Here is a 72,089-nt window from a genome sequence, read left to right as displayed (position 1 = left end):
CACATAAAAACAGTTAAAAACAATTTTAAAAAATGAAAAAACAAAATTAAAAAGCAGTTTGAAATAATGTAAAGTCAAATACTAAAATGCATTGGTTGGCTGGTTGTTTTTTAGTTCACATTTTTCATATGTCCAATCACTTGTTCATGATTACAGTTCTATCTCAGGCATAGTGAACCAATTATGCAATTTGCTGACAATCATAGATGCAAGTTGTTAATATGCAACACATGTTCCCAGTGAGCTGGGGAGTGGGAGCGGGGAGACTTCAAACAAAAAGACCCACAACACCCGCAATTCCTTAAAACTACTTCTGCCTGGAGCATTGCTTATGCTGGCTCCTCATTAACATACTGTAAGTGCCACATTTATTAAAATTCGCTGAGGTGAATAAACCCATATGATTTGGATTTTTTTGCTCAATCAACCATGCAAAAAGAGAACCCTAAAGTGAACTGCATATACTTGTGTGTCAGATGCCGAGGGCGGGGGAGAATACCCCTAAAAAGCTCTCAAAGAAGCGTCATCCCAAAATGGAATATTGCTACTTAAGTTTGTGCATCAAATGAAGTAGTCCTAGAGATGAGGAACCTGTGGTCCTACAGATATTGTCAGACTTCTAACTAGCCCAGCCAAAATGGCTGGTGATCAGGGGATGATGGAAGTTTTAGTCCAACACTATTTATGCCACATTATTAATAGTTTCTATAGTGTCACACAACTCTGATGCTGTTGTTCTGCTACAACAGAACAACACTACCTCTCTGAGCACATTCCACAAGAGTACTTCTATCATTATTTGTAACAGCTCAGTCCTGAAATGGGTTGGAGAGTGTGAGATTATGGGGGTGGGGGGAATAGTACAGTATTCGTATTGTTAACAAATGCCTCAGTTCCCTGAATCGTGTAGAAATTGTAAGGGTGCGATGTTTGCCAGGGTTTGGTTCCCTTCAGAAGAAGGGATCTCTGGAGACTAAGGATAATATGCAGCCAAAAAATTTAGACCTATTGAAATCAATGGTCTTCAGTATTTTTAGCTCTGGGTCTATTCTGAGTATGAGTAACACTGGATGTCAGCCTTGAGGCATTTTTTTAAAAAAATATTTACAGATTGAGTGGATATGGAAACAGACACTGCAACTCCTACAAACAGCAAACTCCATGGTCCCACATCGTGCCACAAAGAAATACACCCCCAAAAGGTCATTCCCAGAGCTCCAAACTGGTCTATTCCTGCCCTCTTCTAGGTTCTAAATGAAGTCAGCCTTCACACAGACCCTGTTTGATAATATCATTCTCTGCCCTTTCTCCAATCTGTTCCTTCTATTTCGAACATTCTAGAATGGGTTCCGTGTCACAAACCAACTGTCACCTCTGGTTCCAACAGCCCTCAGAACTCCTGGTGGTCTCTTGTTCTCAGAGAGCTCCCTGGTGAGGACCTCACTCAAAGAGTTTGGTTGTCCCCTTTGCTCACATGAAGCTGCTCTGCATAGCTGCCAAGTTTTCCCTTTTCTCGCGAGGAAGCCTATTCAGCATAAGGGAATTTCCCTTTAAAAAAAGGATAACTTGGCAGCTATGGCTATGCTGCTCTGTTCGCTTTGTTTTACATACAGTGTTGGGGTTCCTGGCTGGTTTTCTGCCTCCCTCCAGCCACAGGAGCACAGGAGCAGAGGAGAGTCAGACAAGAACTTCACCAAAAGACCTCGCTAGCTGCCCAGGAGGCTATTCAGGAGGAGGGTGAAGCTCGTGGAAGCACTTGCTCGATCATGATGAGGCTGAGGGCCAGGAAGGAAGGGAGGCCTCCAGCTCCTATAGAAGACCCCAATCTGAGTTGAATCATTGCTGAAGCAACATCTCTCAAGCTGCAGCCAGCCTGACCTAAAGAAATGGACAGGTGGAGATGCAGAGTGGATGGTGGCAGGGGCGAAGTAAGGCTAACCGGCACCCGGGGCGGGGTGTCAGGGGGTGGGGCAACCCCCCCGGCGGAGCATGCGCAGTGCTGCTACATACTGAACATGCACACATGCAGTATGTAGCGGCGCCACACATGCTCAGTACATAGTGGCACTGAGCATGCGCCATGGGGCAGTTTGCCGATGGCGCCACTCAAGCGCCATGCGGACGGCGGTGGGATCTTCTGCTCATGGCTGCAGTGGCAGCGGAGGGATGCCGCCGCCCGTATGGTGCACGAGCGGCACTGTTGGCTACGTATGGCGCATGTACGTGCGCTGCACGTATGGTGCGCACGCATGCGCCGCTGGACGATTTGCTGATGGCACCACTCGAGCAGTGTATGGACAGTGGTGGGATCCCTCCTCCTCCACTGCAGCCACAAGTGGAGGATTCTCCGCACGTGGCTGTGGCGGTGCGATGGCAGCGGCTTGCACCACCACGCCTGGGGGGAGCCCCCCACAGGGTGCCTTCTTCTCACCCCCTTAGAGATGGCACCCGGTGTGTACCGCCCCCCCCATCCGCCACTGGATAATGGGACGTTGGGAAGTTCAGGAGTGGGGCAAGGGGAACACGTGAAACACTTATTTACAGCTGAGGGGCTATGAAACAGATGGAAAGTTTCATCCAGTTGTGACTCATTAGGTTTAGAGTGCCGTTTTATTCTTCAGAATGCCTTTCACCTTCAGAATAAGAATGCAAAAGGAAACATACCGGTAAGAGCCTTAATGAAAATGGATCGATACCCCCATGCTCACTGGCATAGGTAACTGAGGTAAGAATTGTGAAACTATTACCGGTATTGTGTGCTAAATTGTGAAAAATGTTGTCAAACTTCATTGGCAGAAATTGCTATAGAATGTGCTTAAAATGAAAACCTAATCAAAACAAAACATTGCTAATGCTGGTGCAGGTAGTAGCTAAGGCTGCAATCCCATAGCCCCATTCTTTGTTGGAATGAGGCCATACTGGGGTTTACTTCTGAGTGGACAAAGTAACTTGGAAATAAAAAATAAAAGATAAAAAGCAATGATCCATCCATTAAAACACAAATAATAAAATGGAAAAAGCCGCAAAAACAGAAACAACCTGATATGTCAAGCATCTATCAGAATCCAGAAGCTTCTTTCAAAACAAAAGTATTTAATGATTGGTAGAGCACAAATGAAGGGACAGGACACTAGCACAGATAAGGCCCTGTGGCAACCTTGTATCAGAAGGCTGTGGTACACATACACACAACAGCTGCTTTTAATTTTACTATTTTGTTATTTCCTACATTTTAATATATTTTTAAGTTGCTGTATCTCATCCTGGGACCTTATGATAATGAGCAGGAAAAAAAGCAAATCAATCAATCAATCAATAATATTAAAATGTTAGTACTGCTCTAGTAATAAATAATTACCCCCCCCCAAAAAAAACCTTTTAGGGTTTCTTGCTTTGCAATAAGAAAAACTTGGAATGCAACCTGTCAAACAAGTACTAGGTAGGAGGATTTGAGACCATTATCTAGCTACACTTAAGTGCAATCATAGTTTGAACCAGGGGTTCCCAACAAAATTTTCTCGAGGACCCCTCATCGAGCCGCTATTGTGACAAGGACCCCCATTAATTCCTAATCCTAAAATTAAAAAGTGAGAGCCAAATTAAGAGTCTTTTTATATTTTATATTTATACGTTTTTTACAGTTACAACAGAGTACTCCATCAGTATACAGTTAGTTTTAATTTTCAGTTCTTAATGACATCATGAGTTAAATCTGTCCTTTGAGTCCATTATTTCTGAAATATTAGGTTCCAAACTTGAAACTTTCACTCTGAAATCCGACCGCATGTCGAGCCGATTCCTATATTTGTTTTTCATGAAACACATGGAAGAAAATGCTTGCTCACACCGATATGTGGTTGCAAATGGAAAACAACGCTTTGTTTACAAACACTACTGTTTTGCAAAGAGGCAGCGTGCGCCAGGGAGGAGGGAGGGGAATGGAGAAGACAGGGTACCTGCGCAGTAGCGCACAAATGAAGCCGACGCGCGCAAAGCATCTTGGGGAGGTGAGCATTAGTAGAATGCGCATGCTGCCTCTTTGCAAAACAGTAGTGTTTGTAAAGCGCCACCTAACGGCATACAGCAGAACTACTGCCTCTATCTAATTCTAGTTTTGCGCTAGACTCTGCTCATGCAGGAAGCGGCCAAAACAAAAAATCTGTTATCATATGAAATATATTTAATATATTTTTTATTCTAATAGCATCTTGCAGACCCCTCTGGCATAGCTCGCGGACCCCTGGGGGTCCGCGGACCACCTGTTGGGAACCACTGGTTTGAACATTAATGTAGGTTTTACTGACATCTCCATCAGTGTTTGACACTGTAAGATTTATTAATGATAGACAGACCTTTCAAGTCCCTCTCAGAAGCACCTGATGACACACCACTGACAAAATTCGCTTGTACTGCAGCACAGTGGCAACTGCACATTCACTTTTTCCTCTTCAGTGTGACACAGAGAAGAAAATAACCCCATGAGTTCTGCAAACGGTGGTTGGAAGGAACCATCCAGGTGAAAGCTGGAAGAATGTTGAAGGTCACATAGTCCAAAATCACTCCATCTTAGGCTGTGCCACAGGCAACTTGCAAAGGTTAGCAAGGATCACGGACTGAGATGCTATGGAACATACTTATTTTGTGACATCACAATGTTTTTTTTTCCTGTTGGCCCTTAGCAACCAAAGCCAGGAAGAAGAAGCAGGGTAGGAAGAACCAGAATGCCATGATCTCATGATGCAAAGGTAGGTTCGGCCAGAAGACAACCCATTATTGAAGTATGGGACAATCTTGTATTATACCATCCTTAGATGACATAGCAATCACCTTAGAGCCACATTGGAATTCTCCTTGCTCCCTAATAGTTTTTTCCAAATTCATGTTAAATCACTTGAAGGTCAAATTAACTCCTTGGCCAAATTAAAGAACCATGCATTGGAATATATATCTGTCCTCTTGAGATGTTACGAATCTCAGTGAAATTTCACACCAGCCCTGCAAGAATCGGAGACCCACCAGCCTGGACATAGCTCACCTGCTATGTATTTTAGCCATGACAACTTCTCTTTTCCTTAATTTTGGAACTCAGGCAGGCAGCAAAAGTTCAGGTGGTTTATCAAGAGCCTGGTGGGCCAGCGGCTTGGCTTGGCTTGGCTTGGCGGACCACAAGTTGTACTCACGGACCACAAGTTGTACTCTTGCAAGAGAGTTATTTTCAGGCTGATTTGCCTGGCAACTTTCCCAACAAAAGTTTTGAGAAGATCATCAGAGTCAATGAGGCATAAAAAATCCCAACAGCTGCTTAGCAATGTAAAGGAAAATGAAAGTTTATGCAGATAGAAAGCAAACCAATAGGTGGGAGCCAACATGAGAGGAATGATGAAACAGTCAGCAAAAATGACATCCTTCAGATACCTTTGTTCTGTAGGAAAAGGTAGCAGAAAAGCTACTTTAGAGAAAACTGGGTTGCCATCATTAAGCAGCCCTTCAGAGATCAGACGGGGTTGGGGGAGGAATACAACAGCTTACAGGAAATTTTTCTGGATTGTACTGATCATTGAGCAGCAGATAGACACTGATGAAAATGGGAATCTAGCAACAAGGGAGATGTCCTAGTTGTCAGAGAGCTGGGAGGATCATTAGAAACAGAGCTAAACTACAGTTAAGAAAGATTCAAAATTATTTTACCAGGCACAAGTTAATCTGAAGCATTTTAATATTTTGTTCCTGACCCACTCTCTCCTGTGGGTTCACATGGACCCATAGGAGCCAATTCATAGGGGCCAAGGGACCTCCGGCTCCCCAATAAAATATTTGAGGGGGTCTGAGTTCCCTGTCAGTTGGTGGGCATCACCATTCAAATGCTATGTGTGTACAATGTCAAGTGATCGATTACACGAGATGGGACTTACCTCCCCCACCCCAATATTTTATTCAAGTTGGCGCTCCTGCAAGGGCCACTGGCAATGATGGCTGGGGCTGATCAGAGGTGAAGAGCAACAACATCTTAGTTTGAACCGAGTTTGTGAGCTTCCTGGCAAGCAAGTTAAACCAGTATCAAGCACAAGATAAAATAAATAAATAAATAAATAAATAAATAAATAAATAAATAAATAAATAAATAAATAAATAAATAATACTCAGCCTGTCTGGGCAGCTCCCAACAGAATATTTTTAAAAATGATAAAACATCAAACATTAGAAACTTCCCTAAACAGGGCTGCCTTCAGATGCCTTCTAAATGTCAGATAGTTGTCTTTGACATCTGATGGGAGGGCGTTCCACAGGGTGAGCACCACCACCGAGAAAGCCCTCTGCCTGGTTCAAACCTACATCATGGAACGAACCAACATCACTAGTACCAGGCAAAGGAAGAAACTAGGCCTGAGATAACATTTCCTAGGAAGGAGGGCTAGTGACCAGCAGACCAGGCATATGATGTGTTTAGAGGTCTCCTAGCCTCCACCTACATGAACTGACATGGTCAACAAACGATCACAGAAACCTATATGCTCCTTCTCCAACAAGAGGCTCATCAACTAATGTCCATTGACGTAGGCCCCTGCGTGTATTTTAATATGTAATTTCAATCTAGATATGCAATTAATTTGTTATGAATGAATCTTCATTTGCTAGCATTTAATAAATAGTTCTCTCAAGAGATGCAACTCAAAAATAGTCTGCCACTAATGTGCTTCTTTGGGGAGAAGCATGGTCTCTGCAGCTTTAAAATAATTTACTTTCCTCCTGTTAATCCAGTCTGCAAGCCAAGATAGCCTTGATGAAATGGTCCTCAAATCCAAAACACTCTTTAATTTGATTAGTTGAGATACTTCATATTTTCACTCATATGGTTAGGGTGTATGAGAAATCGGGTCCTCCCTGCAATAGAGGGCACGCGTTGCGGTGGGCCCGACAACCAGGACTAGGTGTTGGGGCGGGGACAATTGGAGCAGCCACAACACCCAATTGGTGGTCCATTTGCAGGGTGCAATTGGACTAATGGCATGTCAATCAAAGAGGCAGATGGAGCCATAGAGAGCCTCCTTCTCCAGCTTCATGATTGGAACACCCGCCCACCACTCCCTAATTTTAGGGCTTGTGCTTGACCTTGCTATGCCGTCGTGTGTGACGGGCACGGCAGGAATTTTTCCCACTTGGCGGATTGGCTGTTGCCACTTGGGTTTTGCCTGCTGTGTAACAATTCGTCACAACTTTTAAGGTTGGTGGATAGTCTCTGGTTCACGCTGATAGGGGAGGAATGAGCCCTTACCACCCTATCCCCAGGTATTCCTCTTAAAGGAATCCATTGGACTACTGGTTGGTATTCCCCCAAGTGGGGTATGCCTTCGCCAGAGTTCTGGGCACACATGGGGGAATCAGGACCTGGCGCTAGTCAGGACCCCGTCCCAGGTGTGAACCTGGATGCTGACTCAAGGTGTGTCCTGAGTCAGCGCTACTCTAGGTAGCTTTGGAACCAGAGCTTATGCAACCGCTCACTTGATTTGTAATCAATAAAGTTGTGGCCTAAATTCTGCCAAAAACCAAACCAAAAATATGAGCCATGTCTGAATTTATTTCCAGGCCTAGGTTACAGGGACTCCGCACGCAACTTGTGATACTTGCAAACTTAGAGCTGTGCTGAATAGTCTGCAGTTTCAAATTTTGGTGAGAGACTACAACTGTTGGTGGGGTGCCATTTTTCTCCCAAAGCTGTTCAATTTTCTGGATTCTTTTTTTTTTTTTTTAAAGCATCCTGTTTTGATATTGGCGTTTCCCCTCAGCGATGTTCCTTATGCACCCGTTTCCCCTCAATTCTCCTGCTTTCTCACATTAATCACATTAGGGTACCCACCCAATCAGGAACCGTACAATGAATGAGATTTCATCACGAGTATGCAATCAAGGTGTGGCTTATGATATGTCATCCATGATGGGAAGTGAGGACAATGTAAAATAATTCAATCTTTCCTTTCTTGCTTGCTTCCTGGGTTGCGGGGGGGGGGGGAATAAGCAGAAACACGGGAAGCAGGTTCCCATCTCCGCTCCTCCACATGCAGCTTCTGGGTGACCTTGGGCTAGTCACACTTCTCTGAAGTCTCTCAGCCCCACCCACCTCACAGGGTGTCTATTGTGGGGGAGGAGGGGAAAGGAGATTGTTAGCTGCTTTGAGACTCCTTTGGGTAGTGATAAAGTGGGATATCAAATCCAAACTCTTCTTCTTCTTCTTCTTCGCTAATGATGAACTGAGCCTGTTAAGCATCTCTTTGCATGACTAAAGAGCACAGAAACCTCTAGCTGGAGATGCTTCCATAAGATGCCTCAACTGATGTCACTTGAGAGTGTAAAAGAGATCAAAAGACCAGGGACCAATCTCATTTTTCAGCTAGAACTGGAAGACAGAATGGGTTGACTTTCTCTCTCTGTTGAATTCAGAGCTATGGTATTAAGGATTGCAAACCATATCTACTAACCTCCTTTTCAAAAGAAATCAAACCTGAGATCTATGCCGACACCCCGGAAATCTCTTGCTGATTGGAAACCGAGGTGTGCATAACAATATCACACTATTCAGAAAGTTCCGAGAATATTGAACCACAATTCTGCAGTAGCACCTTGAGTCAGCAAAAGCTTGTGATATTGATCTATTCCCAAGTCTTGCTTTGTTCGAGAAAAGCAGCAGAGTTATGGTGTTGCATTAAAAAAAGATCAAAGGAAGACCTGAATATTTTGTCTTCCTTATTAGAAGAGAGCAAAAATATGACACTGGATGAGTTTAAAACTACTACTAGTAAGGCGTTCTTAAATTGTATTTGGGAAGGTCTGAAGGGGGGTTGTAAGTGTGTTAATGACCATTCCCCACATAAAAGGGGAGGCGCATTTTGCGCGGCCGTGCGCAGCCCCCTGGGATTCCTGGGGCAGCCTTGGAAGTTCGGAGGCTGGCACTGCCTTCCCGGGCTTGGGGAGGCGTTGCCGGGGGGATTGGCCAGGTAGGAGGAGGTAACCTTACCTTCTCAACAGAAGAACGCTAACGAAACAGAGAAGAAAGTGATGATGCAAAATCATTTCGACCTGTGCTGTGTTTTCTTTTCTGACTGCAAAGCACCGCATTGATTAGATGTTACCCGTTATCTTTTTAATGTCCGGATTAGCATTATTGTTATTTTCTTATTTTTCCTTTGGTGATGCAAAATAAATATTCCATTCATTGTGTTACGTGCATTTGATGTTGCTTTGGGCATCTGTTGAAACCGAGTTTGTTATTTGTATCCGAAACCCTACAGAGAGAGCTCCGAGACCAAAGAGTCCTCTCAGGTCTTATGATTAAATAGACATCAAGTGCATTATGGAGAGATAATAAATAAATAAGGGACTGGAGCTCTCAACTAGCTCAAATAAGACATTCAGATTAAAAGATCAAAGAGTCTTCAAAATAAACCATGCAGAGAAATATAAAAACATTGGCAATCTCTTTTTGTTTGTTTTAGCCAAATGCATTTAATATTTGTGATATGGTGAGCAGCCTGTATAATCTGAGCTATTGGCTAATTTCAGCCAGGATAAGGGATCTAGACATTGGAAATAAGGATTAGATCACTCAATCTATGAAAAGACTCTGCGGGTATTATTTAAGCCTTACAATCTCTGTGGAGGTTTCAAATCAGTGAGTGGATACATACCGTGTTTCTCCGAAAATAAGACACTGTCTTATATTTATTTTTCCTTATAAACCCCCACAGTTGCTTATTTTCAGGGAATGTCTTATTTTTTATTACGCGTCCAGCCTCGCCTCTTCCTTGGGGCCCTCCAGAACTGCGCCTATCACTATGTCTTATTTTCTGGGTATGGCTTATATTGCACAAATGCTTAGAAATCCTGCTATGGCTTATTTTATGGGTATGTCTTATTTTAGGAAAAAAACAGAGTACATAGTTCCTGCTCTTAGGCAAAAGTGTAGCAGTGAAATACACCTAGGCCTATTGCTTAATTCCAATCTCAAATACCATTTCTTAAAAAGTCTTTTAAAATGTGCTATATTTTGTGTAATAGCCTAACTATGGGCTGACTCGGGCGAACTTTGTAAGTAGTTATCTCCTACAAAAGGCGGGATGTAGAGTCAGACTTTGAGAATGTTTGTTCCAATTACATCACCATGCACATCATGTGTACCATAAATTGGATGTACTCATGTACAAATTTATATGTAGTTTGCCTAATTTCTAAGGTCCACCTATTTTAAGGGGGAGAAGAACCACAGAAAATGTATTAGTAGTAGTAGTAGTAGTAGTAACAACAACATGCCACCCATCTGACTGGGTTGCCCCAGGCACGCTGGGCGGCTTCCAACAAATTTAAAATCAATAAGACATCAAACATTAAAAATTTCCCAATACAGGGCTGCCTTCAGATGTCTTCTAATCATGTAATGTACGCGATTACTATATATAATCCAGTCACTCTCTACCACTCTATGAACAAATTCCTAGGCCCCACAAATAACCCAGAGATGCATTTTAAATAAAAGGACACATCCTACTCATGTAAAACCATGCTGATTTCCGGACCATCTGCGGGCCGGATTTAGAATACGATTGGGCCGGATCTGGCCCCCGGGCCTTAGTATGCCTACCCATGGGTTAGAGCAGGAACCCCCAAACTTCGGCCCTCCAGATGTTTTGGACTACAATTCCCATCATCCCTGACCACTGGTCCTGTTAGCTAGGGATCATGGGAGTTGTAGGCCAAAACATCTGGTGGGCCACAAAACATTTGGGGATGCCTGGGTTAGAGTTTACCTTGACTTTGTTTTGTGATAACATAGGGTTGCCATGCATCTGGATTTTCCTGGACATTTCAGGGATTCAAATGACAGAATTAGTGTCCGGGGAAAATTTGAAAAATGTCCAGGTTGTCGAAACTTTCCCCAAAAATGAGCCCAACAACTTTTTGTGTCCAGATCTTTACTTCTTGAAATATGGCAACCCTAGATAACAGCAAAAACTGTTACACCAAGCTAGCATTAAAGATGGCTGGTGCCAAAGAGCAGGAATGGGTAAACTTTGGTGGCTGCAAATGGGGGAGTCAGTCAGTTCGATTTGCATTAAAAACTATTTTGCATTTCTCAAAAAAATATGCAACTCCAAGCATAGCTATTCTTCATAATTTGCACATCTGCAAACTTTGTGCTGTAGCTCTCCAGCCCAAAACAAATTATACGAAAATGTGTATATTAGGGGAAAGTGTGCATTAAAATGCTCATATCATTGAACACAAGCAAACTTGCATTATAATTAGGGGGAAATGCTGGCAGAATTGCTTACATTAAGACAAATGCATACTAAAAGAGGGTGATTTTTCACAAAGTGTTTTAGCAGAAGGATTTTCAAGCTGATGCAGAAATGTGATAAAGTGAACTAAAGACTGAAAATATAAGAAACTGAAATGGACCGACGTGTCCATTCCTTACTCCTCCGCCTCCTGAGATGCTGTTGAACTGCAGCTCCTATCAGCCCCTATATTATAGAATGTAATTTTGTGGGAAGAAATATTACTGCAAATTCTTCAGAGAACACATCTCAACAGTTGGGAGTTTGTTTTTGTCTGTACATTTAATCCATTTTTAAATAACAGTTGTGTGAACAAACAAATGATGTGAATAGGAGAAAAGGAACAGTTGAGGTTTTCTTCCTCCCTGTTTGATCTCTGAGCATCAAACTTTTAACCAAGTCTTCAAAGTGAGAGAGTCCATCTTTGACTGTTTGGCTCTACCCAAGATGGCTGGCTTGCACAAAGTTCAAATGTCAACTCTTCTAGAGTCTGCAATACGCTGTGACCAAGATAAAAGGATTAGTTGGAGTTACATCTGGAAAAACTCCTATAGCAGCCGGAAGATCTATAAAAAGTTCTTTGCAACACAATAAATGGGAGAAACAGATTGGCACTTTAAGGCCCAATTCTCTATGAATCAAGTTGCATTCCTGTGCACGTTTATTTGAAAGGAAGTCCTACTGGCATCAGTATGCCTTACTTCTGAGTAAACATGGATAAACTTGGTCTGCAAAGGCATACAATCAGCAGCGACCATTACTCCACTCGTGAAGCATCTGTGATGGCCTTAGAAGTCAATCCCAGACAATGCTCCCTGCACCAACTCTCACACTGCTCCAGAACTCTTTCCTCAACTTCCGAAGAAGCTTTCGGGAGGTGCAGGAGAAATCAGCAAAGATTGCCTCTCCATACCCTTCCCTCAGCACAAGAGGACCTCTGCTATGTGCCACTCTGGACTCACTCTGAGATCCGATTGCAGTGAGGGAACCTCGGCGCTGGACCTCAGTGTCCAGGCAGAACGATGGAGGTGGAGACGCTCCTTCAGGTATACTGGGCCGAGGCCGTTTACTTTCCATGGCCTTCAGTATGTCAAAAGGACATCTATATTGAGAGTTTTGCCAACTTACAGGTTTATTTAAATATATTTCGTGGATGAATGGATTGAATTGGCTAGGGGGATAAATATCTAAAAATCATTTAATCAATGGACAGCCTTAATCATTTCCCCCACTGACCTGCTGCAGATATAATGGCAACTTTATCAGCCCATCTTCTACACCAGCAGGAGGAAATGCATGTGTAAAAATGGGTGCTGTGCACACATTTCTCAGGGTTGAAAAGTGCAGCCCAGAAACTGTGTTCATCTGTTCATGGAGATAGCAGGATTGGGGAAGACGCCTGGACTGGTCTTTTAACTTGCAGAAATATATGTGCAGCACTCACAGGGCAAAAGTGTATTATCCACCTTAGAAGGAGTTCTATGTTAGCATCATATTGCATTTTCGAACCCCCAAGTTGTTTATGCACAAATCAGTGCTTCCTCTTAATCAAAATAAGAGCCTGCATTTTCCATCTCGATATTTGCGCGGCAGCAAGGCATTCTCAGCAAAATAGTTAAGAACTAGGCTGCCATGTTCCGTTTCCTCAAATAGGCAGCAGCATGAAAAATATATGGGCAAGTCAGATGAAATTAGGATGATCATATATAATCAAGTTCCTAATCCTCTTTGATTGAAACTGTGTGAGGAATGGCCACCAAGCTTTGCATCTCTCCTAGCAATTTGAATTATGCTCTGAGCTGACAGAGAATGAATTATCCCCAATGACTCTCTCTTTCAGTCAATTGCTATATAAATGGAAAACAGATCCATCTCGATAGGAGAAAGAGTTCTTTAAAAACAAATATGCAATATACAGTTACATGCCAAACAAGACTGGTGAACTATGTACTTTAGTTAATCCTGATTTTTTTAAAAAATAAATAAATGCTGATGGGATCTAAATAAATTAGATAATAGCTTTGAAATCCTAAAGGGAAAAGCAACAGTCCCTCCCCCACCAGTTTGATAGAGCAGTCATCCAAGCACCTCGTGAACAGTACTGCAGAAGTCCACGTCCCCTTCATGGCAATCACTGTCATGCCTTTGCTAGGCTCCAATATCTTCTTTCAGAAAAACTAGCGATGTGTTTCCTTTTGTTCCACTGTACATAACAGAAATTGCCAGCCATTCTCTTGAAGCTGAAGCACCTTGTGTGGTCAGTGTTCCTAAATGCTGAGCATTGGAGCAGACACAACAACTCATTCTTGGAGTTCTTCCTGTGCTCCTTTCTCCAGAGGGATCCCAGCAGCCAATCCTTGGTGGATACTCTCTCTCACTCTCTCTCTCTCTCTGTGTAGAAGAACACCATTCAGTTCTATACTCAGAATCTAAAACATTCTGAGCCCAGGAATTTATTTTAAGTGTACACCTGTTTTGTATCAAGACTCCATTTGATGAATCTTGGGTTCCTAGTACAAATAACAAAGTAGATCCTGCAAGGCTGAGATCTGCCCATCTATGCTTTAATCCACTGGTAGTGTCTTTAAAATTAATTCAGCTGTTTATTTCCATGCCGTGCTCTGCAGGAAAGTCTGGAGATCAGAGTCTAATCTAATCAGAAGTAAGAATATGGAACTTAATTGCTCTCAGAGTTATTGTCTCATTATGTAGAGTTAAAAACCAAGCATTATACAGATATGAAGAATGATGCTGTTGGATAATTTAGAACTTTTCCTTTTCTGTTCAGTTATTAACCCACTGTTGCATATGATTCAGATGACTTTCTTCTGTTGTGGATAAACTGGGTTTTCTGAAGCAGAGCTGATCCTAAAGCCCCACCCCGAGACATATGATAAGGGCTATAGGGCATGTGTGTGAAATGGTCTCCAAACCATCCCCAAAGCTATCCCTTATTTCACAGAGATGGCATTCCTCCTGACTGGCAAGCACGTCTTTTCTCTGCCTGGAAGCCCATTGGAGTGGGAGCAGAAAACATTGCCTTCTATCTGGTGGATTTGGGGACTATGTTCTTTCGTTGTGTTGTGATTTGAAGCCACCAGAGTGAGGGCAAGCTACAAAAACAGCTATGTTGTTGTTTAGTCATGTCTGATGCTTCATGACCCCATGTTGGTAGCTTTGAGAACACTGTCCAATCATCTCGTCCTCTGTCGTCCCCTTCTCCTAGTGCCCTCAATCTTTCCCAACATCAGGGTCTTTTCCAGGGAGTCTTCTCTTCTCATGAGGTGGCCAAAGTATTGGAGCCTCAGCTTCAGGATCTGTCCTTCCCGTGAGCACTTGGGGCTGATTACCTTCAGAATGGATAGGTTTGATCTTCTTGCAGTCCATGGGACTCTCAAGAGCACCAGCACCATAATTCAAAAGCATCAAACAGTTATAGTCACTCTCAAATTCACATCCTATGAACAAGATTCTGAAACTGAGGGGTGCATTTTGGTTCAGATCTAGCTTTTTTCTAGCCCTTCCAAAATGGTGGAACTTATTTGGCCACTGGGAGAATAGCTTTCCCCACCAAAAGCATTGCTTCGATTGCAACGGCGAGAATGTGTGTTACAACAGCCTGAGAAGAGCTCTGACAGTTCCTTCTAAAGGCTCATCTAGTCCAGCTTTCTGTTCTCACAGTGGCCAAACAGATGGGATATCTGCAAGCAGGACATGAGTACAAAAGCACTCTTCCCCGCTCATGTTCCCCGGCAGCTGATATTCCGAAGCATAGCTGAAGGCACGGAAAGCTGCAAATGCTTCAATTAGTTTTATAACCCCTCTTGCTGAACGGAAAGAACTTGGTCCAAACTTGGTCCAAGTGAATCACTTCCCAGCTTGTACTGTTCTGTGAGCATTACAATAAAACAATAAAGTACATTGAAGTACAGTCATCACCTTTCTTTCTTTTTCTTTCTTTCTTTGGAGTGTTCATATGTTAAGGATGAAGGACAAACAAAAAGTTGAATCTGGGCAAGGTATTCACTGGAACGTCATTGCGTCGCTCCAAGCGCCAAGTGAGCGGATAAATGGAATGCTAATGTAATACAGGAAGGAACTAAAAGGAAGTTTAATTATAAAGGGCTTTGAAGGTAAAAGGAAAGAAATTTGCAAGTGATATAGTGGGGAAAACAAGAGCCAACATGGAGATTGAAAAGAAAGGAAGTTCAGGGAACTAAGTAGCCACCATGACGAGCCAAGATTTAGCAGCAGCGTTTTGAATTGATCTGATGTGAACACCACTACAGAAATCAAAGCTGCTTATTTTAATTCAGACCAGAAGACCCCAGAAATAAACTTCTGTGGCACTCCTTTCGAGAAGAACACGCCAGTGTTGCTGGCATCATGATGAAAGAGCAGCTAGCACTGGACTTGAAGTGGTGAGTCCTGGTATCAAACCCTCACTTAGCCCATGAAGTTCACTGGAGAGCCTTTAGCAAGTGCGGGACACTCAACCAGTGGTGTTAGTGTGGGGTTGCCAGTGCCCAGGGCATGCATGTGTGTGCTGGCAAGGGGTGTTTGCATGCACTGGGGGTGCAGGGTGCAGAGGGTGAACAGAGCCTGCTGTGCCAACCTAGTCCTTGCCACTGACAGAGCGACCTCCCATCAGAGCCAAGTGGGGCTGCCTGCCCACCCATGCTGGGAAGAGCCTGGCTGGCTGACATGGCCCTTGGTAGGCAATTCCCCCCAACGGCTGCAGAGAGGAGACCAGACTGGACCTCTCTGGGGTTGCCTGTGGGGGGGGTCCCTGGTTCACACCCCCTCGAAATTGTGTGTTCGGGGTCACAAGCCCCCTGGCACCCCAATGCTATGCCCCTGCACTTAACCTAGCCTGATGCAGATTGCAGATAACCCCTATGAGTTATAAAGATGTTACAAATCAGGTGTGGGGAATCTTTTGCAGCCTGAGGGCTGCATGTCTGTGGTGGGCGGAGCCAGAGCCAAAAGTGGGTGGAGCAATGTACATTATAGCATTGTAAAGTTTGTTAGCTTTTACACACACTCCTTCTCCTCCAAGAGTCATTGAGCTCAAGGATACATTCCCACCAAGAAACACTCCGTGAGGAGCACAGATTGGGGAGACTCCTAAAGGTCAGGAAAAAAAAGATTTGAGGACCATATTTGGCCCCTAGGCCTGGATTCCTCATCACCATCATACATTGATTCATAATACTTTGGTGGAACTTTGAAAGCCCCTGTGTGATATTTTATGCACATGTGTTTGAGATTATTCAGCAGTTAATCAGCAATGAAACATCTGGGGAAGATCATATGCAGGAAGATCATGTTTTTTAAAAAGTATATTGGCATAGCAACTTAAATGCACTATGCCAAAATCAAAATTGTGCCTAATGGATCTCATTACTTTTTAATAGCTCATCAACGGAAACAAATCAATTTGAACATCAGGCTTTGGAGCAGAGTGGAATCAGGCAAAAAGAAATACCCAACCTTGTACTATTGTATCTTTGTTAATGAACAGTACTTCAAGTATTGCAATAAATGAATAGATCTAATCTACGGTCAGACTCCTGGTATGTGAAAATGGAGCAATCGAGTTTCTCGTGAGTTCATGTACACTCAAGGCCTGTTATCTTAGAGTATAGTCAGAAAGCACATGAGCTAAGCAAGGCCTGCATCTGGCCAGTACCTGGCTGGATATCCACCTAAGAACCACATGAACCTTGGGTTCCATAGTGGGGAAAAGTCAGAATATAAATGTAATAAATAAATAAGGATGGTTCAAATGTAAATAAGGACAGTGGCAAATGTTGAACTGGAATTTACAATATGCACGGATCTCTCCCCCACATCCATAAGTAGGATACCAGATTCCTGCCAAAGTTTCAATTTGCATGCAATATTTACAGCAGTGTAGCTGCAAAAATGTTGTTGTTTCACACACACACAAAAAAAACATTTCTCTTGCAAAGAATGCTTCCATACTAATGTCTCATTCACAGGACACTTTCGATTTTTTAAAATTTATTTTTTGAATTTTGATGAAAAACAAGTTGAGCTTACCTTATCGTTGCAAGCTGGCTGTTCTGCAGTCTCACCAGCTGCCCCTGCTTCCAGATCTGAAAAAGGCCCATGTAAAGAGTTATATTGTGCTACCTTTCTTTGAGCTTTTATTGAAGCCTGGGAAGCCAAGGAGGCTGGTTAGCTAGTGCCTGAGTTCATTGTGCGCGCTGATTTTGTTTTTAAGGGAAATTCTTCTTTTTACCCTTCAAAGGAAATATTCTGTCCTGATTTCCTTAAAGGGGGGGGGTCACCTTAACAATTTTATATTTGAAGAGCTGTCAAATACTCAGTAGGTAGCTGTTCCCCCAGTTTTCAATGCTTCTGAGAAAGCCCAGCCAAAGTTTTCAAGTGGTTTTCAAGAGCCCATCATCCGTAATCATTGGTCATGATAGCTGGTGCTAATAAGAGTTGGGGTCCAACATCTGTGATAGGACTGGAGGGCTCCTAGTTCCCCAAACATGGATTAGGAAACCTCTTTCTCTTCCCCTACCCCTAGCACAACTTTGCAAAGTTATGACTAAAGCAGTAAACTGTCAACGATTTCTTCAGTTCCTTGCTCTGTCTTAGCCCTTCCCCAGCTCTGCCTTTCTCCCTCTCTCATTTCCACTGGGAAGCAATAAACACCAAACTTGGCAAGTATACATGAGAAGAGATTCAACTTTAAATATATATATACAGAAAGACCAGGCAGCTCCCTAGATTCCCCCAGAATAGGCAGAGGGTAAGTGTAAAGGTAAAGGGACCCCTGACCATTAGGTCCAGTCGCGGGTGACTCTGGGGTTGCGGCACTTATCTTGCTTTACTGGCCGAGGGAGCCGGCGTACAGCTTCTGGGTCATGTGGCCAATGGGTAGAAGACCCTAAATATAGAGCATTTGTTTCCCTTCACAGGTCCTTTTATGCAATTTAATCAACCAATTGCAAAATTAGGACATTACTCAACTTGGTCAGCTTCTGTCGATATCTAATTTCAACAAGCTCCCAATATAGCAATTAGTTTCCTAGTATTTGACATGACATTTGCTCCTTGGTTCAATTCTGTTTTAACTCAGTTCAATTGCGTGCTCCGTAGTCCTGAAAAACAGCAAAATGTTCCTGTGTCCCAGAGAAGAACACAAAACCATGAGAGTAGGGGACATTTCAGATTTATGTATTTGGGTAATTTGTTCAGTTCTGGTTCGTTCTCTCTCTCTTTTGCTTTTCCATGTACAGTGAAACCTCGGTTTATGAACTCCTCGGTTTATGAATTTTCGGTTTATGAACACCGCGGACCCATCTGGAACGGATTAATTCATTTTCCTTGGGAAATTTTCAATGGGAAAGTTCGCTTCAGTTTATGAACGCTTCAGTTTATGAACAGACTTCCGGAACCAATTGTGTTCATAAACCGAGGTACCACTGTATATAACTATTAGGGTTCTGTATACATCAGGCCTGTGTGTGGGCTGAAAAGCAAAATAATAATAATAATAATAATAATAATAATAATAATAATACTCCGCCCATCTGGCTGGGTTTCCCCAGCCACTCTGGGTGGCTTCCAACAAAAGATACGTTAAAAATACATCAAAACATCAGTCATTAAAAGCTTCCCTAAACAGGGCTGCCTTCAGATGTCTTCCAAACACCAGACAGCTGTTTATTTCCTTGACATCTGATGGGAGGGTGTTCCACAGGGTGGGCGCCACTACCGAGAAGGCCCTCTGCCTGGTGACGAATTGAGGTGATTTGGAAGATATTCCCCTCGCTTCAGAGTCAGATCATGATGTCGGCGACAACAGCACTCTGAGTCAGGTAAGGCATCGACAGCATCTCATGTGTCGTAGTCTTATTGCTGAGTGACAATATGCAGAGGTCAGCCAAACCAAAGAGTCTCAGAGCTATACTTGCCTGCAGTCAGCATCCAATGTCCAGTCCTAGGGTCTGGGTTGGGCATGTATCATGCCTATGCTTTTCTGTAGTCCTCCCAGCAAGGTACAGAGCTGCTGGGAAGACCTCATTCAAGCAGCTCCTCCAGCCTCACATTGAGGTTTCTAACTCAGAGCTGCCAGGGCCCAGCTGAAGCACATTGAGAGTTTTCTGTTCCTGAGTCCTGCCAGTTTCTGCAGGCTCTGAATGCTCCTCAACCAGGTCCTCCTCAGCAGACCCCGAGGACAGATGGTCCAGGGGTCAGGCAACCCATTGATCATGGGGTCAAGCAGGAAGCAGCAAGGTGGGGCCAGGAACTACAAAGCATTGTTTCCAGCAACTGACTGCTGCTGGAAGCTCTGCTTAAGAAGGCTGGAGCCAGCTGGTCCTCATCAGTGCCTTCTCCTCTGTGTCCTTGATCAGCTGCAGGTAGAGTCACTCTGCCTTCTCCCCCTTTGGGCTGCTGTTGGGCAGGCAAAGCTGACTCCTGGCCTACAACACTATGTCACTCTGTTATTTTGGTACAGCAGAATCTCCCTTCATTGTCCCTTGGCAACAGCTGGTAGAGATGCCCAATGAACCGTTTTACAGGCCTCTACCCTTCCCATCCCTGGACCACCCTGCTCAAGAAGTTAGCTTGAACCTCACCCAGAACCTGCTGTGTCTACAAAGTTCAATTCTTCCCCCATTTCCCCACTTAATACTTAAAATTGCACTTGAATAGAAAAAGAAACGAAGATTTTAAGGACACCATGTCCTCAGCCAGGTTCGAGATTTCATCTTGTGTAGAACAGTCTTGGAAAACTGGGGGTAAACGTATAGTTCTGCTCATGATGATGGCAATGAAAAGGCCAGATTTCAATTTCCTTTGAAATTGCAGGGATAATATCTCCGGTGCAAAATTAAAGGCCAATGAGCACAGTCTTCCTTTTTTTTCATATGAAGCTAGAAACCCACATTTGAGAAATGTTCTAAGCTAGCCCTTTAAGTCTCTGCATTAAATCATTTTCAGAAATTCATGTCGGCACTCAGACACCATACAAAAGGAACCAACCACAAAAAACTGAACTCTTTATTAATTCAAGCAAAGGTGGAAGCTAACAGATAACTATATTTGATGTAATACAAGAATAATTTATACTGATTGTTGTCTTGAGTCAAAGTAATGATGGTACGCTTTTCTCATTTGGCCCAGTTTATCAGTTACAGAGCAGATGTTTGTAGCTGTCACAAATCCATGAATGAACACTTAATGCCATCTTGCTAACCTGGGGTCCTGCCTACCGAAAGCAAGTACACAATGCAACACAAAGACATTAGAGAATGCAACATACAGGGGAGGGGAATCAGGGAGGCAACATTTTCAGGAGAAAGGCTTTGTAGTGAGTATAGGGAGGTTGAAAATAACACATTACATTAGTCAAAGCAGATTTGCAAAAATGTATGCAGTAGGCAAATTTGCATATAAATGTGTATAAAGGGAGAAATTTGCACTAAAATGCTGGTGAATTTTCATGCAGAGCTCTCTCTCTCTCTCTTTTAAATATTATGTCCATTAATGGCGCAAAGATCAGACAATTTGCACAGGGGTTGCATTCTCGGTCATCACACATGTCAGCGGAGCACAAATAAACCCACCCCGTTCTGCCCTGTTCTGTTCTGTTCCCTCCCCTCCCCTCCCCCATTCCACCCTCTTCCAGGTCCAAAAATGGCACACACGGGCATGGTCATGCATCCGATGAATGCACGCAAAATGGTTGTTCCCTGTATCATTGTACCCTATACTTAAAAGGTAAAGGTAAAGGACTCCTGGACAGTTAAGTCCAAACAAAGGCGACTATGGGGTTGCGGCGCTCATCTTGCTTTCAGACCGAGGGAGCCAGTGATTGTCCACAGACAGCTTTCCGGGTCATGCAGCCAGCATGACTAAACTGCTTCTGGCACAATAGAACACCGTGATGGAAACCAGAGCACACGGAAACACCATTTACCTTCCCGTTGCAGTGGTACCTATTTATCTACTTGCACTGGTATGCTTTCAATCTGCTAGTTTGGCAGGAACTGGGACAGAGCCATGGGAGCTCACCCCATCATGGGGATTCAAACCACTGACCTTCTGATCGGCAAGCCCAAGAGGCTCAGTGGTTTAGACCACAGCACCACCTGCATCATTAGGGACCCTATAATACAAGCAGGGCTAAATTTAAAACAAAACAAAACATTAAAATGGAGTCAGTCTCAAATGGACCTCCTTGCTTGTTCTTAAAATAGTAAAAAATAAATAAAAAGGCGAAATATTGATACAATCTGAGGTGAAACCAGAGTATGTTCTTAAAATAAAGAGCACTCATCCTGGGGGGGGGGTGTATTTGACCCCACTACATTGTTTGTGGTTTCTTCCAAGTGTAGTGTTAGAAGAGGGAAATGCTCTAGCAGTGATAGTGAGAAGCAAGCAAGCTATAAAACTCCCATGGTTGGAGACTGCATAAAAAAATTACCAACCTGTGAAAAACTAGCATTTCAGAGAGAAGGGTTTTATTTTATCATTCTCCTTGATGTACTTAGTTTATTAGACAGAACAATTGAATGTGTGGAAGGGGGTGGCGGCATTCTATCATGGTGGCATCCTTCCCCATCAGTGATCCATCTATAATATATTTGGATGTGAAGAAGGGCTCCTGCTCTCATCTAACTCTATTACTGTATGGTTTCAAAAAATGTAATAGAAGTATACGGAATGCAAATGTTCCTAAAACTGAAATTTAAAGACCAGGGAGATTTGCCTGTAAACCACCTGCCTGAAATGAATTGTGATCCCACTTAGCTACAGTAACTCTAACGCAGTCCCATGCTACTCAAAATTACTGTATTGTCAGTGGCTGGATAACTGATTATCCTCTAATCAAGTTCTTTCATTAGTAGTTCAACCTTGAAAAGGAGCTACCAGTTCTGTCTCCGATAGAGCTTTGCATTTTGACTTCCCCACGGCATCGCATTGTCACGCCATCTCAGATTTACACAGTAAAAGATGAGCGTGTTAAGACGATCAATTCCTCGCAGGTTTTTTAGTGCCGTGGAAAAATAGATGAGTAGCATTATAAAGTGTCACACATCCTCTAACTCATGATGGCAAATCTCCAAGATGAAAAGGATCTTTTGGATTAGATACCTTGATAAAAATGTGTAGGCTGCAAAATTGAGGAAGCAAAAAAATTGAGTGTCTGTGTTTATCGAGAGTTTCCCCTGTATTCCACCTAGCAACATCTGAACCTTCATTTAGAACAGCCTTTCTCAACTTTGGGTCTCCTGATGTTGTTGGACTACAACTCCCATCACCCTTAGCTGGCAGGACCAGTGGTCATTGTGGTCCAACAACAGCAGGGGACCAAAGACTGAGGAAGGCTGATGCGTGAATAATATGAATAATATGCATGTCCTCGCAATGAAATGGCTCAAAGGCTATTGCCCATAACACATTCTGTCTCATGTGCCTCCGATGCCTGACACATTTGAAAATGTGCTAAGGAAGATGCGACTTCTCCCTTGTTAAGCCAATTTCTGTTGGATCTACTACTGCAAGGCAATGACGCTGGTTACAAATGCCCAGCTAATAATAATAAAAAGGTACCAGATTGAAACAGGTAATTAAGTCAGTATCTAAATCACATAAAGCTGCAATGCCCATTTTGATCTGCTAATCAATCATATGCAGAGGACGGAGAAAAACAAGGAAGCAAAAGGGGTTTATGGGTTCCAAAGTAAAATAGGCTGTTTAATTGCAGGAAAAGAGGCCGGAGGGTGGTGGAATTCATCTGCATTGGAACAGCTTTGCACAGGTGGTCACTCAGGTTTAATAGGCTTAATATTTCCTGCCGCTGCCTGGCCACATCTAGATGTAGTAATTTTACAGGTAAGATGTCCCCCAACACTATATTACTCTCTTTCCCAATATACCTATAACACCTCGATACATTAATTCACCAATAAAAGCACAGGGAGCCCTGCCCAATAAATAATCTTTACTACTGATGGATGCTTTTGATGGGAAACCTGGGCTACAAATGTTTCAAATAAGCTAATCATGAGAATCCATGATTAGATTAGGTTAGATCAGACTCGAAGTCCCTCTAAAGGTAAAGGGACCCCTGACCATTAGGTCCAGTCGCGGACGACTCTGGGGTTGCGGCGCTCATCTCACTTTACTGGCTGAGGGAGCCGGTGTACAGCTTCCGGGTCATGTGGCCAGCATGACTAAGCCACTTCTGGCGAACCAGAGCAGTGCACGGAAAGGCTGTTTACCTTCCCTCCAGAACGGTACCTATTTATCTACTTACACTTTGAAGTGCTTTCGAACTGTTAGATTGGCAGGAGCTGGGACAGAGCAATGGGAGCTCACCCCGTCGCGGGGATTCGAACCGCCGATCTTCTGATTGGCAAGCCCTAGGCTCTGTGGTAGTCCCTCTAGTCCAGAGCTTTTCAACCTTTTTGAGTCAATGGCTCCCTTAACCGACTACATTTTTTTCTGCAGCAACCCTGTGGGGCTCAGGAGCCCAGTTACATCACCCCTTGCCTGCAGAGCTGCCAGCCTCGCACCCTTTTTCAAACACCCACCCTTGTGGAGTGTTCCCTTAGCCTCCGCCCCAGTCTCTGAGCTCCCCCCCCCCCAAAGAGGTGCCTCCTTACACTGCCCCACAAGGTCCTGGGACTTATCTGTCCATTCCCAACAGCAAGGGCTGGTGGACTGGCTGGCTGGGCTCCATCACCCACTTGCTTGCTTCTTCTGAGGCCGCCTCAGCTACTGGAAACCAGAACCCAGCTGTGCAAGCCTTTGGGAGGCAGAGAGACGAGGGGGCATCAGATGAGGGAGGGGAGGAAAGAGGGACGTAGGCCAGGTTTGCTCATGGCACCCCTGACCATCATTCAAGGCACCCCAGGGTGCCGCGGCACACTGGTTGAAAACCACTGCTCTAGTCCAACAGTCTCCTTCCCCAAGAGGCCAGCCAGATGCCTGAAAGATATCTGCAAACAGGATGTGGATGCAACAGCCTTTACCTGCTGGGTCTCCACTCCCCAGTAACTGGTATTCAGTGCCAAAGCATCTCAGAACATGGAACTTTCATCACTAATATCTATTGATAGACCTATTGCCTGTGAATGGCTATTAGTCACAGCCACGTGGTTTTATAGTTAAGGATATAGACCAGTGTTGGGGAGAAGACAAAGGTAGACCTGCTGTTGCTTGAAGCAGTAGCAAAAGGTTGGTTTGGGTTTCTTTTCTGGTAAAGATGAAGACCCTAAGGTAAGTGCACTTAATAGTTATTTGAATATGCCTCCAAAAGTCACCAATATCCCCCCACTTTCATGGGGGATAACCAATGAAACCATGGGAAATCAGAGAAAGGAGACTCAAAATGTATTTGAATTTGCCCCCAAAACGTTCTCCCACTTTCTTTTTAATTCTTATTCATATGAAAAGTATAAAAAGATTGAACACAAGTACAGATTAAAAAAATACTATGCAGTTCAATATACCTAGCGCAATAGGAAATGATCTAAAACATTATAATAAATAAAATGTAGATATTTCAATAAGAAATTACATTGATCAGATATATTCCTTTCTGTTTATACTAAAAGAAAATACTGATCACGTTTTCTCTATTTGTTATACACTTCTTGCATGCATGCTTCCTGATTATGTACTCCCAAACCTCCACTGATTATATAACATTAAACTTCCCCCAAACAGAGAGAATTGGCTTGTCAGATTTTGTACTTTGTTATTCCATTAAGATATAAAGAGACTCAATTTCTCATCCTCCCCAATTTCACAATGAGGGGAAATGATCCCTCATTGTAAAGGCGATCCCCCCACAAAGTTTATTTGAATTTGCCCACCAAAATCAGCAATACATGCCCCCAGCTTTCATGTAGGAATGAATCATCCCATAAAAGTGGTGGAAAGTATTCAAGCCTGGGCAAACTTCAATTTATGGGTTTAATTACATCGGAAAGCCTGTCTTAGCTTTCTGAAAACTTTCGGTTTCTTACAACATAATCAAAATGAATGGCATTTCCAGCACGATGATATTGTTATGAAACAACCTATTTTCAGTTGGCACTCCATATTATCTATTTCACAGACCAGATTAAAAAATAAATTCCCATCCAAACAGATCATTATCCCCTTCCTTCTGTAGTTAAGGATGTAAGCACCCTGGGCAAACTTCAATTTATAAGTTTAAGCTGTGCTAATAAAGGACCATGTTAAAGAATACAGAGCTGTAACCCAGCTAATTGCGGTGTTTCAACAGCAGTAGCTCACTGTTTCCAGTCACCAGTAACAGAAATCTATTTCTCTCCTACAGTTTAGAAATGCACACCCAACAAACTTGTTCAAAACAGCAATAAGTCTTGAAAATTGCTATGCACTGCCTTTTACCATGCCACACGCCTAATATGGAGAGTTTTAACTTGTTTAAATGCTAATGAGGGTGCTATTCAGCTGAGAATCACAATCTCTGAGAAAAGATCCTTTCCCCGAAGGCTGGGAAGTTTGAGTCCTCTCAATGGCAGCAAAGCAGACAAACCAATGTGTTATTAACCATTTATAGAAAATAATTTAGTGGTAAGTAACTCCCACTGTGTTCACCGGGGCTTTCTTCCTGGCACCTGTGCATAACAGCCTGTAAAACTTCGTCAGTGTATCTGACGAAGTGTGCATGCACACGAAAGCTCATACCAAAATAAAAACTTAGTTGGTCTTTAAGGTGCTACTGAAGGAATTTTTTTTATCTAGCCTGTAAAACTGTTCTGTTAAGCAAGTGGTAGTTACTGCCAGGGAGGCACTGTATTTGAATTGCCTGGGGAGAAAAAAACAGCAACATGGAAAGTGCCGGTGGTGGGAATCCAATGTTTGGCAAATAGCAGCAGATGTTGGTGATGAGGACATAACCCAACCCTTCTCTAAAACAACTGAAAAGTTGTCATGGCACAAAGACGAGATATAAAAGCAAAAAAGAAGACAAATTGTGTGTCCCGGGAAACCACTTTACATATGAAAAAGGACCACAAACCCAAGCAAAATTTCTTGAAAGAGATAGAAATGACTTCTAAAGTCACCTTACCCCCCCCCTGTGCACATTTTGTGTATCTTCACTGAAGATGTGAAAGAGGATACAAATTACTGTATCAGGACTAATTGCACTGTGGTTTTTGTGTGTGACATTCAACACTTAGCAACAGTTTATCTGACAAGATTTTTCATTGAAGTGAATCATTTACGGGGGGGGAGGGGGGTGTCACAAAATATTTGTCCTTGGTTTACATTGTTGGTGATCTCTTTTTGGTGCTACAGTTGCCACATTGTTCCAGGTTTTCCATCTGTATCTCATGCCCTTTGTGCTCTGAGAATGTTTTCTTTAAAGGTATAAAAGGTAAAGGTACCCCTGACAGTTAAGTCCAGTCACGAACGACTCTGGGGTTGCGGCACTCATCTCACTTTACTGACCGAGGGAGCCGGCACACAGCTTCCGGGTCATGTGGCCAGCATGACTAAGCCACTTCTGGCGAACCAGAGCAGTGCACGAAAATGCCATTTACCTTCCTGCCGGAGCGGTACCTATTTATCTACTTGCACTTTGACGTGCTTTTGAACTGCTAGGTTGGCAGGAGCTGGGACAGAGCAACGGGAGCTCACCCCATCGTGGGGATTCGAACTGCCAACCTTCTGATCGGTAAGCCCTAGGCTCTGTGGTTTAACCCACAGTGCCACCCACATCCCTTTTTAAAGGTGTAAGTAGGTGCAGTTTTTTCTTGCCATCGAGTGCATTTTTAACATTGGTGTTTGCAGGCATTGTTTGATTGCCGTATTGATTCCAAATCTCCTTTACCCTACAGTCCATAGGGTGATGCCTTCTATAAATAGTAGTGTATGAAATTATGCAACCAATAATGTGCCACACTGACAGAAAAACACTGGTGAACTGGAGAAAGCAGGGGGGAGGGGGGAGGTAATAACAGACAAGGGGAACCCTGTTGCCCAAGTCCCAGTCTCCCTACAACCGCTATTCATTTGATATTCATATAAAATCATCCACAGCATGGGCAATTTCATAAATGGTATCACATCAATTTTGGCCCTGAGATGTAGAAGGGTCAAAGAAACAAAAACGAGAAAATGATGAACATGTCTTCTAAAACACACAGGAATATTTGGGTCCTGGGAAATTGTGTTATCACGAGCCAACCATTGGCACATCTAGATCTGTATTATCAACACTGAATGGGAGTGATTTTCCATCGTTTTAGATAGGGGGCATTCTCTGCTCTTCCTGGAGATGCTGGGACCTGCTTGAAAAGCAGGTGGTCTACCCGAAAGCTATTCCCTTTTCCTATAGGTATACCAGTAATGAATAGACTTTAGCAATATTACTATTTTTCCCAACCAGTTTGTTTGGAGGCAGCCCATAGCTCAGTGGGAGACGGGCATAAAGTACAGATCCCGATCCAATTCTTGGCCTCTCAAGTTAAAAAGATTGGGCATCTTGTGATGGGAATTATGCACACCCTGGAGAGCTCCAGCATCCTCACTAGGCAGTATTAGACTAGGTGAAAATAGTCTGACTTGGTATGAGATGGTTCCCATATGTTCTGTTAGCAAAGTCACTTAAACAATGCAGATGAGAGTCCAGAGAGAAAAAGAAATCCTGATAACATTTTACTGAGGGGACTGACCAAAACGGTGTATAAACAAAGAGCTCCTGTCTTTCTTAGCTCAGGCCTTGTTCATAGCAGGGAATGAGTTAACCAAACACACAAGGAAGAAACTCTCTCAGAACTGCACAGCCAATCAGAGCACGTTACCTCAGTGAGGGTCATGCCACTCTGTCTGGTTGATGAGCAGCGCCTCCACCACCAGCCTCCTCTGAAATTGCAAACTGAAAGATCCCGGCTGCTGCATTTCCAAAGTGCTCTTCCCTTGGGGTTAAAGTCAAACTAGCAAGAGGGACTTGGCAATGCCAGGAGCAAGATAAACAGAATCTGCTCAGCAACATTCCTCTGCTATTCTGTTCTGCCACGGTAGCAGGGATTATAGCTGCATCCTTTTTCTTCACCACATTTGCTGCATGTCCAACCATCCCCCTTACATTCACCTTCAGGAATACAGAAGGTAACTAAAAGGAGCATTAATTCACTGCATCAACTGCCACTTTGAAAATATTAAGGGAGGGAAGAAAAATGAGCAGTCATTATTCAGTTTATAAACGAAAGATCTATAGAGGCTATATTGTGTCTCTGCCTCAGCTTTTAACCCGCCACTGCTTTTCCATATCACCCCTGACTAGGTAGCTCATCAGTTATATGCAAAGCCTTTGTGGCATCTTGCAATGTCTAAATCATAAAATAGATGCACAGCAATTGCAAATAGCAGTGGCTGGAACCGTGCCTTTTCATTTCTTAATTTCCCCCATTTCCACTTGCGTAATTTTTTTATTATATAAAAAAAATCCTTCGCTATTTTTAATTCATTCTCGTTACCAGGCAATGCCTTGTCACTAAATCTTTGTATATGCTTTAGTTTATTGCATGCAATTCGTCATTTTGTGATCACTAGCATAGCTGATTAATTAAAACTGGACTCCAGTATGTATTCTCCTAAAGCTAAACCCAAATTTATTTTGCGCCTCCTCGGAGACGTGCGTTTTGGAACCTATTGATACAAGATGCAGATAGGAAGATATTTTGAGGAGAGCAGCAATTACTGGCAAGACAAAAGGCAACAATGCCTGTTCCATATCTGGATTTTTTTAAAAAAATTTTTTAAAAAGCATCGAAATGCTACAGGAAGAAAATCCAGCTGAGCCACATGTAAGTAAAACCCTCACCAAGGTTGCTCCAAGTTCCAGGTTCAATCCCTGTCATCTCTAGGGAGAGATGAGAGAGACCCCCGTCTGAAACCCAAGAGAGGCTTCTACCTGTCAGTGTAAACAATACTGAGCTAGATGGACCAAGTGTGTGATTCTGTTTAAGGCAGCTTCCTCCGTTCCTAACCATCTTCTCTTGCCCACAGCTTCACCTCCTTTCTGGGTTTATTATGTTCTTTGTTCTTACTCGGCATAGCTGCCAACAAGGAAATGAACTTGTTGCACAACTGTCTTGAACAGTTGTTGATTCTTGTGGTCAGTAAATTCTTTACCACTCTATTTGTGGCAGAAACGCCTTATGGAACAGTAGGGCTGCCTCTGACACAAAGACCACCCAAACACCTGAGCTGCATTGTGCTGCTGCTGCTAAATTGCATTGAGGAAAATGAGGGAACCCTGGAAAAATTACTGTCAATAGAGCTATGCCAGGCATAGGCATTTGGCTCACCATCAAAAAGCTCCTTCTTTCTTTCTTTCTTTCTTTCTTTCTTTCTTTCTTTCTTTCTTTCTTTCTTTCTTTTTCTTTCTTTCTTTCTTTCCTTCCTTCCTTCCTTCTTTCCTTCCTTCCTTCCTTCCTTCTTTCCTTCTTTCCTTCTTTCCTTCTTTCCTTTTCTTTTATGTATTTTTCTTTTATTCTTTTCAAGTTTATACATTTCACTATTTTTATACATTTCACTAATTTTACCATCATTTTGACATTTCAGAACTTGACTTCCTTCCCCCTCTTTCTGCGGTTCCTTAAATTTATTTTTAATGTCTTCTGCATATCCAAATTAACTTAACTTGTTCATTTATTTCATCTTCTTTAAATATATATTCTTATGAAACTTCAGGTTATTACAATAATCCTGCCAGTGTTTTTATCTGTTTATAATTTATCTGTAAATATTGAATAAACTATTTCCATTCTTTTATTTAAAAATTGCTGTCTTGATTTCTTATTCTTCTGGTAAGTTTCACCATTTCTGCATACTCCATAAGTTTTTGTATCCATTCTTCCTTTGCTGGGACTACTTCTTCTTTCCATTTTTGGGCAAGTAACGTTCTTGCTGCTGTAGCAGCATACATGAATAAGTTTCTATACATTTTAGGTAGTTCTGTCCCTATAATTCCCAAAAGAAAAGCTTCTGTGTTGTTGTCATCCTTTTCATTTCATTATATATCATGACCCAGTAAGCTTTAACCTTACTACAAGACCACCACATATGACAAAAATAACCTTCTTTCTCTTTACACCTCCAACACTTATTTGATTGAGATACCTTTTTGTCAATTTTCTAGGGTTAGATACCATCGATATATCATTTTCTCTTAAACCATAACATGCTGTAATGTCCATTGAAAAGCTCTTAAAGCAGTTCTCAGACCAGGATAAACAGCAGACTGTGAAATTATGTCCTGTTATCTATCTTAAGTCAAGATTTTTTTATATTATTATTAATCTTTGGGGTTTATTTCCTTTCTCATTCAGGGCATATCACATGGTTAGTTTTCATCTTGTATTCTTTTGGTCTTTTCCCGAGGCATATTAGATACTCAAGGCATGTCCTATTTCCCACTAATAGAAGCATATACACAGGTAAATGAGCAAAACCAGCCGCCTCCTTGGCTAGAGACCAATAAATGCAGTTAACTTGAGAAAGAGAAACAAAGACTGCCGGCCAAAACTCCAATCGCTGGCATTTGCTTGCTTTTGTAATTGGAACCTGAATGATTTGATTATATTCCCCCATTTAATAATCATAGAGGGCCTTTAGGAACCAACTTTAATTATATTTCAGCCATTTGCTCTGCTGCAGATTTCACCCCCTCCCTTATCATGCAAAGCCTGCCAAGAAGAGGTACAAAATTATACAAGTTATTGGAACATATTCTCATTAGAAATAGAAACGGGAAGATTTCTTTCAGGTTTGACCTTAACAATATTTATTGTACTCTGTCTGATTCCCACGCTTGCAACTGAATGTGTTTTGCTGGTTTTTTAAAATTGGACTGCGCATTGTTGACCACATATCATCTCCGACGACAATTGAGATTGGAGAGCAGCAAATCTGTCCGTTATGATTTCTCTCCGTTTCACATTTTTTCCAAATCTTAAGTTCTGTTTTCCAAATCTTAAGTTCTCCACACTTTCACATCCTCATAAAACTTAATCAACGTTTTGCTGCAAATTTCTAATGATACACATTTTTGTATTCACATTTGCCTGGCATACAAATTTTGGCAAAGCAATTTCCCCTTATATAATGCATTGTTATTTTCACCAATATATGCACACTTTTCATATTCACTTTTCATAACATATGCCTTTTTATGCAAATGACGTGGCGAACAGAACAGCAAAATTGGGAGAAATGTGAATTTTGTAAGGGGCAGCTTTGGTTCAGTACACAGAGTGGTGGAGCTTCATGCTCCGGCACCGGGGGGCAGAGAGCAGATGGGGGCATACCTGGCACATGTTCAGGGGGCGTGGCACGCATCCTAGGGGCGTGGCGCCCAGCGTGGGGGGGGGGAAGCAGCCGCAATGGCACCCCACCGGGATCGGGCTGCTGGGGGCGGTGCGCTCCCCCACCCCCCTCTTCCTCCGCCAGCGAGTTCACATATTGTTTCAGAAATCTGTGGTAATTTTAAACTGTTTTAGCATTTTAACTTCTGTATGCTTTAAAGTAGGGTTTCAATTCCCCCCCCTCAATTTTACTGTTATCTTTTGTAAAAACCACTTTGAGGTGTTGTTGTTGCTGTTGCTGTTGTTGTTGTTGTTGTTGTTGTTGTTGTTGTTTTACTATCGAGTGGTGTTCAAATTGCATTAAATAAATAAATAAAACGATGCTCAACTCTGAAAAGGATTGTGCTGCCACAATTGTGCAAAATACATGCAAGCCGTATATTCAGCAATAATGACAGATAAGCCTCTGTTTTCTTTTTTAGAGAACAGTTATAGTAAGAACGGAAAAGTTAATATTTTCAAATGACGTATGCTTATACATCCACCTTGGGTTCATTTTTCATGCTGAGTTTAAGACACCAGTTGGAAATGGATGGTGCCTCAGAGCCTTTGAGACATCTCAAGTACAGACTCTGAAAACCTGGAACTGCAAAACCCAACCAAAAACCATTTAAAGTATCTGAATTCTTAGGACAAAATCTGTGCACCAAATATTTTCAAGCATGTCTATACATGTTTACTTAGATGTGAGTGCCACTGAATTAAATCAGCCTTATTCCAAGTTAAATCAGTACAGTGTTGCAGTCTAATACAAAAATCCTTAGTATTCAAGGTAAGCCTTATTGAACACACTGGGATGTGCTTCTAAGGATGAGTGACTATGTCAAGAGAATATAGTTGCTGTTGTTTTAAAAAGCATTCTTTGTTCTCAACGAAGCATGGATTGCTTCTATATATGTGCTCTGCTATCAGCCTTCCATCCTCCTATGACGTGACAAAAAACTGCATTACCTAACGTATTTGGAGGATGGATGATTCTGTCAATTTCAATTTCTCCTTGGCATTTTTCATTATTCCTCAGTTCTCCACACTTCCACATCAGTTTGATTTTATTTATTTTTTGGCCTCACAAAAGTACATCGGAATTATGGTGCATTTCCCCCTGATGTGCATATGCCTGTATGCTATTTTCTCTAAAATGCACATTTTTTTGGCAAAGCAATTTTCCCTAATATACTGCATCTTTGTATGCTACTTTCACTAGCATATGCACTTTTTATGCACACTTTGCCAGACTCCATGTCTGCCTCTGATTCTGGACTGCTCTCTGCCACAGCCTTTTCCTGCTCACTAAGCCCTGTTAATCCTTTAGCTTCTGCCAGCTTCTGCCAGTCTGCTCTCTCTTCTCGCTCTGACCACTCATCATTGTCCCACCAACCCCCTGGCTCTCAGCCGTCCTCCCTTAGGGATTTCCCAGCTGGTGCCTCCCATTACTCCTCTCCATCCATCCGGTCCATGACAGGTGAAGTCCACTTGGGAAACTGGCATATCTGGGTGGATTGCACCTTCTCCAGTGAAACTGCACCATCTCCTTCTCATTCCTGCACATGACAAAAATCAGATGCAGGACTCATTGAGTCATCGCCTGCTTATTTTTAAATCCTGCTGCTAAAGTGTGAAGTTGCTTTTAGTCTACAATCCTATGCTCACCTCCGTGAGAGTCAGTCCCGCTAAACAGGACTCAGCTTGAGTAAATATGCATAGCATTGCACTGAGATTTTCTCTTATTCATTCACTGTTACATTCCTTCCCTGGCAAGAGTTGTCTTAGCAACACGTTTGCCACTCTCTCCAAAACTCATCTACTATCTAATAATTTGCATATATTATTTGTAAATGACCCATTCAGGTCCCATTTCAAGGCTGATGAGATGCACTCTTTAAATTTCCTTCTTTCTTTACAAATGACCCCACCGATAATTTCTATTTTCTGGTTCCATTTTAGCTGTGGATTGGGCTAAGTATTCCATTAGATCCTTTTCATCAGTTTGCTGAAAATAGCTTAATTGTTCATAATGCTCAACTGTCTTTCACACAATCACAATTATCGGTGAATGAGGTAGCACATTATATTACTGATGGCTGTCACCTGATTATTTGAAGATGGGAAACTGTGACCAACAATTAACTATTTGGGAGTTAATAAGCCTACCTTTGGGACGCAGGTGGTGCTGTGGGTTAAACCACTGAGCCTAGGGCTTGCCGGTCAGAAGGTTGGCGGTTCAAATCCCCGCGACGCGGTGAGCTCCCGTTGCTCGGTCCCAGCTCCTGCCAAGCTAGCAGTTCGAAAGCAAGTCAAAGTGCAAGTAGATAAATAGGTACCACTATAGCAGGAAGGTAAACGTTGTTTCCGTACGCTGCTCTGGTTCGCCAGAAGTGGCTTAGTCATGCTGGCCACATGACCTGGAAGCTGTATGCCGGCTCCCTAGGCCAATAATGCGAGATGAGCGCCGTAACCCCAGAGTTGGTCATGACTGGATCTAATGGTCAGGGGTCCCTTTACCTTTACCTAAGCCAACTTTTAAGCCTAATATGACTTAAAGTCATCAGGAGAACCTTCTTGCGATATACATCAGCAAGCATTAAAACACTGTTTGAATAAAACAATTGTTTCAGAATATGCGGATTTTTGGTGGGCAGAGAACTGTCTCCCATCCGCCCAAGGCCCTCTCGTCATAGGTGATAATTTGAGATGCGCTGAAATACTTTTCTCCACAAAAGGAACCTGGAAAGCTGTCATTGGTCCACCTAGCTCAGTATTGTTGTCACCGATTGGCAGCTGTTCTCTATGGTTTCAGGCAGGGATGATTCCTAGCTGTACCTAGAGATACTAGAATGATAAAGAGGAAAGTTTGTGTGCAGAAATTACTGACCTTTCTATGGTGGGAATGTAATCATGGCAAGAGTCACACACATATTGTTTCACCCCCTTTGCCTCCCCCCACTCCCACTGGCATGCATCCCCTGGGACACGGGTGGCGCTGTGGTCTAAACCACTGAGCCTCTTGGGCTTGCTGATCGGAAGGTCGGTGTTTCAAATCCCCATGATGGGGTGAGCTCTGTCCCAGTTCCTGCCAAACTAGCAGATTGAAAGCATACCAGTGCAAATAGATAAATAGGTACCGCTGTGATGGGAAGGTAAACAGCATTTCTGTGTGCTCTGGTCTCCGTCACAGTGTCCTGTTGCACCAGAAGTGGTTTAGTCCTGCTGGCCACATGCCCTGGAAAGCTGTCTATGGACAAACACTGGCTCCCTCAGCCTGAAAGCGAGATGAGCACTGCACCCCCTAGTCGCCTTTGACTGGACTTAACCATCCAGGGGTCCTTTACCTTTGCCTGCATCCCCTGCTTTAAACATTATGGCATATTCCCCTTGAAATGATCTCTGAATGGGAAGAGTTCATTGACAAATAATGCATGCAAATTCTTAGGCAGCAGATTGGTTTCAGAGGAAGTGTTACTAAAGCACCGTTTCTGGAGAAGAATTTACATAATTTTCTGTTGAATTACCTAAGAAATGGTAAGGGGGGGGAGGACTCACTGAAAGAAATAGTAATAAAAAACTCACTGAAAGACCACTTCTCATTTTCTCTTCGCATATACTGTGTGTGTGTATGTGTGTGTGCGCGCCAAATTGCTTTGGAATAACTAATACACTAATACACAACAGCCACATGGTGCCAGTTATTTCATCACTGCTCTCTGTAATGAAATTATTTCATACATCTCAGGCGGCTTGAAAAACATCAGTCTTCAGCATTTGTGTACATTGATTATCTCCATTGTTTCTTTGGTTTTGCAACAAAATGGTAAAACAGTTAATCATCCAAGCTATTTTTCAGAGATGCTTTGGGCAATGTGTCATACAGTGTATTCCTCTATCTGGTTACAAAGAGGGAGGCTTGCAGTAAGTGAAAAACGTTGGATTTGAAGTAGGCAGTGCAAAAGAAATTAATCCTTGAGGGAAAGAATAATCACCTGGAAATAACAATAATGAGAACCTAGAGTAGTAGGATTAAAAGAGAGGAGGATCCCAGGGGCAAATGCTGTGAGCACTGATAGGGAAATCACAATGGCTGCGGCTATTCACGCTGCTGGTGTTTATGAGAGGGGGAAATGTTTGTTGGTGTAACTTATATTGATCAATAGTAGCTAAACTGCTCCCTTGCTCAAAGGCTGTATATAGGTACTGTAACTTCCTGTCATGGACTGGTTGGATGCAGGCAGAAGAATGGGGGGAGGAACCAGCTGAGGAACCACCAAGAGAAGAAGACCGAGGAGGCTGAGGAGTGGTGGTGGGACAATGATGAGTGGGCAGAGGTAGGAGGAGGAGAAGATTGGGAGAAGGAGGTGCTGGAAGCAGAAGTGGTAACAGGGTTTAGTGAGCAGGGAGAGTCTGTGCCAGAGAGAAGTCTAGAATCAGAGGCAGATGCAGGAGAGTGGGAGGAGGGAGGCCAAGAGGCACAGGTGAGTCAGGTGGGTGAAGAGTCATAGGTCTCTCCCTCCCGCTGTGGCAAGCTCTCCCATCCCTTGTCTCCTAAAACCACAAGAGTCTTAAAAACAGCAGAGGAGAGATTGGTGATGCATAGACACAGTCTCTGATTGCTTGCAAATAACCCTGGAGAGGCAGGGATTTTCAGTCTTGGCAACTGCTGCATGGGGGCAGACCTAGCAGATGTGAGTTACTGTGCTCATTAGGCCTGAAGCTCCTGTGTCAATCTTGTTTTTGCTGATATATGCTGTGGCCACGGGGACGGGGTGATCCACCCAAGGGAGGTGCACGATTGGCATGGTGTCCATCCTCCCAGGGGTACACAATCAACACACCGTCAATCTGCCCAGGGCGTGCACGATTGGTGTGGCGATGATCCACCCAGGGTGGATTTTGCCACACACCCCCACAGGTATGACACCCGGGGTGGCCCGCACCCACCTTGCTCCGCCTCTGAGCCCTCACTATTGGCTCTGGGTGCAGAAGCTTCTTCTTCTTCTTCTTCTTCTTCTTCTTCTTCTTCTTCTTCTTCTTCTTCTTCTTCTTCTTCTTCTATCACTCGTAGCCGAGTAAGATTGTCTTCCATGAACGCAGTCTTAATGTTGTGTCCGTAGGTGACTGTAGAGGCCAGTTCTGGATCCAGTCGTCCTTCCACAATGGGGACATAGGTTTCCAGGCAGGAGTTGATCACAGTGAGGGTTTGCCAAGCGTGCCTTCCTCTTAGCACGTTTCTCCCTTGCGTTCTGAGTTCGAGTGTCTTCAAAGCCTATGACACTTTTGGTAAAGGCTGTTCTCTAATTGGAGCGCTCACAGGTCAGTGTTTCACAGTTGTCAGTGTTTATACTACATTTTTTAAGATTTGCCTTGAGAGAGTCTTTAAACCTCTTTTTGTTGACCACCAGCATTATGCTTTCCACTTTTAAGTTTGGAATAGAGTAGTTGCTTAGGAAGACATGCTAAGAGACCTACACCATTGGGTCATTTGCTGCCCATGCAGTTTCCATTCAAGTTGGTTGTTATAACATACCCTCCAACCTTTCTCCAGTGAAAAGAGGGACGTCCCACTCCATAATGATAATTTTGCTATTTGTACTCCACACATCTTACTGGGTTGCCCCAGCCATTCTGGGCAGCTTCCAACATATATAAAAACATAATAAAACAGTAAACTTTTTAAAACAAAAACAAAAAACCCCCCTTCCCTATACAGGATTGCCTTCAGATAGCTCGGTAGTCGAATAACTCCATACCTTCCAACATTTCTCCAATGAAAATAGGGATGTCCTAAGAAAAAGTGGGACATTCCAGGATCAAATCAGAAACTGGGATGGCTTCTCTAAATCTGAGTCGTCCCTGGAAAATAGGAACACTCTGAAGGTCTGTTATAAGAATTTGGTAATGGTAAAAACTTGTCTTCTCCCTTCTTCAAGTTTACAAGCATGTGGGAGGCATCTGTTTTGGTTGTTGTGGATCTTACATAAGCCATCCTGGGAGCCTTATCAGCTGAAGGGTGGGGTTAAAATGCTTTAAAACAAAGAACCTATGTCATGTATTGAGAACATAATCCAACTCTATTAAATTCTATGGAGTGTGACCACTGATTTCGGCAGGAGCTGAACTGTACCGTTTTATTGAGGTCTTTTTTTCCTGAATCTGTCTGTTTATCTGTTCTGTTCAACGTTAGCATGAAAAGGCTGATGATATAAATTTGGCACAAAGTCTTGGATCAGACGTGAACACTTCATCTAAGCTCTTCATATTATTAGGGGGCGAAGTCTAGTCTGCATGAATCCTTTCCATATGTTCATATGACTGAGCTGTAGAATTGCCAACTATTTTACTTGCTCTGCTCTTGTAACTTAATAGCAAGCTGTCGTGCAGAAATTTAGCAGTTTTCAGCTTCTCTTAATTTTGGCATACGGATAAAGGGATGGGGAGGAACCTTTCAAATGCTTATATTGTCTACTGGAATGTGGCAAGTCAAAAACGGTGAGTTTATCTAGATTTGTTACGGAATTATCGAAGACAATCAGACGCCACTGTCCCCCCATAAACTCTGTAGCAGACGGGACTTTATAATGTCACCCACAGGATCAAAGGTTTATTCACCTACTAGTGCCATTCAGCCCGTTTAGAAAACGAGCGCTAGAAAAGTGTGGCCACTCTGCACACGCTCAGAGGCGTTGCTGCCCGACAATGAGTTCCGGAGCGAGCACCGCTCCCGCCTCTGGGAAAAGGGGGTAGGGAGGCGAGACAAAGGGAAGAGGGGGCTGATTTGAGGGGAGGGTGGCGAAGGAGAGAGCCCCCTATTCTTCCCCTCACTACACAAAGGCTTCCCCCCCTTCCTTTCCCCAGCGCCGGCCAAGCCCTCCTGCCGCCGTCCCCTCACACACACACGGTCTCACCTAACCCTGCCTTTGTGGGCGCCTGGCAGCCCGCCCTTCGCCCTCCGCTTCGGCGGAGGAGAGAGGGACAGCCCTCTGCTCACGCCCAGAGGCACAGGGGGCGGGCACGGCAAGCAGCGCCTGGCCTTGAAGGGCAGGCCCCTCACGGAGGGAAAGCGCGCGAGGGGAGGCGGAGTCCGGCGCCTGGGCCTAGCCGCCTCCCTCAGCCATGGTGCGCTTCGGCGCAGGCTTCACCTACGACGACGACGGGGGAAAGTCTGGCCGCCGGAGCCACAGCAGCAGGAGCCGGAGGACTGGGAGGCTTCGGCGGGGGCGACCGGCTGGCCCGTCAGCAGGAGCGCCACTACCAGCTCCTCTCCGAGCTGCAGGCCCTCGTCAAGGACCTGCCCAGGTGCGGGGAGAAGAAGCGGAGGCTGCCTCGCCTCGGACTCCCGCCGGCTGGGTAGCGCTCAGGGAAGGGCCCGGAGTGGACAGGAGGCCGCCTTTCCTTCCTTGGATCCCCACACCTGAGGGGCTTGAGGAAGGCCCCGGAGCCCGATGCTGCCCTCTTGGTCCGCCGCTGCCGGGACCTGTCCTTGCTGGACGCACACACGTGCGCGCTCCCCCCCCCCCGCCGCCGCCAACGCTCAGTCCAGCCAGGAGCGGCGGTTGGCAGCCGCAGGGAAATGGTAGGTGGGGGGGGGGGAGAGCGTGCGCGTGTGTGCGTCCTGTCTCTCCGTCCAATCCCTGTGTCTCTCGGGTACATGCGCAGTACCCCAGGGACACACGGGACAACTTGGACGCAGGGACAACTTGGACTTTATTATATAGGATTCATATTTCAGAGCAATATGTGCTATCATCTGCTAACAATGCTCTCCTGTATTTGACAAAGGGCGAACTGGCCAGTCCCTATGGGAAAGAATAAAAGCACACAAATACGACACCAGAAACAGCAATATTCTGAAACCAATGGGATAGCAGTCCAACCTACCAGGTAAGCCTGTTACTAAGATTAAGGTGGCCATACCGAAACAAAGGAATTTCAAAGAGAAACAAAGCTGCTCTTTGCAACTTACCAAAAGTTCAGTTCTGTCCATTTGGATTTGAATAGAGCAATAATTTCCTGTGCCATTGCAAATGTTACTTTTCTCAGCATTGCTGACTGTATTTTTTAGTAATTACTGCTGTTGTAAAGAAACATACATTTTCAATTATTTTGAACAGTCACAAATTGTACTTTTTTGCATTCCATTGCCATTTAACCTTTGCAGTTTTCTTTCCTTTTCACACATGTGCATGTCAGTTTGCATTTCTTAGTGCAGAAAAGTATTTATCTGATGTGTAGAGATCTTTCCTATTCTAATTAATTCAAGAGGGTTCTGGAAGCTTCTCTGTGTGAAAGAAACAAGACCAGGGGTCAGCAAATTTTTCAGCAGGGGGCTGGTCCACTGTCCCTCAGACCTTGTGGGGGACAGGACTATATTTTGAAAAACATGGTTGGTCAGTAACATGTTCAGCCCCTAGCACTATAATATAATTTGCTCATCTGAAGGAGACTGTCATTTATCCATAAATGTTTGCATTTAAAAAGAAAAGCCCAAGGGAAACATGGGAAATATACGGTAGCATCACATGGCAAACAGTTTTAAAATAGCTGCTTCTAAAATATACCCAACTGCTGGTGTCTTAAAAATTAATATCTCAAATTTAAAATTGTTTTCTCTGAAACGAATGTAATGGTTAATTGAATATTAAGACCTGAATTAATACTAATTAACCTTAACTCTATTAGCATACCCACACTAGCATGTTAATGAAAAGCAAAGGACCCTGAGAAAATAAACCAAGCACTCGTGGGATAAGAGGAAAGGCCTTCTTAAGGCTCAGTAATTGGCTAAAGAATAGAACGTAGAAAATAAGAACAAATGATCATTTGACTCAGAACTTAGTCTGCTTAGCCAACTGTGGTCAGAAACTGGTTTGGAATTTTGAAGGATGCTAAAATAATGTTGATAATGTTACTAAACGTTAGAGAGGTGGTGCCGTGCAGATCTCCAAATGTAGTGCTGTTTCAGATCTCTGTAGGAGTGATTGGTTTAACTATCACAGAGTCTTATCATGTCCAATTTCTTTCTGTCGGCACAGATCACTCGACTCAAGTAGCGTCGCCAGATGAGTGGCTTCAGAGCTAAGCCTGTGACATGAAAAGCTCTCAGATGTCTCTCGAATGTCTAATGGCAGACAGATCAACATTTCCACTGCTTAGTAACAAATCTCTTTTCTGCATGCTGCAATATATTTTTGATCTCGGGAAGTAAGGGTTCCAAAGCTTCTTCAAATATGCCTTTTCTTGCTAAATCAATATGCACCCCCCACCAAAAAAAAAATGTCCGAGAAAAGGTTTCATTTGCAGACTACTGTCTGCAAAGCACAGGAAGCGAGAGTTCTGATTTGTTCTCAGACAGTGCTTGTTCTTCTGGCTTTAACCTTGCTTTTCATAAATTTCGTGGGACGGACTTTGTATTAATGGTACACAAGCACTCCCAGGGCGGCTCACTTTAATAAGTAGAAATACATCGCAATCAAACATGGAAAATAACTTTAAAAAATAGGAGCAGCAAATGAGACTTCAACTCTTTATTGCCTCTGTGCATTTTAGCCACCTCTGTTACTCTTTGAAGCCCACTGCTCTTCTGGATTCTTCTGCAGCTTGAATTTCAATCTAACCTGGTCTCTCTGTCACGCTCACACAGCTAAAATGGTGCCACAGCATTGTCCCAAGTGGGCAGCATGGAAACATAGGAACCCTAAAGAACTGAGTTTGTAGAACAGAAATGGCAGACACCATAGTCTCTGACCGCCGCCAAAATGCTGCGACCGTCATGAAAACCCAGAAGCCATCACAGCTTCTCACCAAGTCACGCAAGAGGGGAATGGAAGGGAAGGGGGGAAGAAGAGGAGGAAGCTGGCAGGGGGGTCGTGCAAGAGGTGGTTAAAACTGGTTATTCTCTCAATTATATTATCTGCATTTAGAATCGGGTCTGCGGCAGGGGTGAAACAAGCCATTTTCTAATTCACCCCTCCATCATAACAATAATAATTTTGCTTTGCCAAGTTCAAATTGCACCAAGGGGACTTTGCCCATCACTAATTGTCCTATGTTTTCTTAATCCACTACCGCCTTCAAAAAACAGTTGCTGGTTCTGAATTCCTTTAGAGGCAATTGGCTTTGTTGGAAGCGATTCTCATCCAAGTACCACCACATGTTACCCTTCTCTGTAGAAATGTTTTGCTTCTTCCCTGTGTTTGTGAGGGTATTTTTTTTTCCCCTGAGCAAATTAATAAACCCACAATCTGTTGTTTGTGCAGTGACAATTGCTTTCCAGGACATACTCTTAATGAAAATCAAAAGTGAAATAAATTAAACCCCCGTATGTTGACAAGAGCTTACATAGCTTTGAGTACGGCCATTTTAAAATTTAATAAAGAAACTTTACACTTTGGTCTGTGATTTGCTGTGAATAATTGCCTGTGCAATTTCTTATGTTCCCTGTTCTTTAGAATTTTTTTCTACAGTCAACTCAAATGCATAAAACAGTTTAACGCCACTTCTCTGGCACATTTGATGCTGCACCACACACAGAGAAAGACTTTAATAGACATTTGAATGGGCTGATACCTTTGACTTCAATTTCTCTCTCTTTTTATCTTACGGTTTTTCCTTTGACAAGTCATAGTAATGGAAGATTTCGCAAATGAGAAAGTGCCAAGCTCACGCAACACATCAGGGAACACAAGAGTAAAAGCCATGTAGTTTTCAGCTTCACATCAGCCCACAGACTTAAAAGGGGCAGGGGAAGGACTGGTACAAATGGATTTATTTCTGCATTTTATACTACAGGGTGGTGGTCAGGGACAAGTTACATCATTTCATTTCTATGGTAGTAGATACTACACTGGTAGTCGATACGGAAGCAAAGGTAAAAGGTAAAGGACCCCTGGGTGGTTACTGTAAGTCCAGTTAAAGGTGACTATCTCACTTTCCGGGTCATGTGGTCAGCATGACTTAACCACTTTTGGCGCAACAGAATACTATGACAGAAACCAGAAATTCCATTTACCTTCCCACCAGAGCGGTACCTATTTATCTACTTGCACTGGCGTGCTTTCAAACTGCTAAGTTGGCAGGAACTGGGACAGAGCAACAGGAGCTCACCCCGTCGCGGGGATTCGAACCGTTGACCTTCTGATTGGCAAGCCCAAGAGGCTCAGTGGTTTGGACCACAGCACCACCCACATCCCATTGATAGCTGATCCTCCAATAATTTTTCTCATCTTTTGAAGCCATCCAAGTTGGTTGCCACTGCTACTTCATGAGGAAACGAAGCCCATATTATACCTATACATTGTCTGTAGAAGTATTTTATTTTCCCTGCCCTTATTCGTACTCCATTCAGCTTCATCAGATGTTCCTGAGTTCTGGTTTGAGGAGAGGGAGCTGAGATTTTCTTTCCCCACACCATGCACAATCTTAAGACACCTCTATCATGTCTCCTCTTCCTCACCCAAATGCCACAGCCTTTCCTCCTCTGGGAAGTTTCCACCTCCTTAATCATTTTGGTTGACATTTCTGAACCTTTCACAGCTTTGCAATATATTTTATTTAGGTGAAGCGATGTTATTGTAGATAAAAATTTTTTTTATAAAAAAAAGCTCATTAATTTATATTGACCACAATGCATAAGTAAAATAAAACCGCTAGCACATTTACAAAGCCAGTGTGGTGTAGTGGTTAAGAGTGGTGGATTTGTAATCTGGTGAACTGGGTTCGATTCCCCGCTCCTCCACATGCAGCTGCTGGGTGACCTTGGGCTAGTCACACTTCTCTGAAGTCTCTCAGCCTCACTCACCTCACAGAGTGTTTGTGGTGGGAAGGAAGGAAAAGGAGATTGTTAGCCGCTTTGAGACTCCTTAGGGTAGTGATAAAGCGGGATATCAAATCCAAACTCTTCTTCTTCTTCAAAGGTAAGCAGGGTCCAGTATGGTTTCAAATTGGATGGGAGACCGCAGGTTGAGATTCCCGCATTGCAGGGGGATGAACTAGATGACTCTCTGGGTCCCTTCCCTACAATTCTATGATAAAAAAATTAAATTGGGTGCCTCCTAACTTTAGTGAGGTTTACCTCCTTTCTTCTAGTCCTTTGTATGAAAGTTTTTTTTTAGATTACTTGTGGAATAATACATGACTGCAAATGTGAGCACGCTCATCTCCAGCTCTTTGGGTAAAGGGACTGCCTCCTGGAGGCCCTGCATGTCTGGATTGACGCACATTGATGTAATCTTCCTGTCCAATGTTGACATTGAGATAAATACTCTTGCACAGCATTCCAGCTGTGCTGCTTTGCCGTGTCAAGCTTCATTGGGATGATGGAATTGTAACCGCTCAGCTACTAGATGCCATCTACTACTGCAGCGAGCGAAAGACGTCAGATCTTGCTACAAATATTCTGAAATGGCTACTCGTTTATAGCTCGTTCTTGGATGTGGTCAAAGCAAGATCATCTCTGTGTGTGTGTGTGTGTGTGTGTGTTGTATTTTTATCAAAGGCTTTGCCGAGTGATGCTCCTGGAACGCCAAGTTGGCTTCAATAGGCATGTAAACATACATCTTTTCCTGAGAAGCCAGCTGTGCTGCAAATCAGGCCTGGGGAACCTTTGGCCCTCCTGATGTTGCTGAACTATAACTCCCATCAGTCCTAGCAAGCCTGATTGGCAAGCCCTAGGCTCAGTGGTTTAGACCACAACGCCACCCATGTCCAATATACTGCTCCTCAAACATGCAAAAATAAACAAACAAAGAAACAGAATACCTAACCCTGTTCTACAAGAAAGAAAATGGATCCCATTGGCCTGATTTCATCAGCTTAAAGACGTTTTTGGGAGGGAAAGCTTCTCCCCAAGTTCTCCAAAGTGCAACCAGCTGCACCCCTTCCTGCAAAATGCAGGTATGGGGTGCAAGGGCTACTGAGGGAATCATAGAAGCATTGAATTGTAGAGTTGGAAGGGACCATGACGGTCCTCAGGGCCGGCCCTAGGGCCAGGCTGGGTGGTGCAGGGCACCGGGCTGCCAGGGGTGTGCTGCGCTGTGCCCGCCGTGCTGAGAAACGGGGTGGGGGCGCCGGAGGGATCATCGCACCACGGCGCCATGGCACCATATATGCTTAAGACGGCCCTGACGGTTCTCTGGTCTGACCCCCTGCACTGCAGGCATCTAAACCAGCTCATACATGACAGACGGAGAACAGGGTGGGAAGCTTTCATTCAGTTAACTTACTGTAGAGTCCAGTCTCAGTTTTATTTTTTGTTTTCATTTTTAATTTATCATCAAATTTTCATACTACATAAAAGAAAGGGGTAAGGTACCCTTCCAATACAAAAGAAAATAACACATTGACATAAACGTATATAAACCTATATCCTCTCCCCCCCCCAGTGAATTCCCATCACCCCACCCTATCACTCTCCTCCACCACACCTCGAGTTCCTTAACTTTTAATGCTATCCCTGCCTGGTTGCATCTGGCCTCTTGCTCCTTGGACCTTCGCCTTGCTGATGCCTTGCTCCTCGACCCTTGGACCTTTGCCTTGCCGACGCCTTGCTCCTTGACTCCCAGACCTTCGCCTCTGCCTTGCTCCTTGACCCTGCGACTGCCTGCTGCTGGACCCTCACCTGTTCCTGCACCTGTTCCTGCTTCTTCACCACCATCTTGCCTCTGGTCCTGACGTCCTCAGCCAGGGCTTCAACCGCCCGCCGACCGGACTGTGACAGCAATCTTAATGTTATTGAATTTTAATCTCCTTATTGCATCCTAATTGGTTTTTTTCCTTCCACTTTACTCCCTTAATCTAAAGCATATCAACGAGTTCTGTTTTGAACAGTGTTTATTCATATAGTCTTCAAAACATTGTCATTTGGACCTAAATGTTTAGTTTGCCTGCCTTCTTATATATGCAGTTATGGTAGCTTTGCCATTTCTGTGAATTCAGTTAGTTTGTATAACCATCCTTCTTTCAGGGGTATCGCTTCACTCTTCCATTTGCTAGCTTATATTATCCTGGCGGCTGCTGGAGCAGTCTCAGTTTTGGGGTGATTCTCTTCCCCAAGCAGCTCCCACCCTCCATGAGCTTCTTTTCTGTTCTTCCATTCTTTTTGCTGTCTCGGGCAGCGTTGTAAAGACATGCTGGCACAGATTGCTTCCAGGATAATTAGACCTTCCAGAAAACACACCGTTGCAACATTTTGCTCATCCTAGCTTGCCGGTCTATTTAATATTATTTGTTTTCCTCGTGCTGCACTTTACTCAGACACATGAAACATTTAATCTGGGCTTTACTTTTCAGACATAAAACGTACATTTGGCCTGAACCAAAACTGAGGCCCGACTTTCATGTTAGACAGTAACTGTCCACCTTGGGAGAAAACCGTGCTCTCTGAAGGCTTTGTGGCGCTTTAACTTCAATAGTAATACTTCCAAAGGGGGAGATGCAAATAAAATATCTCGCTCTAGAGGTCTGGTTGTCATTGCAAGCTGATGAAAAGTGAACAGCAGAAGCGGCTTTGCAAGATAAGAATTTATTTAGAGGGATTTATTTAGAGGGGCTGGAATTGGCATGTGCTGGATATTTCTGCTTAAGAAATGCAGATGTTGGACAAGAGGAAAAAGTCTCACTACTCTGTGGTTCAGAGCAATCCAGGTCTAATACATTTGACTGACACGAGAAAGAATATGGTTCATTATCTGGAGCACAACACAGAACATTGAGGGTGTATTGTGTAGTTTTTCCTAGGATTTTTTTTTATTAAAAAAAATAAAAAATAGTGCCCTTCCCCAAAAGCCTTTGTATAGGAGAAATACATTCCAAGCATTAACAAAGAAGGCATCCTATTGGAATGTTGCCTTCTCTTTATCCTACTCCTGCTCTTAAGAAAGTATTAGCCAATAAAGAGGTTGTTTACTTCTTTGTTTAATATTATTTTGTTTTCTACGCAGTAAAGCCGTCTCTGGTTGAAATCTCACCTGCGAAACAGAACCATAGTACTGTAGAATTAGAAAGGGCCAATGAAAGTCTAAGCAGGAATTGAAATATGTATAGCCAATTGGAAATGAAGAGGGGGTGGGGTGGGATAATGATTAAATGTTAAAATATTTTAAGTATTGAAGTGGAATTAGGAAACGAATGTTAAATTGAGCAGTGAGTATGGGAGGGAAGAGAAACATCATCAAAGTGGGGTGGGAAGTCAATTTTTAAATTCATATTGAATTTGAATTAATTTGATTTTAAAAATGAAAAGCAATTTTTTAAAAAGAAAATCGGCAAAAAATAAAATAAAATTGGAAATTACCATGAGGGTCACCCCTGTAATGCAGGAATCTTTTTGCCCAACGTGGGACTCGGACCTATGACTCTGAGATCAAGAGTCTCATGCTCTGCTGACTGAGCTATCCTAGCTACTAGATGGCCTTAGGCACCCCACACATCTCTCAGCATCTCATGCCCACCACATTAACTATATATTTTGAAACTCACCTACAGGTGGTACCTAACACCAAGCAAACTAGCGCTAATAAGCCCAGGAACCTCACCAAAATGCTGGAGAGAGTGCACCTTCACAGGCACAAACCTCCACATGTGGTGGGAGTGCCCCAAATTCCAACTATTCTGGACAACAGCCATATGAGAAATATGTAAAATAACCAAGCAAGTATTAGAAATCACCCCAGAATTGGCCCTACTAAACATCTTCCAGGACAATAATGCCCACTTACACCACAAAAAAACTCATAACACACCTACTTTCAGCTGCCAGAAACATCATAACCAGACACTGGAGAGACCTGTCAGGAGTAAGCATGGACCAATGGTATCAGATAGTATGGGAAACAGCCTTATTAGAAAAACTAACCAACAAACTGAAACTGACATGGGGACAAATAGAAGAAGACGCCTTCGCCCCGGTATGGCTCCCCTTTATCACATACACAGCCCAACATGACAATGACAAAAATCCACCAACAGCATACAGATCAATAGGGCTAACCTGACCCAAAACACCCAGCCACCCCACTCACACAAGAAAACAAAGACCACCACAGCCAATCACAAATGAACAGCCACACCCTAGGCCAACCCCAACCTCTCTCACCACCAAAGGAACACAAGTGAACAGCAGAGAACCTGCACAAGCAACGCTGACACAAAACCCCACATATATTAAGTAAAATAGAAACCGCCAGCCAACCCCAACCCCACTCATCTCCCCCCTTCCACCTCTTTCCCCCTTTTCTTCCTAAAGTCTCGACAAATGAAACCAATTTGTAAAGAATGTTACATTTGGGGGGGAATAAGAGAGAGAGAGATTGCACATACTGTTATAAAGCACGGAAATCTTTAATAAAAACCTATATATTTTGGAAAACCGTCTGTTCGCTATGGATTTGGATGCTTCTTAAGAGGTAGTGACCGAATGCTCTCATGCTTTTCTCCCTCTCTCTCCAGTTAGGGAGACCCAATGTAGATGCACCTGCTCAAAATCCCTCTGTTACTCAGCTCTTAAAGGTACACAGCAAAGATGCTCAAGGCTTTTTTCCTGTGTTGAGGTGGAGCTCAAGCTTCCCCACCTACCCACCTTCCATCCGAGTCACAGGGGGAATCTACACACATATTTTTAAATTGCTTTTTTAAAAAACAAACAAACATGTTTGTAAAAATACATTGAATTTGGCATAACTCACTGGTAGTGTCACAGTTGTATATTGCAGCTTGCAACACATTTGAAACGTTTTATTTGCAGCTGTATGGCCAAATCCACCATGTCAAAGGTATAGGCAGTTTAGGCGAGATCATGTCAAACAGCAGAAAGGCAGAGGGACCCAAACATAATAAAAAAATTCCTTCAGTAGCACCTTAAAGACCAACTAAGTTTTTTATTTTGGTATAAGCTTTTGTGTGCATGCACACTTCGTCAGATACACTGAAACAGAATCCACCAGACCCTTATGGACCCAAACATGTGAGTTATGTGCAGATTAAATACGCTCCCAGCCTAGTGACATTTTGTGGTAATCAGCAAGGTGCTTGCCAGCTGCCGTTTTGAACTTTCCAGTGTTATTATTCATGAGCTTTCCCTTTCAGATAAAGCATGTTTTTCACAAGCTTAAACAAAACATTCTGAAATGAGCATCAGCATCTTGATTAAGTTGTTAGGAAAATAAAGAGGGAGGGCAGCCTGACTCAGAGGGTGATGGGCTTGATGTAAACTCTCTGTAGATTCCAAATGAGCCTTTAGATCACTCTGAATTTGCTGATCCCCTCCCAAAAATGTGAAATGGCGCCCCATGTATATGTGACCCTCCAATGAGATTCATAGGCCAGCATGGATTTTAGCATGTTTTCTCAGCACTGAACACAACTAACCTCTTATCTTTCATGCCATTCTCCTTTCATTCCGAGTTCAGAAGCATGGCGGATTCCTTCCTAGCAAAATAAGCAGACACCAGGCCCTGGTGGGCTATGCAGGCACACAAATCACACACAGCCGGCGATTCCTTTGAAGGTTTCAATAATAATGCATCATATTTCTATAACGCTTGAGGGCTGAAGAAGGGGAGAAGGCCATGCAAATGGGGGTATAAAGGACTCTGCGTGGGGTGAGGAGTGCCTCTCGCACAAATTTGCTTGGGAAAGGGGAGGGGGTGCCCATTTCTCCCCCCCCCATGCAATTTAGAATGCTAACCCAGTAAGCGAGCGGATTTGGGGCCTCTCGTACATAAATGTTGTTTGAAACCAGCAGGTGGAAGTGGTTATATTTCCTTAGAGATATTTACGTCTTAGCATTTTTCATCCAAACCAAACAATCACAGAATTCTTAAACTGACAAGGTTTTGAGAGAGTTGATGCCACTACCCCCAAAGAAAGGATTATTTAAAACATTACCGAGAAAGTCAGTTTTGCTTTATTTATTAATTTTTTTAAAAAAATGTTTTACCTTCTTATCCTAGGGGAGACAGACCTAAAGAAGTTTCTTTCTCCCAAATAATTCTTTAAGGGCTGCAAAACAGGGAATGCTTGCATCCGTTTGCTCATTTACCCTGTGTGGAAGGAATTGAAGAGTAGCAAAACGGCAGATCCACATTGCTAGTCCTGCTGGTTCCCACTGACCAGGGCAAAGGGTGCAGGAGTGAATGGACTATCTTATCTCCTGCACCAGAGCCAACCTCACCTACCTGAGGGGCCCAAGAATCAGGACCCGCAGAGGATCTGTGAAGCTTTGGATCCAAACCACTACCACCATACCTCCATCTTACCACCACCAGCAGATTTCTACCAACCCAGGAGCAGCGGGGGACCTTCGCTGTGGCACAGCCGCCAAACAGCAACATTGCTCCTCGCCAGTGAACACTGGCAAAAAGGCAGCAATCTTACATCCTTCCACTCTGCAGCCATTGACACAAAGGATTTGGGGGCAGCGTTGCATTCTGACCCCAGTAAAAAAAAAGCAGTATCTCTGAAAGAGGGTTGTTCTGCTAAGCCACACAGCAGCTTTTTTTCCTCAACCATGCGGTCGTATAATCTTGGAGAAGAAAACCCAAATGGCCAGACCTCCTCGTTCAAATTACTTTTGAAAGGGAAAGAATGCTCGATTGTTAAGGGAGAGAAAGGGGTTTCATGTTCCGGTGGAACATCTCATTCTGTTCTGTGCTTTTATGACTCAGCTCATTCTCTCGCCTATAGCCATTATGATGCTCAACTTGATTTCCCCAAACAAGTTCCTATTAGACAACTATCCATGATGGAACGCCTGCCAAAATTAAGAGTCTGCAGCTGCCACAGGCCAAAACCGCTCTGATCTCTCCCGGCATGCACACCGGAGCCTACTAAAAGAGAGGAACATATATGTGTGTGCAGGCAGATGACATACAACCATAGGTCTAAAGAACTTAAATCCTTCAACTGTGACATGCAGCAAGAAATGGAAAAAAAGTCAAACACATGTAAACTGGGAATTAATAGTAGATTAATCAAGGGCAGAAGTAGCTATGGTTTTAAAAGTGTCTACTGTGGATTAGAAGGAGTGGGAAGTTCTCCTGTGCAAACCCCACTGAAAGGGAGGAGCACAAGAACACAATGTCAGCTCTTTTGGCTTCTCCTCTAAAAATATCAGAAAATCCCGCCTGCTGCATCACCCCACAGGCCTATGTTGTCTGGCATCCTTTCTCCTATAATAGCCTCCAAAAGTTCTCCCAGTAGACCTGTCATCAAGCAGCAGCTGATTCAATGGACTACAGAAGGAGGAGAACTGAGATAGCCAGTTCCTTTCCTTGACTTGGTCCTGCTGCCCTTTGGCTCCTCCTCTCCCAGGACTGTCACCACCAATGCCCATTCCATCTGTAAAGTTTTAATCCCTGGATTTCCTTATTTTCATCTTCCCCATGCCCTCCCCTCCCCCCTTTGTATTGTGTCCAGATTGTAAGACTGAAAGCCAGGCCTATGTTGCTTTAGTGTTATTTTTATTTTGTCTAGTACAGTGGTACCTCGGTTTAAGAACAGTCCGGTTTAAGAATGATTTGGTTTACAAACTCTGCAAAACCGGAAATAGTGTCCCAGTTTGAGAACTTTACCTTGGTCTAAGAACAGAATCCGAACGGTGGAAGGGCACCGGCAGCAGGAGGCCTCATTAGGGAAAGCGCACCTTGCAGGGCCGGCTCTAGGGGTAGGCTGGGTGGCACGGGGCGCCAGGGCCTGAGGTTCCTTACTCCTGTCTTAGACCAAGCATCCCCAAACTCGGCCCTCCCCTCCAGCTGTTTTGGGACTACAACTCCCATCATCCGTAGCTAACAGGACCAGTGGTCAGGGATGATGGCAATTGTAGTCCCAAAACAGCTGGAAGGCTGAGTTTGAGGGTGCTTGTCTTAGACCCATGCACATCTGGTGCTGTTTGTGTGCCTTGCTCTGCCCTGAGTCCAGGGCCGGTGCTAGGTTTTTTTGTGCCCTAGGCGAGATCACCTTCTGCCCCCCCCCCCATTTCCCAGAGAAATGCAAATCTGTACGCTTCTTGCGAGTGGAGCAGGGGCCCCAATCCACACACTCTGCACGGGGTCAACAGAACCCCTGTGCTCTCCCCACTGTGGGTATCCTTCCCCACAATGCTCTCCAACGTGTGCAACCCGCTTTCCCACATCCCACCAGGGCCCGGCCGGCACCGCTGTTTCTCCAGCCCAGCTCTCCTAACCCCAGCTGCCACACAGGCACGTTAGGCTCTGCGCAATCCTCCAAAGCAGCGCAGATCAGAGTGTTGGGTGGAGGTTTAAATGTTGCCACTTTTCTGCGGGCTGCCCTTCGCGCAACTGGAGCACAGAGATCACTGGAAGGGAGTGCCTGTGCGCTCGCTCCACTGGCTTTCCGTCGCGGTAGGCTGGGTGCTTAGGCATAAACGAGAGCCATCCTCTTCTCTCCGATGTGGTGGACCCAGCTATGGGAAGGGAGGCTTCTTGTTCTCCCACCGAGCCCAGCCCAGCGAGAGGGAGGAGGAGCGGCCTCTTGCTCACGGCGGCTAAGGGCTCTGCCGTTGATGGCCGAGCAAAGGCGGTGAAAGAAACCCTGCACCGCTCCCGTCCCGAGACAACTAACGTGGTGGCACCACGGCTCGCGCGGCATCTAGAGGGGATCTGCCTCTGCAGCGCAGCCTGGAACAGATCGTGCAACACGGCTGCAAACAGGTCGACTCGAGCCACATTCGCCAAAAAAGCGAGAGGATCTCTCGCACTGGCTCACGCTCCCCGTGTGCCCCGGGAGAGCGGCCTGAAGCCGCTCAACAGCTGAGGGAACAGAGGAGGCAGCCCCAGGCTCGCGCTCCCAGCGTGCCTCCAGAGCTTTGCGTGGGGAGCGGGAGCCTGGGGGCGGGGCAGCCTCCGCCGAACAGCTGAAAGGCGGGCGAGGCGGCCCCAGGTTGGGGCTCCCGACGCGCCTCCAGAGAGCGGCCTAAATCTGCTCAACAGCTGAGGGCGCGGAGGAGGCAACCCCCAAGCAGTGTGGCAGGTGGCGGGCAGGCTGGCTGGCCAGCGCCCCCTCCATTTTGGCACCCTAGGCAGTTGCCTAGTTGGCCTAAATGGACTCACCGGCCCTCCCTGAGTCTCCCTAAAACCATCCCTCTTTCTGTCTCTTTGCTGTTAGCTTTCCTGAACTCTTTAATCTCTGCCCCTCCCATATCCTAGTTTGCACCTTAACAAAGCTTTGGAAATGCATTGCTGAGCATGGCAGTATTAATTGCTCCCCACCCCACCCCATCCTGCTCCTCAGAGAGCAGCACTGCTGCATGAAGTTTCACTCCAGTCTTTTTTTCCTCAGCCTTAGGTTTACCAAGAACAGCTCAAGGCCATTTATGTTATTTTCGTGCAATTATAAAATATACCTCCTTGGGTTGCTCATTTCAATAATCAATAGTAGCAATTAATAATTTGGGGGAATTAAATGATTTACTCCTCTAACCTTTGCAGTTCACCTTTGGTGAGCTTCAAACGTCTCATGTCAAACAAACCCTTTAACAGGGTTGACAGGTTTTGATCAATAGTGACCTTTGACGATACCTGCAGCTTTTCAAATCGATCCTTCACAATTACGACTCTATCTCCTTTTTAATCTACTTCAGGTTGGACACTCAATCGACCAGGCAAATTACCTTCTAGTTGAGACAATTGTTGTCCCAATCCAATTGCTTGGTGCTAAATCCGCTTAAAAAACAAACAACGGAATTAAGATTTGCACAAACATCTACATAACATTTAAGCACATCTTGAGTCTGCAGCACAGCTATAAAGGAAGCCCATTGACACTGAGTATTTAGCACAGAAGGTGGTGAGAAAGATTCATTAACAAGGCAATGGCCTGAGGACTTAGTATACGATTTCATTTTTAAAAAATAGGAAGCAGAATTTGCATTTATATCTGCGAGGGAGTAATGAACACACTAAATATGGATATTCAAAGCATTGTCTATTTCATTTAAAAAAAAACATGATCAAATGCAGGTTGTCATGTTGCTTTAGTTTTGACAACCCGAGAACAAAAACATTATTCAACTAATTACCATGAGTTTTTCATATTTTGGTCAGAAAGTTAAGCAAAAGTCGTCATCCCCCCATTTTCATTTTCATTTTACAGTTGAAACAATAACATTTCAAATAAAAGAAATACATAATTAATATTGTCTCCCCTTCCGCCCTTCCAGTATTTTCTTTTCCACTACATATTCTAAATTCTCCCTGTATCTTATTTTCTTCATCTTTGTATCAAAAAAAAATTTACTGCTGAATTTATTCTGTTACTGTTAACTTCTTCATATGTTTACCACATGTTTCTAAATATTCCATAAAACATTTCCAATCTTCCTCAAATAGTTTTTTAAAAACAACAACAACCCTGCTCTCTTATTCTGTTTGTCAGCCATTTCTGTATATTAACTTTGCCATTCTCCCTCTGTTGGCATTGCATCTTCCCTCCATCTCTGAGTACTCCTGCAGCTGTAGTTGCATATGCAAAAAAGAGATGAGGTGGGGGGAATGCTTAAAAAGACGTTTGACCCCAGAAGCTTTTCTTTTAGGCATAACAGATGTAAATATACCCAGGGAACACAAATCTCTTTTTATGTCTGCTAACCAAATGTTCTTGAGAGCCAATGCAGCGGGCTGGATATTACGTTGACCTTAGATGGAGACTTTGGTGTTCTAATCCCACATTAACTCTACCTCCATAGCTGCCAAGTCTCCCGTATTCCCCGGGAAACCCCCGTTTTTCCAGCTGTCCCCAGCCGAAAAAATGGATTTTTTTGTTTTTTCCCGGTTTATTCTGGAGCGGCGGCCATTTTGGAACTGGGCGGAGCATGCTCAGAAGCTACTTTTGATGCTGCTTTGCCCAGTTCCAAAATGGCTGCAGCGTGACTTCTGGTGCGGCGGCCATTTTGGAACAGGGCAGAGCAGCATCAAAAGTTGCTTCTGAGTATGCTCCGCCCAGTTCCAAAATGGCGGCAGCGCTACATACGGCCTGCTACTTCTGGTCCAGTCCCTTATTTCTCAGGCCGGAACTTGGCAGCTATGTACCTCACGAGTTGTTTTGAGGATAAAATGGATACGGAGTCAGCCCTGATGTCATCATATGATGCCAGCGGGCTCAGTCTGGCACCTGCTACAGCAAAATTTCCTACCCCTTCCTCTGCCCTGGAAAGCACAAAGTGTGAGGCTGTGGGTGGGGTCGCATAGGTTTTCGCCTCAGTGTGTATAGGATTCCAGCCTCGGTGTTGCTGCCACCCAAACTTATCATGGCAGCCTTCCCCAACCTAGTGCCCTCCGGATATTTTAGATTCCAACACCCATCAGGCCCTTGCATCATCATCATCATCATCATCATCATCATCATCTAATTAATATAAAAAAATATTTATACCCCACCCATCTGGCGGGGTTTCCCCAGCCACTCTCGGTGGCTCCCAACAGAATATTAAAAACATAATAGAACATCAAACATTAAAAACTTCCCTAAAGAGGGCTGCCATCAGATGTCTTCTAAAAGTCAGATAGTTGTTTATTTCCTTGACATCCGGTGGGAGGGTGTTCCACTACCGAGAAGGCCCCCTGCCTGGTTCCTTGTAGATTCACTTCTCGCAGTGAGGGAGCCGCCAGAAGGCCCTCGGCACTGGACCTCAGTGTCTGGGCAGAATGATGGGGGTGGAGACGCTCCTTCGGGTATACTGGGCCGAGGCCATTTAGGGCTTTGAAGGTCAGCACCAACACTTAGAATTGTGCTCGGAAACGTACTGGGAGCCAATGTAGATATTTCAGGACCAGTGTTATATGGTCTTGGCAGCCACTCCAAAACATTTAGAGGGTGCCAGGTTGTTGTACTGTGTTGACCACGGATGTTCTCTGTTGATCTTCATAAGAAGTTCCCTCCACATCTCAGTTCCTATACAGATATGATGACATGCTTATGCTTAGCAATTTCATTGTCTCAAGCTGAACATGTGGAACCAACAGTGCCTCTTCTATCAGAATAGAATAGAATATAGTGGTACCTCGGTTTATGAACACAATTGGTTCCGGAAGTCTGTTCATAAACTGAAGCGTTCATAAACTGAAGCGAACTTTCCCATTGAAAGTAATGGAAAGTGGATTAATCCGTTCCAGACGGTCCGCGGAGTAACCGTTCATAAACTGAAGCGAACTTTTCCATTGAAAGTAATGGAAAGTGGATTAATCCGTTCCAGACGGGTCCGCGAAGTACTTAAACTGAAGCGTTCATAAACTGAAACATGGGTGTAATTGGTTCCGGAAGTCTGTTCATAAACTGAAGCGTTCATAAACTGAAGCGAACTTTCCCATTAAAAGTAATGGAAAGTGAATTAATCCGTTCCAGATGGGTCCGCGGCGTTCATAAACCGAAAATTCATAAACCGAGGTGTTCATAAACTGAGGTTCCACTGTATACTGAACTCGTGGTACTTCCTACATCAAAATAGAATAGAATGGGCCCTTTAAGAATAGACACCTGGAGGGATAAAAAGGAAGGACCCAGTACTTTAACAACATTTGTATAATGAAACCATGTAATAGCATTTTGGAGAGCACGGACAGTATTTTGTGCTTGTTGAAGCTTCTTCAAAAGCATCGGGCTTAGTGACAAGCCGCTGGCAGGTTTGTATTGACCCTACAGCGTTCTTACAGGAAGGCTATTCTGGGAGTCCTTTTGTCAAACTGAAGACGGCTTAACATTCCTTGATGGGAGTGCAGTCAAAGGCAAAATGGGAAGGTTATATTTTTCCCCCTTCTCAGAAGGGGTAGAACATGATTTATGACAGAGAGCTCAGCGTTGTGAGGAAAATATTATTAGGTAGAACATCATCCATCCCTAGACAATTCTGTAAATCTCAGTGCAATGCATTGTGCCTTTCTGGAGGAAGATACTTGCTTTTGGTTTTGATCTAGGCCAGTGTTTCCCAAACTTGGATCACCAGCTGTTTTTGGACTACAACTCCCATCATCCCCAGCTAACAAGGCCAGTGGTCAGGGATGATGGGAACTGTAGTCCAAAAGCAGCTGGAGATCAAGTTTGGGGAAAAACTGTTCTAGACATTTATGCATTGATCTACAACAGAGGTGGCAAATTTATGACCTTCCAGATATTGTTGGATTACAAGTCCCATCACCCCTGACAATTTGCCATGCTGGCTTGGGGCTGATGGGTGCTGGACTCCAGCATGATCTGAAGGGCTACAGCAGGCTTCCTCAACCTCGGCCCTCCAGATGTTTTGAGACTACAATTCCAATCATCCCTGACCACTGGTCCTGCTAGCTAGGGCTCATGGGAGTTGTAGGCCAAAAGCATCTGGAGGGCTGAGGTTGAGGAAGCCTGGGGTACAGGTTAGCCCAGGCACCCCCAAACTTTGACCCTCCAGATGTTTTGGACTACAATTCCCATCTTCCCCAACCACTGGTCCTGTTAGCTAGGGATCATGGGAGTTGTAGGCCAAAACATCTGGAGGGCCACAGTTTGGGGATGCCTGGGTTAGCCAGTTCTCTGATCTACAATGAGGGCACAATCTAGTTAACATAAAGCACTTTTACATTCACCATTAATTCAAGTGGAAGAATTAATTCTTACATTTCTCCCACTGAAATCCATGAGACTTGACGGTGTAATCCTAAATATGCCTACTCAGAAACTGAGTTAAATGAGACTTACTCCTAGGTGAGTGTGTAGGATTGTAGCACTGAGGGCACTGAGTAATGGCTAGAGATAGTACTTTGTAGATCAGTGATTGAAGCTGCTTCTAACATTGCAACTATGTTATAGTGTTGGCCTTTTGAGATGGATGATAAAACGAGTGGTTTAAATGTGTGCTGCTGCATGAAGTCGCAGTACATCTTGTCCCTTCTGAATTTTCCAAGAACGAGCTTCAAATATGCAAAACATTTTTTAAAAATTGTGTGTGGCAAAATCCAATCTCTGCATCAGTCCAAAGAAACCTTTTTTAAAAAAAAAAAAAAAGATCAGAGCATAACATTAAAATAACCAGACTTTTTTGTTTTGTTCTCCCTCTATACTTTTTAAAAAAATGTGTCCATTTGACCTGTACAAAACATCAACTTATATAAGAAATATATTAAGAAAGCAAGGTAAACAGAGAATCACAGGAAACAGTATGTTATCATTTGGAAGAATTTTAAATTGTTTTAATGTTTTTTGATCTTTTTTTCTTGATTTTTCCCTTTTCTTTTTGCTTTTTCCTTTTTCTTCTGTCTTTCTCTCTCTCTTTTTTTCTCCAGATAGGAATTTATGTTGATGTTGTATGCGAATTTTCTTTTTTCTTTCTGTGCTTGTTGATTGATGTATCTGGAATGTTATGTCATTCTTTTAAAAAGAAGGATTAATAAAGATCTTTTTAAACTATTGAAAAAAAGACACATCAACTTATTCAAAGCCGCTCCAATCAGCCTGATGTATTCAAAGATTGGATTAAAAATGAACAAGTGTTTAGTATATGGAAACTGTTGATATGGTTGAATCCCCCTAATTGACTTCAGTTGAGTTTTCAAATCAGATTTGAGTGCTTTTCTTGATCTCTTGGACTGCTCTCCTATTTAGCATTCAGATTTGTTCCTCTTTGTCCTGCCTTCCAATTTCCTCTCTCTGATCTATCACCGCAGGTGAGACCGGGAAACAATTGTGACCGTTCTTTTATCATCATTAAACACCTACCAAGCAGATTTCTTGCCTTGTTTCTGCATGAACACCAGCCTAATAGCTCAATTTACTATTCTCATGTGGAAGAATTAGCAGCAATCTCTTATCAGGAATAACTTTAAAGATGGAAATAGAAGACCGATAAGTATTGTTATCTCTCTTGCACTTGCTTTTGTAGTTGAAATCAATATTTCCTTCATCCACAGATAGAGTATAATGAGGAGAAAAGCGTGCTCCCCATCTAACTCAGTGGATTCCAGAAAGATGCCGGATTCAAGTATTTACTGGTAGGTAAAGAGCCTTTCGTTGTCTTAGCCCAGTGCTTCTGAAACACTTTGTAGTTGGTCCCGACTTTAAGTGTACTCAACCTTTTGGGACCCAGCTGTAAACAAACTCCACCTTTTGAACCCCATTTTCTCCTTCTTCAGCTAAAGACAAAAAGAATATCGTATCGCTTTAGAGTTTGAACCACTTTATATTTTGTTTTCCATGTTTTGTGTTGATACAGGTATGCATTTGAATAGAATTTAAGCATGAGAGAGTAGGGGGGGGGGTGGAGAGAACCTGCCTCTTAAAAAGAGCTTGAGTTCACCAGAGCCGGCTCTACTATTAGTGTTTAGTTTGCACCAGGCATCCTATTGGGAAGACCCAGTTTTCTGAGTGCATGTTTTGGAAATTGGGCAATAGGGGCAGTACAGGATTCCTTTTGGTGTACCAGCCTCCCCGCTTTGCCAAGGATTCCTTGCCTGAGCTGCTTCAGGTCATGGTGGATGTGCTCCTGGAGACACCTAGTTTGGCTGTCCCAGGGGATTTTAATATCCATGCCGACACGACCTTACAAGGGGCCGGTTGGGACTTCGTGGAAAGCATGGCCTCCATGGGACTGTCCCTGAATACGTTTGGCCCAACTCATAGCTGCGGACATGCCTTGGACCTGGTGTTCACCTTTATGGGTGTTGGTGATCGGACATTAAGTAAAAGGGAAAGAAAAGAAGTGCCATGGTCAGATCACTTCCTGGTGCAACTGGACTTCTCTGCGACTTTTCCCCTCTGCAGGGAGGTGGGACTGATTCGGATGGTCCGCCCCCACCACTTAATGGATCCAAATGGTTTCCAGAGAGTGGTAGGGGATGTTTTATCCCATGTTGATGGCCTTTCAGCTGATTCCCTGGTGACCCGTTGGAATACAGTGTTAACCAGGGCTATTGACTGTCTGGCTCCGAAGTGCCCTCTCCGATTGCATGGAGCCCGGACAGCCCCGTGGTTTCCCCCAGAGCTGAGGGTGATGAAACTATTGCTGAGACGGCTAGAGCACGGATGGCAGAAAACTCACTCTGAATCGGACCGGACACAGATTAGAGCTCAATGTCAAAATGAGACCAGCTTCATCACTTAAGTACTTGGGGGAGGCAATTGATTTATTTGTGAATATAATATTCTGTGTTAGTACTACTGTTTTAATTATTAAAAAGAACAGAATCAGTCTCTACTCCTATATCAAACAAGTATCATTTCCCTTTGATGTTCGAACTAATTCTTTTGCTCACTTCACCCTGTAACTGTACTTATTGCCCTTGTAGATAAGTCTTTTGTGTGACACTCTATGAAACACTTTGCTATAGTTAAGCCTGAATTATGTTCACAAATGACTCCATCCCTCCCATTTGTTTCAAATTGCCAGCCATAATGTCCATTTTTCACAAGTCCCTGATGACTATGCGCAGTAAAATCATAATTCTTCAAAAGGGTTTCCAACTCTGAAGACAATTAATGTAACTAGGGAGAGATAGATGAGCTTTTTCAGTTAAAATCTCTTAACTAAATCTGCCCTAGGCCCTCAAATGAAACTCTTTGTCAAATGGTCTTGAAGCCTTCAGATGAGAGTATTAAAGCAACACATTGCTGGGCCACGTAATTTTCAGCCTATTTATTGTAGTCATCTGTGTTATGTCCCATGTTCACAGCCTCATTGAGTGATGTCCCTCAAAAGCTTGTGCAAGAACTTGCACATAAATCAACATGGCACTATACGAGAGAGCTTCTGTAGTAATTCTGGTTCTTCCCAAGAGGTTTCACAAGTTCTTGTGCAAGTGGAAAAACATCCTTTGATTTAGTTCCACTTTTCTAGTGCATTACTCTAGAACTGAGTTTCCCAAACTTTGGTCTCCAGCTGTTTTTGGACTACAACTCCCATCCTCCCGAGCTAGTAGGACCAGTAGTCGGGGATGATGAGAACTGTAGTCCAATTGTAGTCCCAAAACAGCTGGAAACCCAGGTTTGGGGAAACCCTACTCTACACCAGGGCTGGGGAGCCTCTAGATGTGGTAGGACCATGACTCCCATAATCCCTGGCTGCTGCCTATGCAGGCTGGGGTTGATGGGACTTGGAGTCCAGCAATTTCAGAAGAGCCATACACCCCCCCCCCAGCCCTGCTGTAGCACAAAGTGTGAAGTAACCCTTCCATCAGAGGAAGACATATTTCTTAAGTGAGGAGGATGTCTGTGGTTCCAACCCTTTGTATTCATCTTAGCTGCTTTCCTCCCGTCACAAAGATTTGTCCTATCTTTGCTAGTCAGTTGTAATTGTGATGAGGAAGGTAGCCATGATCTGAATCAAATCTTAGTTTACATATCTGCTATGGTGGTACGGAGTCCACTGGAGAAGAATATCAGGCATAGGGTTGCCATACGTCCAGAAATCCCAGACATGTCCTTTTTGGAGGGCCTACATGCCCATCCGGGGGGATTTTTTTCAATTTTAAGCAAATGTCAGGGGTTTGAGGGGGGGGGTAAATGAGAGAGAGAGAGAGCTGGTGGCTCGGGTCTAGGCGTGGGCTCTGGCATGGGTGCCTCTGTTTCCTGTTTCGAGCTCTGGCAGCTCTGGCTCTGTTTCAGGCTTTGTTTTGGGCACGGGCAGATTTTTACCCCAGCTGATACGTTCATGTGCCAGCCAGTATCTTCTACTCGCCAAGCTGTGGATCTGCCCTCTGTGTGAGTGAAACAGATGGCCACAGCTCAGTAGCCAGGGCCGTCTTAAGCTGATCTTGAGCCTTGGCGCAAGGACCCCTGCTGCGCCCCCACCCCCATGTTTTCCTCTGAGCGGACCCACAGCACGAGGAAAAGGAGAAGGAGGCGCCGCGGCAGGCGGGTCGGCTGCCTGGTCGTCCTCCGGGGTGCCGCCTCCTCCTCCTCCGGCGCGGAGGCCGCAGCTGGGGAGGGCGTGCCGCACAGCGCCCGGCCTCTTGTCCTCCTCATGCCCCCGACGGGCGGGCGGGAGGAAGGGAGGGAGGTAAAGAGCAGGGTGAGAGGGTGGGCGGCTGGGCGGGCAGTGGCAGCGCCGGTGTTTGAGGGATGGCCCACCAAGAGGCGTGCTGAAAGCAGAATCGGGGTGACTCCTGCCTAGAGTGGCAGCAGGCGCATGGTGCCACTCTGGGCAGGAGTATCGCTGATTCTGCTTCATGGGCAAGAAGAGGAGAGGAAGCTCCTCTTCTGCGCCCCTGGTGGCCAGGCGCCCTGGCGCCTTGCGCCACCCAGCCCAGGCCTAGAGACAGCCCTGTCAGTAGCAAAAGGTTGTTGCTCAGCATAGACCTTGTTTAGCATAAGGTTTTAACCAGGCATAGGCAAACTCGGCCCTCCAGATGTTTTTGGCCTACAACTCCCATCATCCCTAGCTAACAGGACCAGTGGTCAGGGATGATGCGAATTGTAGTCCCAAAACATCTGGAGGGCCAAGTTTGCCTATGCCTGGTTAACCCTCCTAGGTAACTCTGGTTTTAAAATGTTACTGATGGTCAAGCTGGGTGTGTCCCCTAACATACTATTAAGGGTAACACCTGGGGCAATTTGGTGCAAAGGACTGGGGCTAGTTTCAAACCCTTCCTCATTCGTGAAGCTTAACTGGATAGCTTTGAGCAGGTCGCTGCTCCTCAGTCCTACCTACTTCAGTCCTACCTGTTCAAAGTTTTGTAAGCACCTGGTTATGGTCGTCACTGTCACAATCTCCATTGGCCTGAGATGGATGGACCCATTGGCCTGGCAATGGAGAGGCCATAGTTCAGGAGTAGAGTACATACCTTTTGTGTATGTGGTCCTAAATTTAATCCCTGGCCCCCTCTAGTTTAAAGAATATTGGGCATCAGACACTCAGGCCACCAGTCAGAGCAGACAATACTGGGTTAGTAAACAGTCTAGCTCCACATAAGACACTTTCACCCTGTGGAATGCCCTCCCATCAGATGTGAAGGAGATAAGTAACTATACAACCTTTAGAAGACACCTGAAGGTAGCCATGAATAGGGAAGTTGTTTAGTGTTTTGGTGTGTTTTTCTATATGTTGGAAGCTGTGCAGAGTGGCTGGGGCAGCCCAGGCAGATGGGTGGGGTATTATTATTATTATTAACTGTGCTATTTACAACAGGGAGAATAATCCGAACTCCAGGTTATAGTATTTTAGGAACCAGGTGTCAACCTTGATAGCTTGGGGGTGTTTACACTTACTACTTTGTGCTGTTGTAATTATAATATAAGGAATATAAAAGTGTCCATTTGCAAGCTTGCATTGATTTATCTTCCCCATGAGACCTTCAATGCTTGTCATAAAGGGACTGTCATTCCTTAAACAGATGGCTTTGCATTAAAGTGTGCAGCTCAGCACTGTGCCAAAATCTGTCCTCTGACTTCTCTAGCATTTCCCCCTCCCCTGCAAAAGAGGCTTCATTTTTTCCCCTGCCCAATAATCGGGGAATGTTAGAATTTCAGAGGGTTTGGGTTTTTAAGTTTACCTCATTGCTGAAAGGTAACCAGGGCTAGCATTATGGGATTTTATTTCCAGCAAATGTTTCCACAGCATTTTGCAGCCTCCCCAGCTGCCTTATCTGAAAAAAGGCCCATAGGAGGAATTACCTCCCAAGTTCTTCCCTTGGGATTTAATTGAAACATGGGCACCTTGGAGGGCTGAAGAGTGCCGACAACTGGCAAAAGTATCTGTAAAATGAAAGAAAGGGCAGTAAGAAACACCAATTTTACAACCTTAAGGTAAGGTGCAATTTCTTTTCTCATTAATTGAGGGAGAAATTGAGGGAGAAATTTTAGGCAGAGCAGTAGAGCAAGTATCCTAATGGACCTAGTCTTTCCAAATAGCACCTGACTTAATTCAATGGACATAGGACATACTAGTCCGTCTATAAACCTCTTTCCTTCCATACATTGAAACAGCATCTCCAGCAAACTCAGCAGGATTAAATATATTACCTTGGTGCCCTTTTAAAATAATAGTATGACAGTTTGTTCTCCTAGGGCTCGTTGTGCTCAGGGTAGAAGGGGGGAGGAGGAGATGATGCAATGGATCAGCTCTGCAGAACCAGCATTCTTAACGCCTAGCCCGTTAACATAAACCCAAGGGAGTAGCAAATTGGTGAATAGGTAGGGTTGCCATATTTCAAAAAGAAAAACCAGGACACCCCGAAATGGTTGAACTTTTTTTGTGTGTGACTTGCCTAAGTTCCAGGACAAAGTGCTACCTTTTGGAAATTCCCACCTGCCCCGGACGTCAATTCAACCTTTGAATATCCAGGAAAATCTGGACCTATGGCAGCTCAAGAAAAGATTGCTTCCATTCCCTTTGACCCAGCAACTGTGGGACCTAATGCTTAGCAGAAAGCAAAGCTTTTCATTTCAAGCGAAAAGTGCAGAGATTGGTGAAACATAGTGTTCTGTACCTGAGCTGGTCTGCAATCAATCACTTTCTTGGCCAGCATCCTTAATGGCAAAGGTGGCATTGTTCCCTACTTAAAGTACTTGGTGGCGGGACACTTACTTACTTACTTACTTACTTACTTACTTACTTACTTACTTACTTACTGTGTGGAAGGCATTTCCTGAAACACAGCATATACTGCAGCATCTTGCCTCCCAATTTAGATGCTTTGAGATAGTGTAGAATCGGATTGAGGAGCCTCGGGCCCAGCTGCCGAAATGCAGCCCTCCAGGCCTCTATGTCTGTCTCTCAGAATTCTCCTCAGGCCACACCTCATATCCCCAGGCAGCGCCCGCTTACTGAGCCCGCTTTGCACCCCAACTGTTTTTGCCTAGCTGGATTATGTCGTTGAGCTCTGATAATGCCAGGAAGGAGGCTAGAGAGAGGTGTGTTAGTGTGCAATAAATGCAATTTCCCTTTATCGCCCCACTTTTGCCTCTGGTCCTGCCCATCTCTTGTCATGTGGTCTTTGAGAGGCTTCCAAGAAGTGAATTTGGCCCCTGAGCTGATAAATGACCCACACGCAGAACTCATTCACGCAACGAAAGTCATGTCAGCTTTCAGAAACCCCCGTCTCCATCTGTTTCCAAGCCATAGCTGCCAAGTTCTCCCTTTTTTTAAGGGAAATTCCCTTATGCTGAATAGGCTTCCTTGTGAGAAAAGGGAAAACTTGGCAGCTATGTTCCAAGCACTCATTGGCATACGCACTAAAGCATGCAGTACGGAGATGTGATTAATGCCCTTGTCCTGTCGCAAGCAGCAGTTAGGCTTCTAAAAAGCTTCCACTGGTGCCGCCATCTATGTTAGAGCTAGCCAACACAAGGCTGACCTATTATTGTTGGACTCCAACTCCCATAGGCCCCAGCTAACATGGCCAATAGTCAAGTTTGAAGGGGCTTCTAGTACAACAAGATCTATGCCCCTCAGCTATATTGTGCCTACTGGATTGGGGAGGGAGGGCCCAGTGAACAAGGCAGGAAGAAATTATTATTATTATTATTATTATTATTATTATTATTATTATTATTTATACCCCGCCCATCTGGCCAGGTTCCCCCAGCCACTCTGGGCAGCTTCCAACAAAATATTAAAATACAGAAATCCATAAAACATTAAAACTTCCCTAAACAGGGCTGCCTTGAGATGCCTTCTAAAGGTCTGGTAATTTTTGTTCTCTTTGACCTCTGGTGGGAGGGCATTCCACAGGGTGGGTGCCACTACCGAGAAGGCCCTCTGCCTGGTTCCCTGTAACTTGGCTTCTCGTAGCGAGGGAACCGCCAGAAGACCCTCGGCGCTGAACCTCAGTGTCCGGGCAGAATGATGGGGGAGGAGATGCTCCTTCAGGTATACTGGACCGAGGCCGTTTAGGACTTTAAAGGTCAGCACCAACACTTTGAATTGTGCTCGGAAACGTACTGGGAGCCAATGTAGGTCTTTCAGGACCGGTGTTAAGTGGTCTCGGTGGCCGCTCCCAGTCACCAGTCTACCTGCCGCATTCTGGATTAGTTGTAGTTTCCAGGTCATAGCCGGAAATCATAGAATCATAGAACTGTAGAGTTGGAAGGGATGTCAAGGGTTACCCAGCCCAACCCTCTGCAATTCAGGAATCTTTTGCCCAATGTGGGACTCGAACCCACGACCCTGAGATTAAGAGTCTCATGTTCTACTGACTGAGTCAACCCAGCGCCACCATGTTCTGCAGCCATCCACTGCCACTGCCACACTTTCCCTGGATTGTACCCATGATAAGAAAGGAAGAGTACAAGGGCAGTTAAAATAAGAGTGATGTCTCGGGAAGAACAGGTTTCTATACACAATGGTAATGAGATCTGTCTCAAGTTTTTGAGTTCGTTTTGGGCAGCTGATCAGGACCAACCTTGTACAAACTGTAGACCAGAAATGGGGAAACGGTTGCTGCACATCAGTTCCCATCGTGCCTGTCTGCTTGCCATGCTGACAGAGACAGATGGGAGGAGGAGTCCAACAACATCTGGAGGGCCACAGATCACGCCCCTGTGCCTGTCATAAAGTGTTTGGCCTTACTGGTTGTAAGAGCTTATCCACTGTAAATGAAGGGGCAGAAGGGCCGTTGTTTTCACCACTGCCACTGAAATGGCAGCAAAGGATTTAGTTCTGAACCTGTGGTAATGAAATCAGTTCATACTTAACCCCTACAACTGAAATCAGCGTGCTTTAATTGTATTTGTATCTCTATGGTCCGTTGTTCAATGACTAGCATTATTTCCACAATAAGCAATAGTCATCATTTGTTTCAGTGAAGCTGAGTTTCTGCTTTCCGCTACATGTGGAACAGCTTGCTTTGCTGCAAAGCAGAGAGATTTAAGCCCTTTGTAAATCACAAGGGGCCATTTTTTATTTCCTCCTCTTGGCTTGCCATAAAATGAAAGGCTGTTGGGAGGTTGGTGCCCCCTCTACACATCTAACGTGGGCAATTATGGGATTTCTTACTAAGCTATAAAACAAAATTCATGAGAAAAGTTGACATCTCACTGTGAAAGGCTGCAGTGTTTCCTGTGGCGGGCCAAGTTGGTGCTAAATAAATGATCCTGAGTTCAATACCAATTGATTTAAATATTTTACTCATGGTACAGGCTAAGAGATAAACTGCTGGAAAAGTGATGGGTTCTGCCATTCCTCCTTCTAAGAGGAGTTCTGTTTTGTAGTAGTTTTTTCGCCAGCCTTCCTTTCAAACAAGAATGTCAAATATGTTGTGGAAGGATATATCTCTTCACACCATGATCAAATTATACAATAAATATTTTGAAGGATACCGTGCTTGGCCACCGTGGCTTGGATCCAAAGAACTGAGTTCATTGTTGAAGACATGGACTGGAGCTTTGTCACCTACTGATTGTGAGCTATAGCATCTGCAGTTTTTGAACACATCGCTTGGTTGGAGTTCAACTGCATTGCAAAAATCAGATACGTGTGGATTTTGAAGAATGGCTGTGTTTCGGTTCGCATTTTGTTTCAAAAGTGTGGCTTAGGTTGGTTCACCTTTAAATGGAAACTGAAACAAAGCTCTCTCCCATCCCTAACTGGGAGTGGCTACTCAAGGGGCCTGAGATGCTGCAACAGTCTCATGTAGCAGCAGCAGAGTTTGGATTTGATATCCTGCTTCATCACTACCCTAAGTGGTTAACAATCTCCATTCCCTTCCTCCCCCACAACAAACACTCTGTGAGGTGAGTGAGGCTGAGAGACTTCAGAGAAGTGTGACTAGCCCAAGGTCACCCAGCAGGTGCATGTGGAGAAGCAGAGAGTCGAACCCAGTTCACCAGATTATGAGTCCACTGCTCTTAACCACTACACCACACTGGCACAATCATCACAATCAATAGGAGTATAGCATCTAGATCAAGGGAAGTAATAGTAATAGTACCACTGTATTCTGCTCTGGTCAGACCTCACCTGGAGTACTATGTCCAGTTCTGGGCCCCACAGTTCAAGAAGGATACTGACAAGCTGGAACGTGTCCAGAAGAGGGCAACCAAAATGGTCAAAGGCCTGGAAACGATGCCTTATGAGGAATGGCTTAGGGAGCTGGGTATGTTTAGCCTGGAGAAGAAAAGGTTAAGGGGTGATATGATAGCCATGTTCAAATCTATAAAAGGATGTCATATAGAGGAGGAAGAAAGGTTGTTTTCTGTTGCTCCAGAGAAGCGGACACGGAGCAATGGATTCAAACTACAAGAAAGAAGATTCCACCTAAACATTAGGAAGAACTTCCTGACAGTAAGAGCTGTTCGGCAGTGGAATTTGCTACCAAGGAGTGTGGTGGAGTCTCCTTCTTTGGAGGTCTTTAAGCAGAGGCTTGACAGGCATATGTCAAGAATGCTTTGATGGTGTTTCCTGCTTGGCAGGGGGTTGGACTGGATGGCCCTTGTGATCTCTTCCAACTCTATGATTCTATCATCATCTCTGTACATGTTAATCATGGTTGAATAACCTTCCTGCTTTGGTTGAATAACCAAATCAGAAGCAACTTTCAACAAAGACCAGGTATACCTTACCCTCAAATGACACACACACACACCCCTCCCAACTTTAGAAAACCACTTTGGTGCCTCTAAACAGCTGCCCTCAGGAACAGTTGGTCTTGTAAAATGCTTGGCTTTGTTCTCAGGAACATCCCTGCTTCGATTTGATGGGCAATTGATGTAATACAATTTGGCTTTCCCCAATTGCATCCCTCCTGTCTTGCAAATGTCCAGCAGTATATTTTACGGGAAGGAATAAAGTGACCCCTAAATTGCCTTCGGTGTGTAATTGGGTCTAACTGAATGTGCATATGTCTCTACTTTTCATAACATCACAGCAAAGGCACAACGGCAGGAAGGTGATGGCTTCTAGCTAATGACAGCTTTGACTACCCTGTGTATTTTAATATTTAGGTTGCTCTCTCCAATTGTACAGCAGGAAGATGCCAAGCAACACCCTTTTCTCAGGAGCTTGCCAGGTGTCAATTATGGCACATCAATGCAAATTCAGAAGCACTCAAAAGCATTTGCATGAAGTGCTAAGCAGGGCAGATTTTAGTGAAACCAGACTTGCCAAAAGCATGGTGTGCTCCCCAGCAGGAGAAGGAAATCAAACACCAAGTTCAGTAGGAGAAGGGAAGAAACCACCAGATCATCAATAGGCTTGAGACCATTTTTCTGCCTAAGGCAAAATATCGAATTGTGCCCCACCAACTCCAAATCTAGGTGCATACTTAGCACCCAGGGCTGGCTTGGTTATTTTGGTATCTGAGACAGGAGGAAGTTAGTGCATTAGGGCAACGAGGGCACTGTCCCACCAACCCCTGTCTGCCTCAGCCAGCCCCCACCTCCCTCCTTACAACCAGTCCCAGGTGAGGTGACACTGGCTGTCATTTTGCTTTTCCTTAGTCAATCAATCCATCAACCTTTATTGGCATACAGACAAAACAGGGATATGTGGGTTGAAACATAAGAGTGGCACCTGTTCACAGAAGGAGATGCTTTGAGATAAAACTACACTGGCTTAGTAAGGTTAAAAAGTACCTCTCAAGTCTTATGACAGGCACCCCCAAACTGCGGCCCTCCAGATGTATTGGTCTACAACACCCATGATCCCTAGCTAACAGGACCAGTGGTCAGGGATGATGGGAATTGTAGTCCAAAACATCTGGAGGGCCGAAGTTTGGGGGTGCCTGTCTTATGATGACGTAGTTTCATGGCGTTGCTCAGATATTCTGCTGCTGTCTCCATACTGCCATGCCCACGGCTATTCAATAAAAAGGAGGAGAAGTCAGAACAATTTAACCTCTCCTTATGCATGGGGCTCAAACATTTGTCATGAATTATTGCATAAAATGGGCAGTAGAACAAGACATGTTCAAGGGCCTCAACCGTCCAACACTGCAAGAACAATACCTCTCTGAGTGTGGAACCTTCAAGAACCTTCCTTCAGAATCATAGCTGTCAAGCTTTCCCTTTTCTCGCGAGGAAGCCTATTCAGCATAAGGGAATTTCCCTTAAAGAAAGGGAGAACTTGACAGCCATGTTCAGAATTGCAGGTGGCATGGGAAGAAACTCTACATTGGTGAGGATTGTAGAGGTGATGTAGGCATGGAGCAGCTTTGCCAAACAAAGGTAAGGTGCCTAACCCCAGTGGGGAGCGAGATTTGTTGGCTGTGCTACCAAGATTTTGAGATTCGTTAGTGTCCCTATTGCCCATGTTGCCACTGTAGAAGGGAGCAGGGTGGGAGCACCACCAGAATTCATTGGCTCTGTCTGTCGTTGGCTCCACTTTCTGTTGTCCTCCCGTGGGACGCCAGCCGCCACTGTCTGAGACTTACCATTGCCGAAGTGCCTCTCCTGTGAGTTAATACAATTTGAAAGTGTGATCAATGCATGTGTTATTAAATGTTGATGTCGCCCTCACTCCCAAAGGAGCTCATTCCTGCCCTAGATCCCCCAAAGCTGGCAGTACTGCATGTACGACTGGTTTTTCCTTCTGGTGGGGACAGACAGGGCACCAAACTGGATCCTTTGAGAATTAACTGTATGAAAGGGATCTGAAAGAGAAAGGGCAAGAAACCCTTCCCATTATCAGCCCCTTACTTTTAAATCTCCTAGAACCAGGAGGCCAGCTGCATTGCTAGTTGTGCTGCCTGTTTCTAGCACATCCATCCCCAATGATTCCTTCGGCAGCATAAATGTCAATACTAGCAGATGGGGCAGGACTCCTCCATGTGTCCTGATGAGTCACAGAGACACGGGGATCCCAGAGGCTGTAATGATGCGAGGCTTTGACTGGATGCGAGCTTCTGCAGCCGTGAGAAAGCCTCTGCCTTGCATTCTGACTACCTTGCCTAAAAAGAGAGATGATGATAGAAGACGATGCCAAGATTGTTGCAAGGATGAATGAGATGAGAAAATGGTGCCCTTTCTCCATCATTAGGGAAGGGTGATCCATAAATCTAAATACACAGAAGCTTAAAATCCTGTGCAGTAAGTGTAAAATGTATTCAATAAAGTATTTTATTACATATTTTACTCTGCTCATTCTCTGCCGCCTCTGAAAACAACAGCTATCTGTGCTTTGAACAATCCATCTCACTTAATTGATTTCTGGGAATGGCTTCATTTGTTCACCAAAATTACACACACACACACACATTATATATTCTGGTACCAGCTACCCTTTTTGGAAAAGTTATAGGAAAGCTTAAAATAAATAAATTACAAGGAAGTGATTTAGAGTGAATAACAGGAGAAGACATAAGTAACGAGTACACAGAAAAATCACCTTATCTTTTCCTGCCAAGAATGACTGAGCTGTGGTCCTCTTTCAAGAAGACTGATGAATGTAAGGATAATTTAGAATGGAGAGTATCTATAAAAAACACACCCTGAAACACATACAGCTTGCTTATTTTCTTCCATTTACTGATGTGATGAGCTGTGTTGTTACTCTTTAAGAACATCAAAAAGAACGTCAGTCTTTTGTTGCTGATTTTTTTAAAAATGTCATTAATCAGCACAAACTATGACCCACACTTTTACTGAGAATTGCTTGTTTTTGAGAAATAATTGTAATTGTAATGTCCATTATGATTGGGGGTCAAAGGGTTACATGCTTTTATCTGCTGGGGTAGTCAGGACAGCTGCCTTTCATGTTGAAGACTCTCAGGTCCTTGGTTCTGGGGAACTAAATGATCTGTCGCAAGTTGGTTCAGGAATGCAGAGTCACCACAACCACCACAGAGCTATCCTAAAACATTGTCTCTACTAGTTAAAAAGCAGAGGAAACATTGTATCATGCAGGTGGTTAGTAATGTGGATGTTAGAAAGGTTTTAGCAGTGCCATTCTCATGGTCAGATGACAACCAGGGGAGGTTTAAGCTATCGGAGGCTCTCATTTTATGGAAGTACAGAGAATACGTTGGGATGGTCAAAAAAGAGACTTCAGTATCCAGAAATTTTCTGACAGCTGTGAGAAAATTTCAGGCTAGTGGGACTGGTGCCATTGCCCCGATAATCGGAATTTGGAGATGACTCTGGTGGTTGACATTATCACTCCTAGGCCACCACTACTGCTAGCATTATTTACTTCTGGTTCCACTTACTCCAGTGAGTTGGTGGCAATAAAGGAATTGGGAACCACAGCTGGAATGCAGATGTTTCACAGTCTATTATGTTTTTATCTTTTACTGGAAGCCGCCCAGACTGGCTGGGGAAACCCAGCCCAATGGGTGGGGTTTAAATAATAAAATTGTTAATAATTATTGTTATAGATGGGCAAAAGCTCAGGTTGAGTCTGATCAAACACAGGTAGAGTTTCTCTAGGCTTATCCTGTGGTGGTTATGGCAGCAAAGAGGAATGTTAAGGCATCTCTTACATATGAATCCACAAGGCAATCAAACTGAAGCCTTGATATAGCAC

The 72,089-nt window shown here is 44.1% G+C and overlaps 1 protein-coding gene across 1 annotated transcript; it reads left to right on the top strand.

Annotated features, from left to right (window-relative positions):
- Nucleotides 1–56,502: 56,502 nt before the first annotated feature.
- On the top strand, nt 56,503–59,798 carry LOC148687491 (uncharacterized). Its single transcript, XM_088675124.1, has 2 exons — nt 56,503–56,529; nt 59,016–59,798. The coding sequence occupies exons 1-2, from the start codon at nt 56,503–56,505 to the stop codon at nt 59,796–59,798; spliced, it is 810 nt and encodes a 269-aa protein (XP_088531250.1).
- The last annotated feature ends 12,291 nt before the right edge of the window (nt 59,799–72,089 follow it).

Source organism: Zootoca vivipara, chromosome 1, assembly GCF_965207765.1.
Source record: "Zootoca vivipara chromosome 1, rZooViv2.hap1.1, whole genome shotgun sequence".
Lineage (NCBI taxonomy): Eukaryota > Metazoa > Chordata > Lepidosauria > Squamata > Lacertidae > Zootoca > Zootoca vivipara.
This window is presented reverse-complemented; position numbering and strand designations above follow the sequence as displayed.

Bases quoted from the DNA above. Each gene is read 5' to 3' on its own strand.
- LOC148687491 (XM_088675124.1), top strand. From the start codon at position 56,503: ATGATTTATGACAGAGAGCTCAGCGTT. The intron at 56,530-59,015 runs GTGAGGAAAATA...CTCTACTATTAG, and splicing joins ATGACAGAGAGCTCAGCGTT to TGTTTAGTTTGCACCAGGCA.